The 72,089-nt window shown below is 34.6% G+C and overlaps 5 protein-coding genes and 1 pseudogene across 8 annotated transcripts in view; 3 read left to right on the forward strand and 3 right to left on the reverse strand.

Annotated features, from left to right (window-relative positions):
• Nucleotides 1-957, forward strand: part of LOC108987119 (uncharacterized protein YuxK) — a 4,050-nt gene extending 3,093 nt beyond the window's left edge. The window contains exon 3 of the mRNA XM_018959980.2: nucleotides 358-957. Coding sequence (XP_018815525.1) covers nucleotides 358-581 — 224 coding nt within the window. The 3' untranslated portion in view covers nucleotides 582-957. The remainder of the gene's footprint in view (nucleotides 1-357) is intronic.
• An 8,030-nt stretch (nucleotides 958-8,987) lies between these two features.
• Nucleotides 8,988-16,863, reverse strand: LOC108987123 (DNA polymerase lambda). Of its 2 annotated transcripts, none has more exons than XM_018959987.2 (14): nucleotides 16,604-16,863; nucleotides 16,357-16,494; nucleotides 15,140-15,487; nucleotides 14,861-14,954; nucleotides 14,646-14,776; nucleotides 14,032-14,094; nucleotides 12,863-13,042; nucleotides 12,715-12,768; nucleotides 12,245-12,333; nucleotides 11,440-11,530; nucleotides 10,477-10,557; nucleotides 10,016-10,083; nucleotides 9,354-9,438; nucleotides 8,988-9,253 (listed from the first exon to the last, which is right to left on the reverse strand). In XM_018959987.2, exons 1-14 carry the CDS (start codon nucleotides 16,775-16,777, stop codon nucleotides 9,155-9,157), a joined length of 1,695 nt encoding a protein of 564 aa, XP_018815532.1. In that variant the 5' UTR covers nucleotides 16,778-16,863; the 3' UTR covers nucleotides 8,988-9,154. The 2 variants fall into 2 exon arrangements, with proteins under 2 accessions (XP_018815532.1, XP_018815533.1); XM_018959988.1 differs by having other exon boundaries at nucleotides 16,591-16,696.
• A 1,409-nt stretch (nucleotides 16,864-18,272) lies between these two features.
• LOC108987106 lies at nucleotides 18,273-21,506 on the forward strand. The gene is made up of 2 exons (XM_018959964.2): nucleotides 18,273-18,559; nucleotides 21,203-21,506. The coding sequence occupies exons 1-2, from the start codon at nucleotides 18,360-18,362 to the stop codon at nucleotides 21,492-21,494; spliced, it is 492 nt and encodes a 163-aa protein (XP_018815509.1). The 5' UTR covers nucleotides 18,273-18,359; the 3' UTR covers nucleotides 21,495-21,506.
• A 4,334-nt stretch (nucleotides 21,507-25,840) lies between these two features.
• Nucleotides 25,841-37,134, forward strand: LOC108987115 (DEAD-box ATP-dependent RNA helicase 22). 3 transcript variants are annotated; one of them, XM_018959974.2, is made up of 8 exons: nucleotides 25,841-26,306; nucleotides 29,862-30,149; nucleotides 30,248-30,361; nucleotides 30,458-30,954; nucleotides 35,140-35,440; nucleotides 36,029-36,181; nucleotides 36,614-36,665; nucleotides 36,879-37,134. In XM_018959974.2, the coding sequence occupies exons 1-8, from the start codon at nucleotides 25,986-25,988 to the stop codon at nucleotides 36,914-36,916; spliced, it is 1,764 nt and encodes a 587-aa protein (XP_018815519.1). In that variant the 5' UTR covers nucleotides 25,841-25,985; the 3' UTR covers nucleotides 36,917-37,134. The 3 variants fall into 3 exon arrangements, with proteins under 3 accessions (XP_018815519.1, XP_018815520.1, XP_018815521.1); XM_018959975.2 differs by having other exon boundaries at nucleotides 25,842-26,306; nucleotides 36,882-37,134; XM_018959976.2 differs by having other exon boundaries at nucleotides 26,009-26,306; nucleotides 29,878-30,149.
• A 1,914-nt stretch (nucleotides 37,135-39,048) lies between these two features.
• Nucleotides 39,049-43,477, reverse strand: LOC108987107 (annotated as a pseudogene).
• Nucleotides 43,478-55,716: 12,239 nt separating this feature from the next.
• On the reverse strand, nucleotides 55,717-58,867 carry LOC108987098 (IAA-amino acid hydrolase ILR1-like 1). Its single transcript, XM_018959957.2, has 5 exons — nucleotides 58,372-58,867; nucleotides 57,667-57,792; nucleotides 57,236-57,550; nucleotides 56,925-57,053; nucleotides 55,717-56,147 (listed from the first exon to the last, which is right to left on the reverse strand). The coding sequence occupies exons 1-5, from the start codon at nucleotides 58,795-58,797 to the stop codon at nucleotides 55,776-55,778; spliced, it is 1,368 nt and encodes a 455-aa protein (XP_018815502.1). The 5' UTR covers nucleotides 58,798-58,867; the 3' UTR covers nucleotides 55,717-55,775.
• Between the last annotated feature and the right edge of the window lie 13,222 nt (nucleotides 58,868-72,089).

Here is a 72,089-nt window from a genome sequence, read left to right on the forward strand (position 1 = left end):
TGAATGTTCAGTTGAAACGGTTATATTCCTGGGGATTCATCGCTGTTAGATTCCTCAAAATTTTCTTCTTATCATTCTAACTGATCCCATATTTTTACATTGTATCAGGAATGCTGTGCTGTATAAGTTCCAAATGAACTTAATCTGTCAGAAAATTTCATGTATCTTAATGACTTGAGATAATTTAGTGGTTTTAGTGCATCATATCACAAACTCAGAACATCACTTTAAACTTACGGATGGAATTAGTCATGTTAGTCTTTGTTTCCTACTTGTCAAAGAAGTTGTTTTATACTCTACCATGTAGTTGTGACAGTGATTATGAAATCTAATTTTTGGAGTAATGTAATTTTGCAGCTGCCTTGAGAGTAATGTCATACTTGCCATTGCCATACTCTGCTTTAAGCACGCTAATGGTAGTACCAACTCCACTTAGGGATGCCGTCTACGATTATGTAGCCAAGCGAAGATATGACTGGTTTGGGAAGAGTGAGGACTGTTTAGTTTTGCGAGAGCAAGAGCTGCTTGAACGTTTCATTGATAGGGAAGAAATGATGGATCACAGTCGGTCTGATTTGTAATTAGCTTCTGAAATTGCTATACGTACCCACTTTTTTGCTTGTAGACGATGTCTTGGTTCATATTCTCAAGGAGACGGAGAAATCTTAAGTTGTACATGCGGGGTGTTATGGAGCAGAGCTGTTTGTTTTGAGTTTTATTACTGGGATTATAGATGATTAGATACTGCTCAACGCGATTCAAGTTCAATACTTTTGACGTTCTATCAAATGTTACTGTATTAAATAGGGTTGGCAATATGTGACATGACTTGTGGTCTCTACAAGCACTGCTTGTCTGGTTGGGATTTGACGGAATTTGAAATGTCGGAACATGCAATATAATGTCACATTTTTGTTCATGACAGTTAAAGATGTAATTCACCTATATGCATTTGACAATATGTTGTATTTGCGTCAGATAAGTTTTGTTTTTTTTTTTTAACAATACACAAGTACCAGAACTCTATATTTCAAAACATAATTTAGACTTCATAAATATTCATATATCCAAAACTATACAACAAGTCTGAATCAAAATATGTACTGGAGATTGCACTCCATGAGCGTAGACATCAATTAGAATTACCGGGCTAAATCACTAAGCCGCTCATGCAGCTCGGATATAGTCTCCAAAATAACGTCTAGAAAATAGAGGATAAACTCCATCTTTTCCTTGTGCATCCTTTGTAGTCTATTCAACCTCGTTCAATTGTTTAAGTGTTGATCCTTTATCTTTTGATATATCATCTACTATTCTTGAGGGAATGGTAGTTGAGACTATTATAGTGATATTATAAAATCTCAACAAGTAAGGTACCAACAATATGAATAGGCACACATGATAATAAACGACATGTATGCTTATGACATGGACTTGAATAGGTGAAACATGACTTGAAAATAACATGACTTGATATAAAAATAACATGACTTAATTTGAACGTGGCATGACTTGACACGAATATGAGACCTTGTTAATATGTGTTTGTTTACGTAAATTGTGTATGCTTCACGACTCTCCAAGGGCTATGTGCTCCTATCGATACCACATCTTATCACAAGCATTTACGTCAGTTGTGAGTACGTGTTAAAGGTTTTATATAAACACTCTGGCAATACAAACTAATCCCAACAAGAGTATTTAGTGTGAGATACTTAGGTAGTACAAATTAACCATTACAAGAGTATTCCTTCACACTAGTTCGAATTAATCATTACCATGGATTAAGTGCTTGTAAAAAAAGTTCGGCACCATCGGCTTTGGGTACCTTGACTTCACTTTGAAAATCAGTTATTTAGATTTTATTTGAAGCCTATTGACTATACTTTGTCAATCCAGGTAGAGGTATAAAAAGAAACCGAAAAACTGATTGAACCGGACCAAACCGGTGGGTTTGGTTTGGTTTTTAAGCGATCCGGTGTGGTACTAGTTCTTAAGAACCAAAACCAGTGCGATACCTGTTTTCATATTTTGAAAACCAGTTTAAACCGAACTGGACCGGTTTATATATTTATAATTTTTTAAATTATATATAATTTTTTTATATTATATTATATATATTATATACTAAATTGCTAATTAATATAATATGAAATTCTAATTTTATTATTTAAGTCTATTAATCTTATAACATAAAATTAATATAACAAGTAATATAATATAAAATTAATCATGATATAACATATAAATTTTAATTTTATAATATAAAATTAATATAATATAAAATCTTAATCTTAAACATAAACATTAATATTTAGTTATTACTATAAACTTACTTTTGATATATATTTATATATATCAATAATAAATAAATTTTTGGCATAATAAATTATACTATATGTATTCTTTTTGTAAATATATTTTTACACATTTGATCATATTATATTCTCATATAAAAAGTCTAGAATTTGTATAGACTATAGTTAAATTTAATATTATACTAATATATGTTAATTATTATAAAATAATATATTTATACTATAATATAAATAAACTAATAATTTAGTATATGTAAACATTATATTATTACTAATATATATAATCCGTAAAATGGAAAAAATTGGATCGGACTGAAACTGGACAAATCGAAAGTTTCGATTTTAATAGTGAATCGGTCCAGTGTCGGTTCTTAAAATTTCAAAACTGGTGTATACCGGTTTAGTTCTAAAATGTATAAAATGGACCAAACCAGACCGGTTACATCCTTAAATCCAGGGGATTCCACATCTAATTTAAACCTCCATCATAAAGAAGAAAGTTTCACTAGAATAATCATTCACCCTAACATTGGAGTCGTGATAAAATATAACAATTCATGCATGACTTAGAAATATTTTTGTGACATACTTGTATGCTTGTGATGTGGCATTCATGGCATGTAACATAAAATCATGTAACTTAATAAGGTGACATAGCATTCATGGAATGTAATAGATAAATATGTAACAGATGATATGGGATACATGTTACAGATGAGATGAGATTTGTGTAACAATAAACATGTAATGTATGGCATGGCATTCTTGTAGCAGATAAGCATATAATAGATGACATGTTAGTTGTGTCACTATGTATGTGTAATAGATGACATGGCATTCGTGTAGCATATAAACATGTAACAGATGACATGACATTCGTGGAATAGATAAACATATAACAGAGGACATGACATTCATGTAATAGATAAACATATAACAGATGATTAATGACGTGACATGGTATATTATAACAGTTACAATAAGCATAAGTAGCATAAGTAGCATGAATATAAATCATAGTAGCCTTACCACTATATATAGTTAAAAATAATGAGAGTAATTTACAATCTAACTTACAAATAAACATATGATTCATGACATTATGATCATGACATGTGATAGATATTCATTCTTGATAGAGTAATGCTAGATACAAACTCCAAATAGACAAGTCTCATACGAGCCTTTTATAAAATAATGGGTCCCACTAATAAATAATAGTTTTTTTTACATTTTTTTAAGGTGGAGTTCACTTTTTTACAACGGCTTGTATGGAGCTTGTACAAATCATTTCTCTTCTTGATATACATAACAACATGACATGGCATAACATAATTCAATTTAATAAACTTAAAGGAAACATGAACATAACTTGCATGGATCTTACTACCATACATACATAAGCATGCTATAGGTAAGTTAGAGGCTACTTTATAGTTATGTCGTGTAACATAAAGCGAAGCGTAAATGAGTGCGAACTGAAGTTAGAATATCTCATTAAATTCTTATTAGTCTAGTAAATAACCTGATTCAGAGAGATAACCCCATAAAACTTACTAACTTATGGCTAAAATTGCAAAATTACCCCTTTACATATAAGAAATTATAATTTTGCCCCTAAAATATAATGATTTTGCATATGAATTCCAAAACTTACCAAAATTTGTATTCATTGTGTAAATTGTATCCTAAATCCAAATGTCAAAGAAAAATTTAAAACAAATCACAACCATGCCAAACATCACTTGGTCGATTCACTCTTAGGCCAAAAACTTCACTTTTGTTGCTACTTGACCTTCCAACATACTAGCATGCTTAACTCAATTTTATCAACTCTCATAAATCATATCTTATGTTTTAAAATCATGCAAAAATATCAAAATACACATTTAATAAAAACTTAAACTTATTATAACAAGGAAAATGCCAAAACATCAAAACTAGGTCAAAATGAACCAACTCTGGATGTTCTTGGTCTAACACTTTCAAATCAACTTCAAGAACTCCAAAAGTCCATAAACACTCTCCTAACATGTACATCATCCAAATCTAAGCGATAGTATGCTTGACTAAATAATCAAAAATCACAAAATACAACCTACACAATCGGTTTGCATAAAAATATAAAACCATGTATAACATGCTTTAGACTTGGAACAAAGTGACTAGATCCTTAATTTTTATACAGTAAACCTTCAAATAACAAAACCATATATCTCATATTCAAGTTCTAACTTGATCGAATTATTAAATCTAGCATGTCGTGGCAAAAATTTCATCCAAACAAATCTTCATATCCGATAGCCTCTAGATTGAGTTTAAACTAGACTCTTGCATGTTTAACAACATTCTAGCAAATATCTAAACCGATATTATCAAAAAATATTCTTGACACAAATAAAATCATTAAGAACCACATATATGAAAATTAAAGCCCTAAGATCAAGTTTCTAAAACCAAAATCAATACCTAAGCCAAAACAGAAACTGTTTTGAGCTATATGGTTTCTATCAGTTTGAAATCATAAAACCCTCTTTCAAAAATTACTAACATGCTTTGAATCCAATTCTATCTTGCATATAAATGTGTTAAAACTTAACCATATCAAGATATACCCATCATTTCACCAAAAAGTTAACAAAACTTTCAAAATTCCACACAAACATCAAAACTGTTAGCACCTAGACCTTCCCATCGTCAAACCAAACTTTCACCCATCAAAACTCCATGAAAAGTTCACCAACACACACCCAAATAAAATAGACTCAATATAGAAAAAAAATATAAGAGGACTAAGCCATAGGAAATACTCACAAAGGGACTAGAATGCAAGAACCGAACTACCCAGAAAAACTACCTCTCAACTCTCTCTTGGTTTGCTCTAGGAAAACAAGTGGAAAGTGGTTTAAATGTGAAATGAAATTGTGAGGGGCATGGGCTGTATAGTAGAGGCTGACTAAGTGGTTAAGTTGGGAAACTTTAATGGGAGAGATTTCTTGTGCAAGTGGAGGAAAAAGTGCTGAAGTGAGGGCTGGAAAATCGGCTACTACCGAATGGGTGGGGCTAGTTTGTAGGCTTTTTTACTTGCCATCGAGCCACTATTTGTGGTTGATTCTGAGGTGGCATGACACCTAAGTATGGTATTGTAAGCGGGAAGAAATTTGTCCAAGAAGCTTGGCCTAAGTTGGGTTTTCCAGTAGACTAAAAATGGCCTAACTGAAATGCACTTAGTTTGGGGTCTAGTAAGGGTTTTGGTCAATGCTTAATTCAAATCGAACTTTTCTTGGTTAAATGAAATTAACAAGATATAAGGGAGTGGTTACGGGTGTATGAGTTTATAACTGAGTGGTTAATTGTGTGAGGAGGTGATTTAACCAAGTGATAAAACACAATCAAAACCAAGTGGTATAAGGTTTGGAAACCAAGTTTAGGGTTTCGGCCATCACACGGGGTTTAGGGTTTCGGTGGGATTCCAATGGTTTCAGGTTTCATTAGGGTTGAAATCCTCTTTTAGTTGACCAAATAGTGTTTGGTTTGGGTGGAATAATGTTTGGTGTAAGAGGCATGATGGCATGGCTTGAATCACACTCAATTTCATCACATTTGTCCTCCACTTGACATGTGTCCTAGAATTTCCAAATGGATGGCTAGGATTGCGCCACATGTCTAACTAAAAAGTAATCCTAATGATTCTAAGTAGATTTAGACATCTTACATGGTAGTTTGATAGTTGTTTGAACCAATTGTCATGTGGCGCTCCAGGGTTACCATTCACCCAAAAAAGTCGAAACTTTGTATTGCACCATAAAATCTTAAATATTATTACGAGTCTAATTGTGCAATTCGTTTAAAAAAATTATATTCCTAAGTGCCTTAATTAAATCAAAAACCAAATTCCGTCTTCATAGCAGACTAGGATCTGATTACTTTACGGACTAAAACCTCATTAATTGCTTGATTCATCATGATGTTCCTAATGTCTAAAGAAATTATTTGCTTTGAATTTCTTTTGGGTCGTTCCAACATGAACATAATAAGAAATTAGTGGATTTGGGTTTGATATAAATAAGATTAGTTCAAAACGGATTGATCTATTAAGACACGTTTAATAAATGGATCAATAATGGGTCAATCCGCAATAATCCATTTAATTTTTATTTCAAAATTATAATTTTATTATTGTTGGATTGTAATATTGATATTTCTCAATATGCGTATGTTTTTATTATTATGATTGTAATTTTGGACTTATGCTCATATTTGTTATTGTTGGATTCGTAATATTGGTTTATTATAGCTTAAAATCTAAAAAAAATATTGATATTTGTTGTCAGTAGGTAGTCTATTTTTTTTAGAGATATTGTGGTACTAATAAATTTAGGTTATAGTTTTTATGTGAAATTGTGTTAATCAAGCCAAATGGATATTGCGAATTAGTTCAACCCATTTACATGAAATAGATTGAAATGAAACATATCATATTGACCAATTTTTAATTAATTATTAAACGGGTAAAAAATGTGACACAACATAACCTTTTATTTAAATGGATCATATTAGGATTTGAAGGTCTAACCCATTTAGTTTAACGAGTCGAATTGGGTTGACCTATATAGTCAAATGCCTATGACTGCACCAAATTGGTTTTGGACCAGTTTCATTTCTTAAAAACCAGTACCGGACGAGCCCACCCCTAGCGAACACAAATTACCATCACTAGTTTTAAACGTCTATTATTTTTTTGTTGCCTTCGACGTTGATTGCAATCACTGTACTTGAATTAATTGGTTGAATCCCAAGTTTTGAATTCCGTTCTGGTTGAAGTACTGGAATGGAATATTTTGGTTCCGATACGTTTCAGTGTACCGTTTTGGGATAAACATTATATAGATAAATTATATATATATATATATATATATATATATATGGGAAATGCTATGCATCTGCCCCACACAGGCACACACTTCACATCACTTTTTTTTTTTTTACACTCAATAGGTTGAGTGTGTGCCGGTGTGGGGCAGATGCATATATTTTTCCTATATATATATATATAGAGAGAGAGAGAGAGAGAGAGAGAGAGAGAGAAGTTTGCACAAAACACACAACAATGAGAAACACAACCAAACACACAACAATGGAAACAAGATTTTCTAGTTTCTGCACAAGAAACACCATTTTTTTATAAGTGATCAAGGACTGATTCTTCTTAGCCGCCTCCTCTTCATCTTTCAAAAACTGAAATACTTTTTAATATATTACCAAGAAAGAAAGCAATCTATATATAACATTTCATGCATCAAGTACTGAAATACTCAAGAATTTTTTCCTCTATGCATCGTTGTTAAATCTGGGGTTGTCTGTATTCACACATGTTCCATTTCCCACCTCAACTTGAGTGGTGTTGACGCCACGCCAGCAAATGTCTCTCAATAATTGGGCATAAACTTGCATCTCTGCATTATCAAATTGAAAACATGTCAAAATAAAATAAAATAAACTGAGGCTTGTTTCTAAATTCTCCTCACTAATACTCTTTTTTTTTTTTTTTAATATCTATTTTGGGACCCCTGTATGAGAATTTTTATTTGAATTTTCTAAATTTTCCTCACTAATCAAAACAGACCATCCACTCCGTATTCCAGTCTCTAATATACTTTTTGAGACCCAAACAATCAAAATAATAACATACTAAGAATCATACTTATGTTGTCAGAGTGGTGATCACATTATTTTAGAACAGTCAAAATTTGCTTGGTCCCCATTGTTGCGTACGAGAAAATCCCTCTCCTTGAAGGAGAGAAGCGATCATGAGAATCGCAGTCAACTTCAACGTTAGCCATGCCTTTCATCTCTCAATCTGAGTATTTGCTCTACTTTTCTGCTGGTTCGAACTTTGTTTTGAGGACCATACTGGAAACAGACGGAGTGTGGCTAGGGATTCCATTTTAAGAACCTGATTTTGCAAGGGAGAGGAAAAAATGGGAGAAGTCACCAGAAATCGGCCAAAATTTAACCCGAGACAGAACAGGTACCTACCCCGTGCCGATTACTATTCCAGCACGGAAAATTCCAGCCAGAACGTGTTATGAACCCACTAGGTAGAACTCACCCTTGAAAACTAGCTTACAAGGGAAGGGTGCTTAGGAGCTTATAAACCATCAACTAATCCCATACTTAGTCAATGTGGGATCGTAACAACCACCACGCTCCGCAACCGACGTCCACGGCAGTCCCGGCGCTCACACGGGCTGGCTGTGCGCTAGGTCTTTTCCTAGCTCCGGGCGAACACTGCCATGCCGGCATCACCCCCCGTGCCGCACGATTGCAACCGTCGTAACATGGCCTTAGATGTGGGGTGGCTCTGATACCATTTGTTATGAACCCACTAGGTAGAACTCACTCTTGAAAACTAGCTTACAAGGGAAGGGTGCCTAGGAGCTTATAAACCATCAACTAATCCCATACTTAGTCAATGTGGGATCGTAACAAAACGGAACGATTTTTGAAACTTTGGTTGAATCACTGGTAGTTTATATCGCAGTTAGCAATGAAGTTTTCTAACTCACCGCTCCAAACTTTGTCTCGTGGAGAATTTGTATAATTTCAAGTTGTAACGTAAACTATCAAAATTATTAATTTGTATTTTAAATTATTCCAGTTTTTCAATTTGCACACCAAACTATCAAATGGCATTACTCTTTACTTCTAATATACAAGTCTTGGTGGATATTATAAATTACAAAGAAAGCGATAGTTTTCCTTGTCTAATAGTGTAAACCAAGTTCGGTAGACCCTCCTATATACAGCATGCTCATGCAAACTCTGTTCACGGCTCACAGATTTCTTTCATGTGGTTCAAGCCAAGGAAATCCCAGGAAATCAAACACCTCTTTCTCTGTCTCAAATTTCAAACTTGCACTAGCTCTTGTGCCCTGCGAGTGCAGATGGGACGATACATGCTTATGCTAAATGAACTGCAGAAAAAAGGAAAATAGGCGTTTATAGAAAACACCTACAAAGCAAAGTCATTACCCGTTTACCGCCTGAACTGTGAGTAGCTGGAAACAGCCCTGTATCATCAAGCCGGAATCCTTTAGATTCTGCCACCAATCTCAACCTGCAACCAAGCATCAAGCAGAATGGTATAAAGTTTTACTCAACCATGGATTGTTTTGAATTTATTCAAAAATATATACATAAATAAATAAATTTCATGAATGAGCCATTTTTCAATCACAAATGTGGTTTAACTGTAAGGAAAAATTTAATAAAGGCATTTAAAAAGAGAAGCAAATGAAGTCTGTAGCACAGGAAAGTGCATCAATTGGTAGGGGGAAAAAGTAAGGTGCGGGGTATGGTTCTGAAGAACTCGGCATCAGTCTGTTAGCAACAAAGCAAAGCAAAGCTTGTCAGTAGTTCTGAATAAAGCCAGTTGCTTGTTTCTGTTTATGATAAACTGTTTTTCCAAGATATTTTAGGTTAGCAATTTTTTTTTGTAGTATATTACCTAACAGCTACATGTATTGAAACCGATAAATCCTATGCAGAGGATGTCAAAAAAAAAAAAAAAAAGGGATAAAATCCTATGCAGAGAGATGTTTTGTGAACTTTTGATTCTACGAAAGGAAACCGTTTCGTGAACCTGAAAATTTAGTTAACTACAGAGACAGTATTTTATTAAAAAAAAAACATACCTCCTATTCAAGACATCATTCCCTGTCCAAGCGATTAGTCCAAATGCATATATGTCTCTTGGGAATACCTACAAGTGCAATATAGACATTCAAGTATCAGGAAATCAGTTGTATACATTTTGCAATTCAACATAACACAACTAAAACCTGTATAGAGCCAAAGTTGGTCTCTTAATCATAAAAACCAAAAGTTAACTTAAAGAATTAACATGGAAAGACATTTATTCCTGTTAACACTAGTAATACAATTGCATGGGGTGTTAAAAGAAATGAGAAATGGATCAGTAGAGGTTTCTTCCCATTGTGTTACTAGAGGCTAAGAAACCCAAAACTCAGAGAATCCTCCCAGAAATAGCCAACGATGCATTGGGATATGGGGGTAAACATATAAGTAAATCACCAGTAGATATACAAGTGTTGATGTCTGTTCTGGTAATTTTTTACAGGATACCATCAAGTACCTTAAAATCTATTCGGTGGCGTAGCTCACGTCCAGGATATGTGCATAGTCCGAAGTATGTGTCAACACCATGATCAGTACCCTGTGCACATTTTGCATAAAGAAGTTAATGGATCATATCACTGCAAGTCTGAAACATACAAAGATACATGCATGACAGATAAGCAGAAGGAAATGGCTTAAAATACACATAAATTTTCTGCAGATATGATTCTTTTCTTTCTTCTTTCATTTTTCGCTTCTAATTTACAGATGATTGAGTTAAGAAAGTTTGAAGATCTTTTACTTTTTCTTCTTTTAAAGTCTTCTTTTCAACCAAAAGAGAAATGATACTTGGACAGTATATAAAATGACAAGTTATTTCGTTATCCCATTTATCATAGACTTTATAACTCAAAATATACTTTTCTGACTGACCTCTTGTTATATAAAAGCCGACAAGTGACTGGAACTACTTAAAATAGAATCAGACAAGTGTTGGAGGATCAATTATTCTAAAAACTTGAATTTAAAAGCACAACTCCAACAATACATATCAAGCTAACACAAATTGGCACCACCTTGCCTTTATATGTGCAGCCAGAATCTGCACATGGAGCCCAGAAACAGAAACAAAAGCAAACAAGTTTCCTAGGACTCAAAACAGATGTTTCATAGGGAAGACAAACTTTGATACCATGTTAAAGAATCAATAATCATAAAAGTTTAAACTTATAGGAACTCAGCCCCTCAAGGTCTATCAAATTAAGACACTAACCGAACATCAAAATGATTCATTTTCCATAACTGCATAATCCAGTTTGCAAAACCAAACTATGGTCAATGTACATAAGGTTTAGAAAGAAAGGCATTCAAAAAGTAGATACTCCTTAAAATTACCTAATTAAAAAAAAACCCTTCTCATACACAACATACCATCCAAGAAATGAAAATCTCGTAAAGAAACAATCAAACAAAAAATTACCTCCTCGCTGTGTGTACTGAAAACCAAATCCTCTCTTAAGAACTTCATATCCTTTAAATGCTTGACATATTTTGATAGAAAACCTCTATGACTGTAAGTTCAGAGCATATTAAACCAGAATTTCATAACTAATACCACACACATTACTGTTACAAAGCAGGAAGACAATGTAAGTATAAAAGAGTGTAAAAATAGTACCGAGGTGACAAAAAACATAAACAATAATGTTAAAGAAAATGCCAGCAAGAAGCTGCTTCAATTAAATAAGAAGCATGTCAATGAACCAGAACAAAGAATTGCAAACACTCCAGCAAATGAAGGTCAATGCAATTTTGCTTTTTGCCAATATTGAATTTATGATCTCTCATCATTAAAAAAAAAGAAAGAAAGCTCTCATTGAACCTTGTATGCTGCAGAAAAACTGTGTTGACATTTGTAGATATCTAGTAATACAATCTATCACTTGGGGAACCAAGATTGGCCAGATGTATGGCGGATGTCAAAAGCAAATAAGGTCCATGAATAAATGTCTTATATTTCTCTCAAATGGACCACAAAATTTCTTCAACAACCTTTTTTATTTATATCAGTACATCTCTTACGATCTTTTTTTTTTTCTAATAAGTTAACTGTATTTCACTCTTTCAGGGAAGAAGAATGTATCAGAAATAGAACAAAAGCTAAATTTAGGAGAGGACACAGTTGGCCCGCAGCAATCTGGTCTCCTCTAAGATCAACACAAATAAATATTAAAAATGAAGCAAATATAAAAGGTGCATGACACACTAAGAGAAGGAGCTTGCACCTCTTCCCATCAGGATGTGTAATTATAATGTCTAAATCCCCACAGGAAGCTTTTCCACGTCTAAATGATCCTCCACATATGATTACCACCTTCAAGACAGACATCAAAATGGTAGAAATGTAGAATTACCCATCCTCCACATATAATAATCACCTCCAAGACAGATATTAATAATGTAGAATAGCTCTTATATGAAAAAGCATTGCGAATGCTAGAAAAGTATAAACATGGCCAAGCCTTGAGGTATGGCCCTCAATGAATTATATCTAGATCCACATGTGATCAAATATCAATCATAAAACAGAATTAAACTATGCATATAACTGGTTCATCCAAAAATATCTGATTAATAAATAAATTTATAATGACACATAAAGGATGATAAATTACATTTATTGCCAAGAAGTTCTTGATTTTAATGACATTCAGCTGGAAAGGATTTGCTCCAAAGAAAAAGTTAGGGTGCTCACCCCAGGCAGAACATCCTCCCCAACTTTCTGAAGAAGAAGCTCCATCTCTTGAACCTGTAGAATTGGAAATATATTAAAAAATATCCAGGGTGAAGGAGATCCAGAACTTACAGATGAGAAATTCCAAGCAGCATCATGAAGACCAGACCTCATGGCGCGGAATCCTCTGCTTGATATCATCAAAATATTTCAACCCAAGTCTTTGTGAATTCGTCAATGATTCCTCATTTTGCAGATCATCTAGTGCACGATATCCTTTTTCATATAATTTAAGTGCAGTGGCTGGACCGATACCCCAAACTTCGCCAAATAAGGTGATTGTCCGTACCTGAAAATAACAAGGCAGCAACGAGAGATCAAAATGAAGTATGAAGAACTATAGTTACATGTAGCTTGCATGTATTTTTTTTTTTTTTTTAATCTCCAGTTCTATATAAGTGGGTAAAAAATCGTTAAAAAATCAAACCCCCTCCAAATTAGAGTTAAGCTGCTGCCTCACTGGTAACTTTCATAAATTAAGGGTACATTTGGGCAATAAGATGAGATGAGAAATTCTCAAAACTTCTCACAATTTCCTTCCCAAACATCACTCAAACATAATACACTTTTCAATTTCAAATCTTCAACTTTTTCATCTAAAACAAAATGCAAAAATCAATACAACTTTTTGAAACTTCAAAAAAAATATTAAAAAATTATGTTCAAACAATTTTTTTTATTTTTATTCAACTTTTTCTCTCTCATTTCTCAAAACCCAATAAAACATCTTAACTCAAACCGTTTCACTACTATTCACAGACCATTTCACTACTATTCACAAAATTTTGAGATACTCCAAATGTCTAAACGAGTCTCAAGCTTGATTTAACATATAAAAAACCAAGATTAGAAAAAGAACAATAAAATTGTGAATGAAAATGAAGAATTTAAACAAGACAGATCAAAATGTACGGTTTCAAAGCAAGAAAAAATAAATATCCACCATCCTTCAAGCTTTATGATTTAAGATTTCACTTAAAACTACATAATACTGAAAGAGAAGCTCCAGAATCTAAAAACACTAGGAAAATTTATTAAGAGTATTAGATTATTCCATCACTGGCATTCGAAGACCATGTTCAAGAAAATAAGTCCAGACTAGAGGAAAATGAAGTATAGAAATTCCAACTACTTACACATAAAGATGGCAACAAGAAGAAGATACTCAACAATTAGAATGAGTGCAAAGCATTAATTTGATGAATAAAGAGTGTAAATATATTATGAGGCCTTAAGCACTACAGGAAATTCAGTTTTTACTGAGGACCTTTGCAACACCTTTTCATCTTTTTCAAAGTGCTCCAGCTTGGATAATTTTCCAGTTGTCACTATCTCCTGGATCTGCAAGTAATTACAAATTGCTTCTGTAAGCTTTAGCTGAAACAAGTTAAAACTTAAAACCTTTACTGTGCGCCAGAAAATGCATACTTATAGAGCACAGCTTTCTCTAAATTCTGACTACAACACCTGTAAGGATCCACCACTAATGTTGCAAATTGTGAGTTTCAACATTGGTCACACCACATTAGACTTTGTAGAGCACACATCGTAACTAAGTTTTACATACAAAACAACAAGTGAACTAAGTAAGCAACAATATCATGATGAGACTCACGACTCAGCAAACATATTTCCCGGTGAGTAATGATCGCATATACAGCATTCAGAGAGGCAAATAATGATGTTAATGAGAAACTACCCTCTCATTCACACTTAAAAGGGGAAAAAGGAAGTAACTAAGAAACCATTCAGCTGTTCACTTTGGAGAATAGACAAGTTTAGTATCTGTATAAACGTCATGTGATGTACCTTTTGAGATGAAAGACTAAAACTTTTAAAAGATGAGCCCAGTAACGAACTGAGAAATCCTACGCATGAGGGTGATCACTTACATGATCTTGCAATGACTTTCCAATTGAGGGTAGGTCTTTGACCTGGTCTGCACTTTCAATTATGAAGGGTAGCTTCTCTATAACTGGGATAGCCTTGTAGTAGCTAAATGACCTCCGGTCATCACCCAACGCTTTCAGTTGCAATAACCACAGGACGTCAGCTCAACAAGAGAGCAAAGAAAAAGACAGCAGAGAATACAGGATTTTATTTTCACCTCTATATATGTCAATAAGCTTTTTAAATATCTCGGTTATGTTCCTGTTTAAATCAGGAGGACTATACGGCAAGGATGTCTGCAATGCACCAACCTGATTACAGATAGTAAAATTATTCAGCAGAAAAACTGAAGCATAGATCTACAAAACAATTGTTGATGATAAGATATTATTTATCATCCCCCACTCCCAAAGTAACCATGCTTGTATGCTTTGTCTGCCAGTATACAACAAAAAGTTTCAGGAATTTATCTGAATTATCTGCTGATGAAGCTTACGTCTTTATTAAGAGCATCAGGGGTGTTTCCACTGGTATTTGATGGGCTCAGAGTCTGAAATGAGTCATAAGAATCTCTAGGAGTACTTGGTGCCTCATATAGACCATTGCTTTTCCCTTCTTCCTTGCTTTCTTCATCCATATTTTTTGAATCTTCAGCGGAAGACCTGATCTTTTTGCTATGTGATGGTTCATTATAGCTAGAAGAGTTTATGTTGGTTTCTTTAGGAACTAGAGACTTGTCTGGTGTGTTGTCTGCTTCTAGATCCAGATTTAGATAGTATGAATCCTCAGAGACCTTTTCTCCTGATCTCAAGCTGTCCTCTAGCCACTGATAAAGGAGAACACTCTGCAACAAATGAAGTCCCATCACAACTTCAAATAGCATTATAAGAAATGAAAAATCTTTAAAAATGCATTCATTGATGAATATGATGAAATTTTCTTGCCAACATGCTGATTTGATGGAGTGAAAGAAGTTTCAAAAGAAAAAAGAATTTATCCAAAACTAGTTGGAGCCTCCCCATAGAATAAATCTTGAAGCTAAATATCTGGCATAGACTTAACCAGGTTTTCTGGTCCTTCAAATCCCCAATCTATGTTTCTAAAAATCAGCCTCTTAAGTATTTTAATGAAAGCACACTAGTAGTTCTAAGTTATAGTATACATATATAAATGAAATAGATATATTTATATATAAATGAAATATAAATAAATAGAATAAAAAATTAAATACAATTAAAAAAATAAAATTCATTCGGGTTAGGGATTCATTGCGATTCTCAAAAAGAATATTTATTTCAGATAAACTGATAAACTAAAAGGGATCTACATCATGAACTATGTAAGGAGTCCAACACAACTATTAAGCACTTGGCACCTGATAAATACCCACTAATTTAGGCCTTTTCCGAGACATTAATATTGGAGGCAAGAGATTATTTTGTACATCTAACTACAAATCACGAAATTGGACTAAAAAATCTGAAATTAGAAAAAACCATTAGAAAGCTTTTCCAATGAAAATAATAGCGCATTGAGTGATAAACACTTATCGTACTGAATAACTTGTAACTCAGCTAACAAAGTTCATAGAAGGTAAAATGTGAAACTTGTAACCAAGACCGTATCAAATTAAACGATGCAACAACTCTAAAACCATGTACCAATTGTACAAAATGAATAACGCTGAATAGAGAGACAAAACCGGTGACTCACTCCCTTAAATCGTGCGAAGCGTTCAGCGTCCACTTGTTTGAGAAGGGCATCCGAGTTCATAGCAAATACATGAGTGACCCTTTTTGATAGGCGCTCTTCTATTGCAGCCCCCATTTGCACTAGTTTCTGCTTCCAAATCTTTCAGTACCCGAAATATAAATTTAGGAAAGGAAAATGCAAAGAAAGAGATTAAGATACGAAATAAATTTTAAGCAGAATGGTTTGTGACAATACAAGACTGTGAAACCTGTAACCGGCGAGCCTGAACTCCGTTTTCAACTAAAAAAACTACCAGTCCTGCGAACATTCCATTTGGGTCGGAAGGGGGTGTTCGATTTTTGGTTGGCTTTGGCGACATCGAGTCTTCTCTGCTTCTTGGTGCCTTCTGTCGTCTTCTACAAGCTGCCAGGCTGCCTTCCATAACCGAAAGAGGTTGGGTTTTGATACGCCGGGGACTCTGCAGTTTGAATAAATCCCATGCTCAGTGTAAGACACGCGTTGACGCCCATTTTATATTTGAGATCTAAAAATTCTAAAAATACACCACAATTACACGATTAATTATAAATTTATAAGATAAATTATGTTTTATCTTCTAACTAATGTTTTATACGTGGCACATATGTGGCCTGTCAATGACCCGTGTTGAAACATCATTGGTGCTAATATAGTGTTTCTAAATTATTTTTCCTGTTATCAAAATTCTTACATATAGATCAATTTAATTTTTCTTAGGGCTGGGTGGGGCGGCCCCGCCACCACCCCGTTGTCCACTGTCCCGACCCCACCTGGGCGGCATGGGCAATCCCACTCGCCTATGCTGGGAGGGGGGCATGGGGTCGCTGGGCCCAACCCCAACCCCAACCCCAACCCCAACCATCGAGCTAGGCTCAAGCCCGATCCAAAACGCGCGCATGTATATATATATATATTTATTTATATATATATAAATCATCCAAAATTTAAATCTCCTAAAAGGACGTTATTTTAGTAAAGATTTTTTTTTTCTATATATAAAAAAATGAATGTTAAAACGGCGTCGTTTTGGAGGATTTAAGTTTAGGGTTCTCCCTCTTGGTTTTCTCTTCCCCTCTCTCTCTCTTTCCTTCCTTCCTATTTGCCTCTCTACTTCTTTGTGCCTTGTGCTGCTATCCTCTCTCTCTCACACAGTTGTCACGGCGGCACAACTTACGTCTACATCTTCTCTCTCCGCTACTCTTTCTCTCCTCTTTTGGCAACACAACGAGAATCTGACGACGTTTAGGTTTTTTTTTTCTTCTTCCAATCTTCTGATGTCTGATAGATGAATTGTGTTTTGGTTTTTTCTTTTTGCTAGTTTTGGTATTCGATGTGTATTATTGTGAATTTGAGATGGTTTTGTAACTTTGTTCATTGTTGAGATGGTTTCCACCATTTGTTTGAACAAGGACGGGGGCCTCTCTCCCCCATGATGCGGAGGTGCAAACCCAACCCACACTGTAAAAAGTTCAATTACAAAACTTAGCTAGAAAACAATTTGGTTTTAAGCAAATAGGGAAACAAAATACCTTTTTATGCTTAACCCTAAATCAAAGGTACTGAATATTATCATTCTCTTCGATAGATCTCTTGCTCGGCTTCAAATATTAAATTCTAGTTGAATATCTAGTGATTCGTGATTATCAAAGCTGGGTCTTTCTATATACTAAATTGTGGTTTGACTACTATCCTACTCAAATGACGTGGCATGCATACTAACACACGCAACATCATAAAACTTTTTTAGAAAAAGTCCAAACATCTACAGTTCCTAATTTGTAGTGATATAAAACAAACAAGCATCATTTCCCTCCCCATTTGGAACTGCCCAATCAGCTGCCATCCTCCACCTCGTGTATGTTATCGTTTAAAAATTCCTTTCCATCGAAGACCACCAATTGAAACTATTTCTTCGACGTATATCATCGTCTAGTGCTCCAAAAAGAAGACAACCTTCTGGCTAAAACAAAGAACGAAACGTCCCCATGCTATCATCGCCCTCCACCACTCTCATATGTTTGGTGTTTGCTCTCCGACACAAACCAACGCCTGGCTTTGACCTTTTGAACAAAACAGGTAGGGCTAAAACATTTATTTTGCTCCAAAATAGTTGTCCATTGCTCCTGTTGCCACCTTTCACTGCATGCCAGAGACATTTCATAGTTACCGGCATCGAGCTACACTGGTAGGTACCATTTATTCCAACTTTTTTTTTTTGGTTAATCACCTATATGATTTTTACTTTGTTCATGCCCTAGAAATTTCGTTTGAGTGGCCTAGATACCCAGTGGTTTATTTGTTCATAGCATTCATGGATTGATCTTGTTTGTTTATTTACATGTATTGTAGGATGATCTAAGTTGGCTAGCCAAAATACTACCATGTTTAATAACACTTTTTTTTTTTTTTTTTTGTATGGCCAAAATACTCACAAGTTTTATAGCACTTCTTTTTTCATTTGTTGCCAAAATACTCTCAGTTTCTAACATTTGAATATGAATGTGGGGATACTTTTAAAAGTTACACAAATAACGTTTGACAACTCTTTAGCTCTCCAAGTTAACCCAGTAGGTGAGTTATTAGGTTTATTCAGTCTTCTTTTGTAAATCTTTTGAATCAATAGTTTTTGAGTATTTTTTTTTTTTATTTCACTAATGTTGATGAGGTTCAAATTGTATGTGATTTGGAGTTTCATGATAAAGAGTAAGATGCACATGTAAAGTATAAAATTATAGAGGACAAAAATCTTGAGGAGCCAGAGATAGGCATGATTTTTAAGTCTAGTGATGACCTTTTTTTTTATACCATAGGTAGTATGCCAAGTAAAAAAAAGATTTGGTGTTGTTCAAAAAGGTTATAAGAAGGAAGCAGACGGGACTGTCAAATATGTCGCATTTGCTTGCATTCGTTAAGACTAGAAAAGAACCACTTCAAGAAACATTATCAAGCCAATGCCAACAACGAAAACATGTTGAAAGGCAAAGATCAACGCACACTTAAGCATTGATGGGAAGTGGTTTTTTACCACTGTAATGCTTGAGCATAATCACGATTTGAGCTTGGGGAAAGTAAGGTTTTTCAAATGCAACAAGCAAATGGATCCGGTCATGAAAAAAGGCTTGAATTGAATGATAAAGATGGAATCGCAATGAGAAAGAACTTTAATTTAGAGAGGTACGATAGGAGTTTAGAGGGAAGCTATACTGTCATGAGTGTGAGGTGATCAACTAGACGTACACGCAGTTTGTTTAAGTTTAGGGAGATTCTGTCTAGACATTCAATATATAATAGCTGTATTGACTATGCGAAAAGTGACTTTATTGCCCCCTAAATACTTGATAGATAGAGGAAAGATATCAAGCACATATATACTCTTATTAAGAGTATTTACGATGGCTTGAGTGGCAACCCTGCTAGACAGATGTGAGAATTCGTGCAAGAAATTTTTTTGAACCAACATCGATGATATCTACAAAGGTGGAGCATTATGTGGACGTGATGAAACACATTGGCATGTTAAAGGAGAAATATAGTGCATTGAGCGATGATTTGGTGGGGCAAAGTGGTAAAAGTGACAAGACCTCTCTCGTGGCTCAGGACAAAGAGAAGCCTCCATCAAAGCAAAAGACTTATACAGTAGAGAAAACGATTAAGGAATTATAAACAAAGAGTAAATATGAAAGTGACAAGAATGATAGGCAAAAGTGGAAAATAGTTAAACATGCTAAGTAAATTTTTAGATATTAAATATTAATTTATGGTTGAATCTATTTATTTCTGACCCATATTAAATTTTTAGGTCGTACATGGATCCATTTGTTTAACGTACAACTCCATATAACATAAAACATCATCTTTTAACTTAAATACCAACTTTTAGGTCATATGATCATTTGGTCTCATGGTCCAAAATTTAGTTAACAACTACAAGATCAATCACAAATAAAATATTAAACATTTCATATCATCTTTACAACTTTTTATTGCTATTATACATTATAATAGGAACTGCTATAATAAATTCAATTCCTAACGATATTTCCACAATAGTTTAACCGTAACAACGAACCATAAGCAAATTAATCTCTTTGATCATGTCATTACTCTTTGATCGTGCCATCAGTCTCTTATTAGATTGCTCTAAAACTAGTCATTGTACTATCTCTTCAGCATTGATCTCCTGATCAGTACACATAAAACTTCTTGGGTGGTCATGTGTAATTCTTAGAAGTAAATTAAAATAGATCTTATTAGAAGCATCAAATTGAGAAATTGGTACATATAGAACTAGTAGAGAAAAGAATTAGACAAGATATAGTAGTAGCTAGAGATCAAATTAAATGAATATCTTAACCATACAAACAAAGATCATAATCATATTTATTTGAATTGTTCTACTTTTGGCATATGGTTTGCAAAGAATTTAAAAAGCAAATAATTATAGTTTAGATTGCATTAATTGAGAGGGCAAACTACATATTGGATCTATTCGTTGGAATTTAGTTCGAGCCTATCATACTAAAGAAGTAAAGTGCCGAGCTAATGTGTGAATAAAGGAGTCTAATGCTTGGGCAATATTACAAATTCGGAGAACCAAAATTTAGTTTTTTAACTATTGTGTCAATAAAGTCTGATGCTTAATATAATGCTTGGATTTATCCTCTACTATTTAGTATGTTGAGCTCGTGAGTGTGTTCTTCTAATAATAGATTTTTTTGCTAAATTCTAGAAAAAGATGACTTTGAGGTTAAAAAAAAAAAAAACACTATTAATTGGTCCTCTTCATGGATATGAAGCATGAATAAACTATATTTCTTTCTTTTTCTAGCCTAGTTGAAGGACGATTGGTAGCAAAAGCAGCAAAATCACAAATGAGTAATGAGGTCAAAGTAAATATAAGCTCTAGACATGCACCTTGGTTGAAGCAAACTAACAATGAAGGGTCTTCATGCTGGATTGGATCTATGACGATGACGCACGTTGTAAAGGGTCATCGGATGTCAAAGACAAAGAAGGAGAGTGGCCGGACGTTTTCCCTTGGCTTCGGTATATCTATTGTCATCGGTGAAGAGGACACCTTAGATGGAGCACAACTTCGATGGAACGGAGGCCTGGGTTAGGGGTGTTTGGAGGGGAAGAAAGGGGCATGGGGTGGCTTAAGGGCAACAAAATGAAATATGAAAGGGGTTGTACTGTGAGCCAATTAGTTACTGTACACAACAAGAAAGTTTAAATTCTTTTGTTGACATGGCACGTGTTACTATGCGTACACATCAGCGGAGTGGGATGGCCGTCAGACTGTGATATGGTATATATAATTTTTCATCAAAGATTATAACTTTGACATTTTAGAAAATAATTAACTTACAATTCCGTTACAACTTTTTTACAACAACATATTAAATGAAGGGCAATTTCATAAAATTGAAACTCATTTTTAATAAAGTATTTTGTTTACATTCTTTTTAATATGGTTGGAATTAAAACTTAGTTAAAGTTCATATATCTAGCTTACCTTTTATATAATTTCTACAATGAAATATATATGTGCTTAGGCAGTGAAAATTTATGGGAAGAACAATTATATGTTTCACATAATAGAAATGTTAAAAACTACACACGTATTATGTTTTTATCTCATTCCCCCATCTTACCATGTTGATTTGGTAATGTTCATTAGTTGTTGAATTTCTCTTTTGGAAGTGACAAAAATTGATCCAAGGATTATGGGTAGTACCATATCAGCATAATGAAATGAAAATGAAAAAAAAAATAATGTAATATATAGCATTTTTCTTGAGTTATTCTTTCTAAATAAGACTGATCCAAGAGTTTATTGGTAGTATTAAATCACTATATTGGAATTAGGGAATAATACATAGGTCGGAATCGAGAAATACAATATAGGGGCAAATGAGTGTGCATTTGCATATATATAGAACGTAACTATGTTGATGTTGAACTTAAACTTCCTTAAGAGAAGTGATAAAAATTATATTTTCCACAATTAAAAAAATGCACTCTTCTGTAGTTACAAAAGAAGATTCAGCTTCACACATAGTAAAGATTAATTCTCATCATTTTCTTATGATAAAAGTTTTAGTGCATTATTTACTCATCATTTATATGCATATGAGGTTGTATTAGAGTATTGGCATTGGCCTAGCCAAATGTCAATGAAATCTAAATTTTTACCTTTTTTTAGTTAAAACTCTTGCATTGGACTAGTCAAAGGTATATTTGTGGAGTTTTGAGATATAATAATTTAGGACTTCTAGTCATATTTGAAGAGTCACTGTAGAAGGATCAAATCAATATTTTATAATTTTTCCATCCAACTACCTCTCTCGTTCCCTCGCTCTTCTCTCTATCTATCTCTCTATGCTTCCATCTAGCTTTTTCCTTCCAAATACGTTTCACCTTAACTCAAGTATTGTTTCCTCCAAGCTTTATTGTAATTTGGTGTTCGCAAAATTGGCATTGCGTACAATGTGGATTAAATATTAAATTTTAATATTAATGCAAAATAGTAAATATTAAATACAAGCATATTTTCTAAATATTAATACCAGTGTATTTACAAAATATTAATTTTTTAAAATATTATTAAAATATATAATATTATATTATTATTTTAATTTTAGGATGGCTACTCCAATGTAGATTAACCTCTCTAAAAATTTTGCCTATAGTCAAAACCTCAAATTTTAGTCAAAATTTAGACTTGGCAATGACTATGCCATTGTCAATACTCTTAGGGGTGTCTTAATACAAATTGAGACCTAAGACAAAATTTAAAATGATGTTTTTTATTTATAATAAAATGAGATACACATCATTATATTAAATATTTTTAAAAAATATTTTTTAAAATTTTCAATCAAATGAGGTTTTATTAAAAAAAACTTATTTATTTATTTTTTGTACATTATCAATAAGATTCTCTCTCTAGTAAAAAGCCTCCAGATCTGATTTTTGCCGGAGGCCCTCCTCTTTCTCCCCTCTCATTCATTCCTTTCTCCATCTACCCACTTTTTCTATTAAGGTAGTTCTCTCTTTTTAGTTTATTTTGTTTCCTTCAAGGTTGAAAAAACAGATCTACAGTTTTCTGGTATTTCTCGAGAGACATGCGCAACATAAGAAGAATCTCAGACTGCAAATCTTTCAGAGGATAGTGGCAATTTTTCAAAAATACCACGCGTGATCCTCACACACCGCTTACAACTGCACGTGGTCCTCACGTGCCACCCTTTTCTGGCAACTTTTCTCACCATATACGCTGGATCATTAGAATTGCCATCATCAGATCTGAAAGATCTGACTTTGTGGCTGAAAAGAGACAACATATTTCAAAGTCTACTGGAGTTGGTCCAAATTGTAATTTTTTTTTTTTTGCATCTATTTTATTACTTTCCTTATTGTTTAGTAAAAAAAAAAAGTTCGTCTCTTAGACGTTTTATCTGTAGAGGTTTAGTCTTTTTTCTCTATGAAAGGTGTGGCTGAGTCTCTGTTTAGGTAGAATGTTGTCTTTTGAAAGTTTTTTTGTAGAGAGTATGAACAGTTTTAAAGACTAGACCAATCACAAAAGAAAGTGTATTGGTAGAACTCTAAATGTACTAAATGATTTATGAGGTAATGGTTGATATGAAGATATCCCTACATATATCCAGTCATGAATATAAGTTTATCTGATTAATGAATGATAACAGTTTCCTTTAGATATATTTTTTTCAATTTTATATCTAATATAATTATTTAAAATGATGCATCACTGTAAATGTTCTACCTCAACTTAGCAAAACTTCAGAAAAATTATTTAGAAGTATGAACTATTCATCGTATTAAATATAAAATTTAGTTTCATGGGTCTTGCTCACATGAGAAAATATTTAAAATGAGGCTTTATTTAAATTTTTATTTAATTCAATGATTTTATGTTTTTTTCTAAAAAGACAGAATAACATTACTTAAGTGGCTTTACCTTGAGCCGGCCCTGATTTTAGTTAATAGAGATGACAAATTATTTTTTTTTTTTTTTGTAAAAAAAAAAACATTATTGAAGATTTATTTGGAAAACAAAAAGAAAAATTACACTTTCTCATTAAATTCTCTCTCATTTTGTAAATGATGTCAGACTTATCAAAAATATTATTCCATCCCTATTTAAGATACAAGTTGTAATGTATACTGTATTTAATCTCCCACCATTAATATTAATAAATAGTATCTTAAACTAGAAATTTGGGTGTAATTTTTGATAATTTGAAAACATTAATCTCAAATGAAAGGTAAAATTATGCTCATAATTTATTGTGGTTTTCCAGACTTGATTTTAACTTTTGTTTATTTCAATTAATCTAAAATGAAAGGTAAAATTAAAATACTTTTCTTTATTTTAATTTTTGTTATCCTCAATCATTTCAGTTATATTATCAATTTCCATGTGGGCGTTATTGAAATATGACATTATCCTGCGGGGGATTGGATATAAAAATGAGAAATAAAATTTATAGTTTTTAGAATATATAATCTTTTTATATATTTTTAAAAATATGAATAAATTTAATATTTATAAATAAATTCTATTTTTATTTAAAGAAAAATGAGCGAAATTTAAATCCATATTTATGTAATGAAAGTTGAAACTTAAATCCATATTTGGCGTTTAGAAATGAAAGTTGTAAAATGGATTTGCGCACCCAACGAAACATCTTAAGACAACTTACCATAGGTCAAACCGGAAAATCAGAAAATCGGATTGAACTGGATTGAACCTGATCGATTTTATCAGTTTTGAACCGGTCCGGTTTGGAACCGGTTTTTAAAATGTAAAAACCGACCAGTTCTGGTTCCGGAATTTTTTGGACCAAACCGAACCGGACCGGTTGAGTAAAAAAAATAAAAAATAATATTTTTATATATAAATTTTATACAAAATATTTTTTATATATTAAATATTAATATATATAAATTTTATATATAATGTATAATTATAAATTTTTATGTGAAATTTTATATATAACATATATATTCATGTATGAAATAATTTTTTATTATAATTTATAAATTATTACATAAAATGTTAATATTAAATTACTAAAAGTTTATAACTAATACTAATATATAACTTATAACTATACCAATAGTCTAATATTAATACTATTATATAATCTAATATATTAATAAAAGTATAAAACAGTTTTTTTTTAATCAATTTTTTTTTTATAAACAAATTTTTAATGACAAATTGTGAAATTTACATTTTAAAAAAATTGAAAAATCGGACTGGACCGAACCGGAAACCGATAAAACTAGAAGTACCGGTTTAGGAGGATAACCGGTGCGTAATCGATTTTAAAAAATACAAAATCGATACATACCGGTTCGATCTTAAATTTTATCCAAAACTGGATCGAACCGGACTGGTTACACCCGACCAATAACGTTCATCTTCACGCTTGTTGGTAAGCCTTAAACCCTAAACCCCCGACTCGTAGTTTCCTCTGCTTTCGTCTCTAAAACCCCAAGCAACATTCAACAATTGGAACCCACCAGAAAGTAGTCGTTTTCCACCTCCAATCCCACCCCCACCGCACCATTGAAGAAAACCAATGCTTCTATATCGCTCAGCTTCATTTTTTCATTTCTACGAGCTGTCATCTCCGCCCAAATTCCTTTCCCAATTCAAACGCTCTTTCTCATTTCGCTCTAATGTTTCATGCCCTTCTTCTTCTCCTTTGCATTTTTCGCTGAAAGAACTACGCTGTGGACGAGCAAGGGCTTTTGCAACTGCAGCCGCCGTCCTTTCACAAAGAAAGGGCAGTGATACATTTTTCGCGGACGAGGACGTTTCATGGACATCCCTTGGCATTTCCGAAAAGCTTTCTCGGGCTCTCTATGCTGCCGGCATCGACAGGCCGTCTCTGGTCCAGGTATATCCCCCTTGCCATTATCCGCTCGTTCTTTCAATCTATCGTAGAATATTAACGCTCCCCATCGATTCTCTCACCACCAGATTTGAAGTAAAGAATAATACATCAAACTTGGGGTTTTTTTCTGTCTTACGGGGAACAAAGATCCTTTCCGATTTCTCTCTGTAATTCTTTTTTTTTTTTCCAAATCAGTAAATAAGAATTTTATTGATAATAGGCGAAGTCAAGTACACAAGACATATACAAGTGTTGGGATTAACTGGTTATCAAAAGCTAAGTTAAAGTAAAATAACTTAAGCAAGCAAAAGAAAAAATCAACAATCACACACACAAAACATCAAGATTTAAGTGGTTCGGTTCAATGTGAGCCTACGTCCACTGACGGGGTCAGTTTCAATGAATTCACTATCGACAAAAGTAGAGTACAATAAATCAACGAAGTGTCAAGCGGTGCTCGAGCAAACATTAGGGTTGACTCCCGCTCGAGCTGTTTGTTGAGCGAGTGTCAAGCGAACTCTCGGGTTGGCATCCTACTCGAGCTGACTGTCGAGTGAACTCACGGGTTCTGTCCAACTCGAGCTGACTGTCGAGCAACTGATGAGCGAATTCATTGTTTGAAGCTTCGCTGTAGCAGCAGAGACACCGCTCGAGCGAACAGCCTGCAAAGGCGCTTTTTCAACCGGAATCAAGCCACCTCTCCACAAATCTCCACCTTGGCTTGAATTCTGTCAAGCCTAAACAAAATCCATTAACCAAAGAGCCGACCCCTTCCACCAAATCCCCTAAGGGAATCACAGACCCCGAACACCAATTAAGTCCAAATAAAGTTTGAACTTGTATATTAGAACTGACTTTGTCATCATATTTGCTGGATTCTCAGTAGTAGCAATCTTCTGAATTTCTAACACACCCTTTGTAACAATCTCTCGAAGAAAATTATACCTGACATCAATGTGCTTTGTTTTCTCATGAGACATTTAATTTTTGGTCAAATATATTGCACTTTGACTGTCACAAAACACTGAAATTCCATCTTGCTGTAATCCCAAATCACTGATCAGACGTTTCAACCAAATGACTTCCTTAATAGCCTCTACTGCTACCATATGTTCTGCTTCTGTAGTTGATAAGGCAACAGTAGATTGACCAGTTTGTTGGGATTAACTGGTTATCAAAGGCTAGGTTAAAGTGAAATAGCGGAAGCAAGCAAAAGAAAAAATCAACGATCACACACACAGAACACCGAGATTTAAGTGGTTCGGCTCAATGTGAGCTTATGTCCACTGGCGAGGTCAGTCTCAATGAATTCACTATCAACAAAGATGGAGTACAAGAGATCAATCACAAAATTTCTCAATCCCAAAGCCCCAATACACCCAATGAACTTAAAGATTCTCACAAGAGGACAACTCTCTCTCTCTCTCTCTCTCTCTACCGTAAGTGTACGGCTGCTTCAAATGCCAAAAGTGTAAAATACAAAGAGAAGTATGTATTATATTGAAACGGCGCAAAGCCTTGAACTACGAACATTCGCTTGAGCGAAATGTTGAGCAGTGCTCGAGCGAACATTAGGGTTGACTCTCGCTCGAGCTGTCTGTCAGGCGAGTATCGAGCGAATTCTCGGGTTGGCATCCCGCTCAAACTGACTATCGAGCGGGTGTCCAGCGAACTCATGGGTTGTGTCCAGCGAACTCAAGGGTTGTGTCCAACTCAAGCTGACTATCGAGCAACTGATGAGCGAACTCATTGTCTAAAGCTTCGCTCTAGTGGCAAAGACACCGTTCAAGCGAACAACCTATAGAGGCGCTTTTTCAATAGGAGTCAAGCCACCTCTTAACAACAAGAGCCACACCTAGGCATGACCGTCTAAAGATACAAGAAAACCATGTACCTTCGTGCCATTAAAGTCTATTACAATCAACCAATGGAATAAAATGTGTAGAAATTTTTTTTTAAGCTCATCCATCTTCCGTTCATGATCTTCAAAACCCTGACCGTTTCTTTCCATCCATATGCACCACCATAGACAGGTCGGTATCATATTCCACATAACTGCAATTTGAGAATTACCTCGGATTGCTTGCCAACTGGCCAAAAATTCAACAACCCTTCTTGGCATTACCCAAATGAGTCCCACTCTCGCAAAGATATCGTTCCATAAACTCATGGCTACATAAGAAAAGGTTGGGGAAGCCTTTGTCGTACTAGATTTGAGGTGAGAGACGGCTTCAGAATTAGATATTGGCATAATTTGTAGCATGGAGACAAAGGTCTCAAGGAAGCTTCTTCGAAAGTGCATAGTGCTACTTGTGCTAAGAATGCTATGTGGCAGATCATTTGGAGATATCTAAGGCTTCGTTTGAATAGTGAGATGAGATGAGATGGTTTTAGATAAAAGTTTAATAAAATATTATTAAAATATTATTTTTTAATATTATTATTGTTTTGGGATTTGAAAAAGTTAAAATTGTTTATTATATTTACTTATAAAAAAAAATTGTTTATTATATTTTGTGTGGAAATTTGAGAAAGTTGTAATGATGAGATGAGATAAGATGAAACCGTTACTGTGTCCAAACAAGGCCTAAGTGTTTTCCCTTAGTGGGATTTAACCTTTACCAGAGCAGCTCACGATTGGTAAATAGTTGTCTTTAGTGCATTATTATAATATGTTATATTCTGCCATTTTGAGGAGATGAGGGGAAGACAAGCTTCTTTGGGCCTCTTCAAAGAAAGGTTTGTTCACTATTCGTTCTTTCTATAGGATCTTTATTCCTCACGATAACAACCCATTTCCTTTGAAAAGCATTTGGCATACTAAGGTCCCTTTGAGAGTTGCTTTTTTTTTTTTTTTTTTTTTGTTAGGACTGTCTTTCTTGGAACGATTCTCACAATGGATAATGTAAAGAAAAGAAATATCATTGGAACCAATTACTGTTTTATGTGTAGAAGGAGTAGAGAGTCTGTTGATCATCTTTTACTCCTTGGTGGGATCGAGATGCTTTGCGGAACGAATTCTTCAATTGGGTGGGTTTGACTTGGGTAATGCCCAAAAGAATTGTAGACATTTTTGGTGTTTGGATAGGGTTAAGTAGTAATTATCAGATTGCAATAGAAAATAGTCCGCTTGCCTCATATGGTGTATTCAGAGGGAAACAATGATGGTAATTTTGAGGACTGAGAGTGAACGTTAGAGGATCTTGAAACTTTCTTTTCAATGCCCTCTACCTTTGGACAGATGTTATAGACTTTTTTTTATAAGTATAATGCTATAGACTTTTCATTTTTTTGATTAAAGAGGATAAGCACTCTCAATTGAGTAATGGGAGGGTTTACTGCAGTGACTCAGGTGGTTGGTGGCCTCTTTTGAGAGTAGCGGCTTCTGAGTTGTATTTTTTTTCGTACTTATTAAAAAAAAATGCCAGACTTTTGAGTTACTCTTGTTGTGCTTTTTTATAAAATTTATTACTTAAAATCTCATGTGTATGAACCGTATTGTGCATGCACCGTTATGAGTTTATTGACGGTCATTGAGATATCTCGACCTGAAATTAGGCTGCTTGCGTACCAGCTATACTTTCGGAAAAGGATGTGGTTCTGGCTGCAGAGACTGGTAGTGGTAAAACATATGGATATTTGACTCCTCTAATGGATAGGCTGCGCACTGCCCGTGATGATTTTGCAAATACAGTTCCTGATCAAGATTTGGCTCAATCCCAAAGACTCTGTCTTGTTCTTTGCCCCAATGTGTTGCTTTGTGAGCAAGTGGTTCGAATGGCTAATTGTCTTTGTGGTGATGATGGTGAACCACTCCTCAAAGTTTCAGCTGTCTGTGGTCGACAGGTACTGTAATTGCAATTTGTTTGTAAAACTCGTGTAATAAATGGTCTTTTCAAGATATTATAAGCTTCTTGGTTCTCACAAAGAAATTTTGACTGCAGGGATGGCCAGTTAATGCGCCTGACATTATTGTGTCCACCCCAGCTGCTCTTCTGAATAATATTGACCCAGACAAACCCCGTCGGCTGGAGTTTCTGCGTTGTGTAAAATTTGTGGTATATGTTTGTTCAAGTAACTATGGATTACTATGTTGCTGACCTTAATAATTGCAAATCTAACTCCAACTGATATCTATTTACTATAACTGGCAGGTGTTTGATGAAGCAGACATGCTTCTCTGTGGGGGCTTCCAGAATAAAGTTCTTCGTCTGATAAACATGCTCCGCTTTGACGAAAAGCTATTGTCTAGGTCAAACAAAACTGTATCTGAGTGGCCAATGGAACTGGAATCTGAATCCTTATCAAACTTCACTTTAGATGATAAGAAAGACCTAAAAACCGAAATCATATCAGAAGGGAAAGATGATTCTGAGGATGTTGATGTTGACAATGCAGTAGAGGATGTTGACGTTGATAACATAGTAGAGGATGCTGATGTTGACAACTTAGTAGAGGATGTTGAAAATGGGTCAATTAAAAGAAAAGACTGGAGGAGAGTGAGGAAATATTATGAGCGCAGTAAACAGTACATTTTTGTTGCAGCCACCCTTCCAGTGAATGGAAAGAAAACTGCTGGGGCAGTGTTGAAACATATGTTTCCAAATGCCAATTGGGTTAGTGGAACGTATCTTCATTGTCACAACCCCAGGTGCCCATCATTTTCTGGTTGCCAGTTATTATCTCTAGTGATATTCTTTCTTCCTTTGGTAGTCATCTACTAGAAGCATTATAGTGTGTTTTTCATTTTAAATAAATAAATGCTAGTACATAGCTAGTGAACTATTGCAAATACATATGTACATGTATACACACATACATTGCACACAGACACACACTCACATATTGATCGATCTGGTTCTCCTTGTCGATAACTAAATGCCATCCAGTGGGCACAAGCATGGATGCCAAAGGCATTGTAGCCTTGTGGCATCCAAACCCCTTCTGTGGTGTCATGTCTAGGGGTTCCTCCATAACCTTCAGTTGCGGACAATACATTTTGGACCATTGTGGGATGGTAATTTACACTTTTATCTCTTGTAACACCCTGAGTCCAAAAGTGTGATTTATTATTATTATTATTATTATTGTTATTGTTATTGTTATTATTTTATTAGATATGTTTTGAGGTAGTAATTTGTTTTGAAGAGGATTTCTCTACTATACGCCTCTTTTATCTTTCTGTTTGGACTGGGAGTTTTCTGAATTGAAATTATCTCTAATTCAAACACTTCAAAACTCTAATATCCTCTCAAGTGTTCCGTTCCTTGTGGGAGTAGTTTTCCGAAGGTTAGTCAAACTTAAACCCCTCCAGGTCACTCACGATAGCTTCCTTCCCCTCATCTATAAAACCCATGAGACCCTTAGCAAAAACCATGAAACTCTCACACACTAGCCACCATAGTAGCTTCGGCAGACAGAGAAAACCACTTCCCAACAGCCACCCTAGCGTTACTCTTCATACCAAATCAACCACCTCGCCGAAAACTACCATAGAACACGCCGACGCCCTCCGTTGGCCACTAGAAGAGTCGGATCACCTCATGATAGGCACAGAACCCGCCGACCAGACACCTCCCTCCGCCTCGCACTCCCTTCCGAGGTCCCAGTCGCATCGCCGGTCGATTCCAGCCACTCGAGAGCCGTCGTCACCACCATAGTAGCTTCGGCAGACAGAGAAAACCACTTCCCAACAGCCACCCTAGCCCTACTCTTCATACCAAATCAACCACCTCGCCGAAAACTACCATAGAACACGCCGACGCCCTCCGTTGGCCACTAGAAGAGTTGGATCACCTCATGACAGGCACAGAACCCGCCAACCAGACACCTCCCTCCGCCTCGCACTCCCTTCCAAGGTCCCAGTCGCGTCGCCGGTCGATTCCAGCCACTCGAGAGCCGTCGTCACCTCAACCTTCTTCCCTCGGTGAGTTTCATGTTATCGCACGACACCTTCCCTCTCACAACTCCTCTCAGACTTATGTTTACTGCTTTTGATGTTAAGTGGGCCTTGGGCTCTGAGGCCCACTAGGCCTGGTAATTTATTCTTGTAAGGGCTGAACTATCATATGGGCTTTGTCCTGTACTAGACCCAATCCTTATTCCTCTCAGCACCTTGTGTTAGTAGGCCATATTCCCTTATATTACGTAGACAATATTTAGGAGTTAATTAGATTATTATTTTAAGTTATATATATATTTTTACATGATAAAACCCTAAATTTCAGATTTAGTTTTACGCCATTTATCTAGCAGCTTTATATTAAACCCGATTATACTACTAAGCTATCTATTCTTGATTAATTATATATATTACAAGTATTCATTAATTTTGCATGGAAACAATAATATGTTAAATTCCATTATACGTATGTAATTACATAGAGCATTACGACACGTTTCGCTAGGAAATTAATAACGTTTAGAACCTCGTATCGGTAACACGCTACAAGTTGGAAATCAGGAAGCAGCGCTAAAAAGTAAATAGTATGATCATATAAATGTATGCGTATTGTGAATATTATTGTCATATATAAAAATATGATGTGCTTATGATGGTTATCTACGCTACGCTAAGAGACAAGCCAAGGTTAGATTCTTTTCATGATCTTGAGGGAATATGAGATTATGCTTGAATAAATGAATTTGTTTGATTAATTGAATGTTACTACAAATCGTATGAAAGCAATGAGATATTCATGTAGTAATTCAGGTCAAGTATGCCATGTAATAGAATAGCCATATTATGCGAGCCATGTTCGTGTAGTACTTAGATTATGTATGCCATGAAATGTCATAAAATATTCAGATCATATTATGTTATGCCATGTATAAGAAAGTACCATGTTATGTTATGCCATGTATAAGAAAGTGTCATGTTATGCTATGTCATGCTATACCATGTACAAGAATATGACATACTATGCTATGATATGTACAAGAATATGACATATTATGCCATGTTATGCTATGTCATGTACAAGAATATGCCATGTTAGAAATATTCATGAAAACCTAATAAATTTTCATGCATTAAGGAAGTTAAGAAATATTACGGTGCCACAGACTCAAGCGTGGTTAACCATAAATTAAGTGAAACACGGACTCAAGCGTGTTTCACTTCATGTTATGCAAGTTAAGTGAAACACAGACTCAAGTGTGTTTCACATCATGTTATGCAAGTTAAGTGAAACACGGACCCAAGCGTGCTTCACTCTATGTTATGCAAGTTAAGTGAAACACGGACTCAAGCGTGTTTCACATCATGTTATGCAAATTAAGTGAAACACGGACTCAAGCGTGTTTCACTCCATGTTATGCAAGTTAAGTGAAACACGGACCCAAGCGTGTTTCACTCCATGTTATGCAAGTTAAGTGAAACACGGACTCAAGCGTGTTTCACTCCATGTTATGCCAGTTAGGTGAAACACGGACCCAAGCGTGTTTCACTCCATGATAAGACAAGATAAACAAGATATTATGTATTTACGATTACATGTTTGCCACGTTTATGTATGCTTCCGCTTTTGGTTAATGATTAAAACATATGCTATGTGAGTCTATGACGATATACGTATGTAAAATCCTTCAAAAAGTCATGTTACGTGTTTGATTGTAATCTTTGAAGTTGTAGGTATGTTTTGAAGAGTCTCATAGAAATGAAATGTATGTTAGGCAAAAATTATATTTTACGGTATGACGTGCTACTTATTGAGTATTCAACTCATTTTGTTTGTTTGTCTTCTTGTTTTCTTCCATGTCTAATTCTCGTAGATGATGTCTATGATGATGCAGAGCTGGATGGCCAGGAATAGATCTAGTACAAAGACTTAGGAATGAATAAGTGATATTCACACAAGAATTAGATTCCTTTTTATGTCATTCATAGGATTAGTTTATGTTCTTTTATTTTACGTTCAGTTGTTAAAACAATCATGTTCAATCCAGTTTTAACGTTTTGATGAATTTCAATAAATAAGGTATTTCAGGATATGAATCTCTTTACCGGGCACTATGTTATAAATGTTAATAACATCTCTATTCTACGGGAACGGGGTGTTACATCTCTAGCTTGGTAAATTGAAGTCCTTTATACTTATATATAAAAAAGTTGAAGTTTCGTATACATGAGCATTATAGTTTCTTATGTGTAAAATGGGGAAATATTGGATAGTAGAGTTTGGAGAGATGGATGGGATATAAATACATACTTCATCTATCCTGCACTTTGTGGATCAAATTTGTTGTTTCCTCTACTTGAAGACACCCTTAGGCCAACCCATTGGAAATTTGCTTTAATAGTAGCTCACTGCATTGCCAATCCTCAGTGTTCAATCTTTGGTGAGGCCTTGCATTTTTTTTGTTGGGTGGGGGGAGCGATTGGTGGATATAGGTGTTTTGCCTCTTTCACATGCTTATCTTGTACATTTGGGTTTGGGACATGACATTTAGAACCTGAGAATAATTTTCAGGTGAAAAAACCTGTGACTCCGCACACACATAATTTCAGTTTCTACCCAGCTGGTATGTCCTTATTATCTATTAAGATTTATATAGGTAGCTAGCTGTCTTCAATTTGCTTTGTTGGTACTGATGCTGCACAGAAACATTTAGCCTGAGAGATAAAAATTACTGGCCATTCCCTCTTGTTGATGTTAAGATATGATTATGTGCTTTGTGATATAAACTCATAATATATACACAAATGCTTAAACATGTATGCTATATAAAATAGCATCCTTTATTAATATGCTTTCTGCAATTTAACCGCAAATCAACCCTCTGATGTTATGATGCATGTGAGCGAGTGGTTGATCATTGATTCACTTCCATTTAGATTGAAGCAGAGGTGGATTCAAGTTACACTTGAGACTCAGGTGGATGAACTCATAAAGGCCGTCAAATCTAAAGATGGCGAATGCCGAACCATGGTCTTTGCAAACACTGTTGAGGCCGTTGAAGCAGTGGCAAATGTATTGCTGAAAGCTGGGATTGAGTGTTACCGTTACCATAAGGATTTTTCCTTGGAGGAGCGTACTCAGACATTAGCTGATTTCCAAGGAAAAGGTGGCATTCTTGTGTGTACTGATGCTGCTGCACGTGGTGTTGACATACCAAATGTGTCACATGTTATTCAGGTTCTTCCCCTTTTTGCCCAATTTTGCTTCATGGATCTGGTAAATGAAAAGATGGAACCGAATAATTTTAACTGGGGAACTTTACTTACTCCACCAAAGTATTGATTCTTTTGCAATATGACTTTTAACGTTAAAACCCCAATTTAAACCTTTAGTTACAATGTGCACCCTCAGATTAAGATCTAAACATTAAGATGGATTAGGAATAGGTCGTGTTGGATCAGCTTAATAGTTAGATCTTAGCGGAGGGTGCACATTGCTACTGAAGCATAAACTTGGGGTGTCAATGGCAAAAATTGGTAGTTAGAGGTCACATTGCAAAATGGGTATAGCATGGGGTGTTAGTGTAAGTGGTTGGCCATGAGCCATAAGCTGTAAAAGAGGAAAAAAAATGCCACTACCACTTTTTAGTCAAAGCAAACCATGAAAAGCCTTACTGTTAATAGTGAGATGATCATAGGCAGCGGTAAGGGACCCAACTGGTGACCTCATTTACTAGTATAGTCAGCATGCTTGCTTCAAATTTTTTTCCAACTGAATTTATTGATATGTCTGAGACTTAACTCTTGAATAATTTGTATATTCCAGGCAGACTTTGCTACTTCTGCCGTAGATTTCCTGCATAGGGTTGGTCGCACTGCTAGAGCTGGTCAATTTGGACTTGTCACTAGCCTGTACACTGATTCCAACCGGGATCTTGTTGCTGCAGTTCGTCAAGCATGGGAGCTTGGTCAGCCTGTGGTAATTCTTGAAACTTACAAGTTCATGCTGGAAGATTTTCCTTTGTTAATAGACGGTTTTGAACCTATAAAAAAAATGTTAGTAGGTGGTTTTGATGCCACTTAGGCCAGAATTTAGAAAACTGACATTGCTAATGGTAATATTTTATTTTTATCGTGTAAATGGACTATGCCTATCATTCTCATCAGTAAAATCTTGTTTACCAATGAAAAAAAAAAAAAAGATCCAGATTAATGGTGTTTGATGTAATGTCGGATGCTTAGGAATGCAGAACACAGTGCAAGTTACATTTCTGATTGGCTATTGGTTACATATGAATGCAAGTTTTAGCATCCTAATGATGATAAAAAATTCCATAATGGCTCCCGATAATTTTGTTGCCAATTATTGAACCTCTTGAATAGAGTGACCAGTTTTTTTTTTTTTCCGCAGGAGACAGCATTTAGCAGGAAAAGAAGCTTCCGCAACAAACTTAAGAAAAGAGGTAAGTTTCATGGTAAAGTTTTTTTTCGGGTGTTTGAACCTCCACATAACCATGAAAAGCATATGATGCAAACATGTTAAAGGATATGCACACATCAATTTCCTGACTGAAAACAAACTTGCATCTGATAATTGCGTTATACAGAAAAAGTTCTAGTGAGTGAGATGCAGTTTGATTATGATACTAAATTTTGGTTTCATATCTATGATTTAGCAGGTTTGGGCAAAGAGCAGAGACTTGTCAATAGTTGAAGAGAGTATGTTCTGACATAAAGCTACTAGATTGTGAGGAACTTGGTACGGAAAGAAGAATAGCTTGTATTTATTTATTCCACATAATCCTAGCGATCAATGTAAATGATATGGTATTGATCTGTTTGAATTATATTTGATCTTCTTAGTATATACATGCCTGCAAGTGGAGGGGTCTCTAGACAAATTTGAATGCGTCTTTCATTCTTGGTACAAAATTGTTCTCCTTTTACCGTCCGAAGCATGCTATATTTCAAGCAATCCTTGTTTGAATATGTTTCATTGGCTCTTGTTAGAAGCATAAGATGGTTTGTCTTTTCTTGGACTAGTCTCCATGAAGTCATGGACCATGGCACATTCATTCTGTTCATATGGCCAAAAATCTTTTAGAACACTTCAGGTATTCATATATCATCTTTCTTCCCTTCCATTCTTTCTTTTCATTCTTTCTATTCTCATAGCATAGCATGCTCATATCATAAACATAGTGATTGCATGAAACATAACATGCGAATAAAAGTTCAATTCGTATCATACAAGGGGCATAGAAAGGGGATTTTGAAGAAAGTCTAATAACAGCATATTGTAACTTGAAACATTTTGTTGGAATATACAAAACCATGTAGAGGCATTGGAATTAAAATCCCGAGAAGCCAAACAGAGGGTTTCATCTATCGTTAGTTGACAGTTAAGTTAGTTAAGAATGATATGTGCAGATAAGTTAGTTGGCCAGGTGTCAAATATTGTATAGTCATATTAGTCCATCACGTGTATAAATAGTCATCGTACAGCCATTACGATTACAATTGATAATAATAAAAGTTACTTAGATTTCTTCTTTTCAAGTTATCTGTTTTTGGCAATTTTACATGGTATCATTGTGTATAAAGATTCTTCCGCTGCTTTCTTACTTCTATGGCAAACCCCTTTGATGATTCTTCAAGTCCTTACTACCTGCATCCAAGCGATAACCCTCTTCTGGTTTCGGAAATTTTCACCGGTGAAAATTAATTGCGTGGAGTCGATCTATTTCGATTGCTCTCACCGTGAAGAACAAGATTGCTCTCTCTATTTGTACACATGTGATGGACTAATATGACTATACAATATTTGACACTTGGCCAACTAACTTATCTGCACGTATCATTTTTAAATAACTTAACTGTCAACTAACAATAGATGAAACCCTTTGTTTGGCTTCTAGGATTTTAATTCCAATGCCTCTACTTGGTTTTGTATATTCCAACACATTTAAGAGAACATTTCATTTAGAAGTTGAAACCATAAAGGTACCTTGTAGGTTTGGAGAGTGAGATGAGAATTTTTTATTTTAGATGAAAGTTTAAAATATTATTATTATTTTAGGATTTGAAAAAATTGAATTGAAATTTGAAAAATTGAATTGTTTATTATCTTTTGTGTGCGAGTTTGGGAAAGTTGTAACGAGATGAGATGAAGATTTTGTGTCTCATCCCATGCCCCAACATATCAAGATAGCTCAATCAACTATAGTGAGTATCAAAAGAAAAATGTTATTCCATAACCAGAAACGAATCAGCACGACGGCGTTGGCATATGCGCGAAATCACCTCCACCACATGGTCATTATTTCCCACCCTTCGCCGTTGCTGCTAAACTATATTCCAATTTAAACATCTCTGAGTTGCCTACACGTTATAGAAGTCATAATCCCGCAGATTAGTATCAGCAGAAATCAGACAAGAATCTCAACACACGACACCATTTGATCTCAATCGAGGTTTTATTGGAAATGTAAAGGGAAAAAAAAAAAAAATCACACCACACCCCAATAAACTTCATAAAACAATGAATCGTTGTAGAATTATCTGAACCAATTATATCATCAGCAAATTGACAGAAATTTATGCTTGTAAACTACAGTAGAATTTGCTATACCAAACTCGATGAGCCTAAAGAATAATTCATTAAAGAAACATCTCTGACACGACTTACAACTCGATCAGCATCAAAATTTCCAAATTTCCCAAGTGGATTTTAATCGGAACTCGAGAATTTGAACTACAAGCTTGGAGTTCTAACCAATACTTGCCAGAAAAAGAATGACAAAATAATTGTCTTGTTCCAACATTTTACCCGTAGACTTTACTCTTCTACCTAAAAAAAAAAATTCTGACTTCCTTGTCACTCATTTCATACACATGGTCTCTCGCATCCATCAGAGCAGTCTGCGTGATTAGATACTTTACTCGGATACATATGCAGAAGATATGCATAAGTTAAAAAAATAATTATATATATATATAGAGAGAGAGAGAGAGAGCAACAAGGAAAAGCTTTCCCTGTCCAAAATTTGTCATTTGGCTAGATTGAGAGATGTAACTGACACAGCTTCAATAGTCTTTAGTGCTTGAGCAATGGTGAAAGCCCCATCATCCTGTATTCAAGATCAATCTCAAGTGGTGGTGCTATTTGCTTCACATGAAACTCAATAAGACATGAAGTCTATACCCATATTTCGTTGAATCCTAAATCTAGTAAAGTTAAAGCTTCATTGACCACTTTCAGGCTGCGAGCTAGGCAAACTGCACCCTGCAGAGAATGATAGAAGTAATGGCAACAAAACATGAGTAGCCAAAATGGCTCAAATTGCAGTAGGCAGCATTACAGTCTACAGAAACGAACTTCAATTTTTTTATTTATAGGTAAGAAACGAACTTCATCTTTAAGTCCATTTGAGCACAAGTCCAGAAAAGATATGGTAGTATTATGTTTCAATGTATCTGCAACAAACTCCACACCCTTTGCTCCTATCTGCAAGACATTTTATTCATGTAAAAACAGTGTTTAAAGGTTCTTTAAACACAAGTCCAGCCCAATGATTACCTAGCACCAACCGATCTTAAGGGTGTTTACGTTTCCATGAGGCTTAAGAACTTCAGATAAAGCCTTTGCTCCATCTGGTCCAATGGGATTATAACTAAGTTCCAACTGAAATGAGGGAGAGAAAGAATAGTCTCATCACACCCAAAATTACCAATCTTTGGGAAGTTCTTTGATATCCAACATTACTTAATTGACACGTGACAAAAAAAGCAAGGAAGAAAGATAAAAGAAAAGTGAGCAAGAGATGAGATGACTTACAGTTGTAATGACAGAATTATCTTTCAAAACGTTAGCAATCTCACTGACTCCCTTGGCATGGATGTTATTTCCCCCCCTATACGATTAAGCACTTGGAAAAGATTTGTTCAAGACCTCTATATAAACTATTGAAACAAACTTGTGGAGATGGAAAGAAGGATTTGCTCTCTACTTACAAGTCGATGGTTGTTATCGTTCGGTTTTGCTTCAAAGCATCTGCAATTTTTTCAGCTCCCTGATAAATATTCAGAGTTCAAATGTCAGTATTTGGGTCAGCTTATTACATATAGTTAAGTTTGAGTCTTTTAAACTTCGAATAGTTTTATATGCAAGAAACTCAGAGATTGAGTTTTCTTTCTTTTTCCAGAATGAGAATCCATCAAAATTAGGTGCTCTGTTCAATCACAAAGAAGAGGGAGGAAGATATGAAAGGAAACATAATGCATATCGTTCTCTGCTTTTTCATCTTCTTGCTGACCAGAACACACTGGTACAAACCAATATGATACCACATCAACAACACTTTACATGATCTCTTCCTTTTAGATTTCTTTGAGATAGGCAAAGGGAAAAGTACTAGTGATAGTTATAGCATGGTAAAAAGGTACAGCTTAATGGTGGAACCAGTTTGTTGCGTAAACTTAGAAAAAGTCTATCAAAGTGAAGTTACCAAATTATAGCGTACAGCTTCCTAAAACTGTAAAACAGAAATTGTTAACTACTGAGAAATATCAGTACCTCATCACCTATGTCACTCACGTAAAGGTTCAACCATAACAAGCTCTTGCTCTTCTTTATATATTCGGCGACATGAAATGCACTTCTCTCACTAATTGAATTGTTGCTAATGTCTAGAAGAGTAAGCTTCCCTAAAGAGAAAATATGAACATCATGATTAAAAGCATTGCAAAAGAAGTGCAGAAAATGAAGCACAACATATATGAAAAATTACCAGTAGAAATAGCAGGTTCAAACCTTTATTTGAAGATAAACCTGACATCAAAGCACGTGCTCCTTCATCTCCAATAGAATTGCCATGCAAATGAAGTTCCTGAAAATGTATAATAAGCCAAGAATTCAAGAGTCATCTATTTGACCACACTTTTAAAACTGCCTACTGAGACTAATGTCATTAAAGTGCTCGTCGTTCAGTTTTTCCAATGAATAGCTCATCTACACGGGAGGGGAATGAATTAATGTGAGTCCCAAAAGTAAATTCTCAGCTTGAGTAGCATGCCGGTTTATAAAAGCCAAACTAATAGACCCTCACAATATATAGAAGAAGAAGAAGAAGAAGAAGCAGGCCAATTGAAACAAGCATCTAGGAGGGAATGAGCTACACTCTACACCCGACTTATATTAAAAAAAAAGACCTTCTGTTAAGTGACTCAAGCCAAAGGGTCTCAGATTCAAATGCCTTGAACAGGTTGAGTGATCGATTAACCTTTGTGATAATAAGAATAGTGATATCTGCCACATGCCTTCGCCAAACCCCACCAATCAAATTCTTGAATTTGATTGAAGGAAAACCTCATACAGGCAGGGCTTTTAGACCCATCCCTAAGGAAGTAAAGCCCGGATAATGACCCCACCCCTTGACCATTAGGCTACATCCTGATGTGTCCCACGGTCCCACCAACATGGGAATTCTGGAATCATAGCCTTAGCCGACCAAGAAACCACCGGTTTCGCTTGGTGGGCTGCGAATGCCCAGCTTATCAATTTATCGAGTGAATTATTGGGAGTTCATGTAGCCCATGGCTTATTACCTATTAAAAAAAAAGAAAAAGAAAAAATAGTAGCCCATGGCTGGGGAAGAGGGAGTTTGCAGAAAAAATACAGTACAACGAGGCTGACGTTCTTTCTACTTTAAGAGCAGAAAGGATTCACAAGCCTCAACGTAGTTAGTACCAACAGTTTTGTTTCAATTATGCAGTTCTTATGGCAAGTTAGGAAATATTCAGCATTCCCAAGTTTTTTTTAACACTCCTAAGTTATTAAATATTTTTGTTACAATTTAACAATGAATTAATGGATTCTCACGGACTGGATAGGACAAAACATGCACTATATTGAGATACGCATCAGAGAATTTATAATGGCCCAACTCAATTAATCCAGCATTACTCGAACGTTAGTTTGCTGGTTTAATTTTGCATAACTTATTACACGTATTGTATTCTCAGATGAACTATGATGCAAAATCCTTTTGGTTGTCATAAATAATCCTAATTTCCCATCAACACTGTTGATGTCGTGTTTCGCGGGCCTGGACTGTTATTCTAAGGGGTGTGATCACCAAACAGTGTACCTCTTGGAATGATATTCTCTAACATGGTGATGGTTCCCAATAGGGGTGTTGTTAAAGGAAGTGTCAAGAGACACAACCTTTTGATTTAGTCAAAAGGTTGTGTCACTTCTTAAGGATGTGACTTTTGGGTTACCATTGGTTTACCAATGGTTGTGCCTTTTCACAATAGGATGTATCACTCCTTAAGGTTGAGACCTTTGGGCTACCATTGGTTAACCAATGGATGTGTCCTTTACCAACCGGTGCATGATGGCCTATAAATAGGGGTCATTGGTGCACAAACAAATGCACTCAATTCCCTTTGTTCATCACCAACTTGTGGGACAAATACCCTCACGGGAGTGTTACCAAATCGTTATAATTTTCGCTTCCATTTGTTGTTTAATTCTCTACAGTGGTATCAAGAGCCTGGTCATGTCAGAGGGAATTTTATCGCGCATTACAAAGACGATAAATAGGCAAGTGCTTGGTTTGGCAACCACACTTGCATATTTTAATCATCTTCGTTTGCTTGAAAATCCGAGAGAGAAACTTTTTCAGATCACGGTGGGGGGTTTAGAGTATACTGGTAATCTTAAAAATTTAGTAAATTGTTACTATTTTGAAGAAAATTATTGATATTATTTTACACAAAGGAATAGTGATTTAAATAGCCCATTTGTCCACAAAGTCACTGTTTCGGCCGGTCGCCTGAGCCTCTCACCACCGCCGGACGTCATCGACCTCGGGAGCACGTCGGATTCGTCGTCGTCGGCCACCAACTGGTCGGACGGGAGTGAAGACACCAGCTTCACGGACGCTGGAACGCCTCTGCGCGAGGTTGAAGACGACCCAGGATAAAACGGTACCGTTTCGTCCAACGGTCATCCCGTTCAAACCAATCCAAGGCTAAACGACAGTGTCGTTCAGCCAACAGAGGTTAATAACGGCAAAAACGACATTGTCGTTTTGCCCGTTTCTGAGACTTTGGAGCCGAGCCGCCAAGCCGAGCCGATAACCAAGCCGTTGACGGAGCCGTTGACGGAGCCGTTGACCGAGCCGCCTCCAGAAGCCGATCTCCAGTACCCGGCTTGAATCGGCTGAACCGGTTCAGGGCAGAAATTTTCAATCAGGCCGTTCGAGATCATTTCAAGCCTGATTTCGTCCGTTCAAAAGCCGTTGTGCTCCAAATTTCAAGCCAAATTATTATAAACCACCTGTTGATCGAAATTACCGCCAGAAATTCTTTGAAAGAGGTGAAACATCAAGGAAAGGTCGTGGATATCCTCGATCGGGGCGTCATTTTTATTATTCTCCTTATATAAAATATAATAGGAGAATTTCTAGGCTTCCACCTTGGATTAAATCCAAGGGTTATTATTATTACTAATTAAGTTTGTAATAATTTTAATTTTTCACAGTTGAACTATTATATTTAAATAGTACACATTTATTATTTCTACATTCTTCTTGTTGATTAATTTTTTAAGGTTTATTATTCATGGCACCGAAGAAAAGTATTGATCCCTCGGGGATAGAAAAATTGAATGGAAGAAATTTCCAGGCCTGGAAAAGGCATATAGCTTTTCTTCTAACCCATGAAAAGACCTTATATACATTAACAACACCAAAGCCATGGGAAGGAATTGTAGAAGATGATGAAAGTGAAAGTGTAAACAGCATTTCAAATGTAGATAAATGGATAGAACACAATGCATGGGCAAAAGCTTTAATTTTGCATTGCATGAGTGATCACATTATTCCTTTATTTGAAGACTATGAAACTGCTAAAGAAATTATGGATGCAATTGAAGCAAAGTATGGTTTAAGGTCGGATACTTATATACAGTTATTGTTGGATAAGTATAACCGGACTTGTATGAAAGAGAATGATGATATTGGTGATCATGTACTTCAAATGGAGTTGATGGCGAAAGAATTAAATGATGCCGGTCATCCTCTCAGTGATAAAATGCAAGTTACAACCATACTAAATAGTCTTCCTTCATCTTGGGATCACATTATTACTTCTTTAACACACAGTGGAAATGAAGTAACAATGATATCACTTCCAGTACTTTTAGTACTTGAAGGAGAAAGGATGAAAAGAAGGAATAAAGATGGTGAATCATCCAATTTATTAATGGCTCAAGATAAGCGTTCTACACAGAATAAGATGAAGCCAAAACAGTTCAAGAAAAAGAAATGGTTAAAAAGAAAACAAAATAAACCATTTTCTGGAAACTGTTTTAAGTGTGGAAAGAATGGTCATTACAAATCACAATGTCCTAACAAAGGAAAAGCACAAGAAAGCAAGGAAATTGTGATGACAATCTCAGAAGTAATGCTAGTGGAACCAGTGACAGAATCATGGTGGGTTGACTCTAGAGCAACAAGACATATATGCAGGAACAAAGATATGTTTGTCAAACTTGAAAATAAACAAACTGGAGAGCACAAAGTGTATATGGGAAACAATACATATTGCGATGTCTTGGGGCAAGGTACATGTAAATTCAAAGTGAATGGTTCCGTTATTTTACTTAATGATGTTCTATATGTACCTACTGTTCGTAGGAATTTAGTATCAGTGTCTGTACTAGATCAGAAAGGCTACACAGTTGAGTTTAAGTCTGGAACCGTTGTAATAAATAAGGGTAATATGTCAGTGAAAGGCGTCAGAGATCATAATATGTATGTACTGAATGTTGATATTAATAAAGTACCTATTTCTGAGTATTTGAATGTGTCTACTGATTGTACATATTTATGGCACTTAAGATTAGGCCATATAAATAAAAATAAAATGATCAGAATGTATAAAAGTGGATTAATACCACAAATAAACTCAGATAATTTTGATATATGTGAACCATGTATCAAAGGAAAAATGAGTAGTAAATCTTTTTCAAAAAGTTGGAAATCTACGGATTTACTAGAAATTATACATTCTGATGTGTGTGGACCTTTTAAAACAAAAACTCATAGAGGAATGGAGTACTTTATTACTTTCACTGATGATTATTCAAGATATGGACATATCTACTTACTCAAGCATAAATCTGATGCAATTGAGAAATTTAAAGAATTTAAATTAGAAGTAGAAACCCAGTTGGGTAGACCCATTAAAAGTTTGAATAGTGATAGAGGAGGAGAATTTGAAGCTTTAGACAATTTCTGCAAATTGAATGGTATAAGACATATTTATACTATGCCATATAAAGCTCAACAAAATGGCATTGCAGAAAGGAGAAATAGAACTCTATTGGATATGGTGCGATCGATGATGGCATATGCTGATCTACCAATACATTTTTGGGGTGAAGCATTATCAACTGCTGCATATATATTAAATAGAGTTGAAACTAAAGCGAAACCTCTTACACCTTACGAATTATGGACGGGACATAAACCAGACTTAAGTAAGCTCAAAGTGTGGGGTTGAAAGGCACAAGTGCTTATCCCAAGGCCACTAAGGGATAAATTAAAAAGTAAAACCTGGGAATGCAGGTTTATTGGGTATGTAGAAAACGGAAGTGGCTATAGATTTTATCATTCTGAAAAAGGATTGATAGAAAGTAGGGATGCCGTTTTCTTGGAAAACATGAACTTTGTTACTCCTGTTAATCAAATAGATTTATTAAATGATCTAGAGAATCAATGGATCTCCACAGAATCTGACAATGAAAATAATGATATTATTCAAATCCAGAATAATAAAAGAAAGTCAGATGAGAATCAATCTTCAGGTATTGATGTTGGAGATAGTGTGAGTAAAAGATCCAGAAGACCATCAATATTATTTCAAGATCATTATGCACTAAATACCAGTTTGAAAAATTTAGATAATGATCCTGAAAATTTTTCTGAGGCAATCAATAGTATTGGCTGTAAATAGGTACTCAGAAGAAAATTTAAAGTTGATGGTAGTTTGGAAAGGTACAAAGCAATGTTAGTGGCCAAGGGATATAATCAACAACCAGGTGTAGACTTTGTGGATACATATTCGCCTGTGGCGAGATTCACATCCGTAAGGATCATCGTGTCCATTGTTGCCAGAATGAATTTGGAATTACATCAGTTAGATGTAAAAACAGCTTTTCTCAATGGTGAATTAAAAGAGGATATCTTTATAATTCAACCAGAAGGATTCCAAATTAAAGGACATGAAGAGAAAGTCTACAGGTTGAGAAAGTCACTTTATGGACTTAAGCAATCTTCAAGACAGTGGTACTTGAAATTTCACCAAGCCATTTTGGAAATGGGATATGAAATGAGTCCACTAGATCATTGTGTATACATATGAAAAAATGATAATAAATTAACATTATTATCATTATATGTTGATGATATATTACTGGCAAGTAATTGTCTAGATATGATGCATAAAATAAAAGAATTCTTGAAATCTAAATTTGAAATGAAAGACATGGGTGAAGCTGCCTATGTTCTTGGTATAAGAATTTCTAGAGATAGAAATTCAAATCTATTGTATTTAGATCAAGAGAAATATCTAGAAAAAGTACTTAAAATATTTGGTATGGAAAATTGTAAATTTTTAAGTACGCCTGTTTGCAAAGCTCATACTTTAAATAAAAGTATGTGCCCAAAAGATGAGGATGAAATAAGTGAAATGCTTAAAGTTCCCTATGCTTAAGCTGTGGGAAGCCTCATGTATGCAATGACAAGTACCAGACCAGATATTTGTCATGCAGTAGAATTGGTAAGCAGATTTCAATCCAATCCAGGTAAAGAACATTGGCAAGCAGTGAAACGTATACTAAGATATTCACAAGGTACTAAAAATTTGAAATTGTGCTTTGGAAATAATGATTTAGAATTAATCGGCTATAGTGATGCTGATTTTGGAAGTGATGTAGATGATAGAAAATCTATAACTGGATATATATTTCTATTTGGTGGAACAACAGTTTCTTGGTTAAGTAAGAAACAGGGTTGTGTTGCTAAGTCTACTATGGAAGCAGAATATATTGCTTGTAGTACTGCAGTGAGTAATGCGGTGTGGATAAAACGCTTTGTTGAAAGCTTAAATTTGGGTACATCCACAGAACCAATCAACGTGTTTTGTGATAATCAGTCTGCCATTTCTTTGATAAAAAGTGGAACACAGAGTTCCAAGGGAAAACACATTGATGTGCATTATCACTATATTTTAGATATAGTTTAGATATAGTGGAAAGAGGTGAGGTCAAGGTTAATTTCGTTTCCTCGACCGAGATGGTAGCAGATCCAATGACCAAAGGTTTATCTCTGGAGAAATTCAGAGAACATGTGACTAGAATGGGATTGAGAGAAACCTAGGTGAACCAATCTCATGGTCAGCATGTATAACTCAGCAAATTCTGGGGACGCCTAGAAAATTGGAGTTATGGAGATACCCAAATGAAAATTTTGGTCATTTGTAAAGTCACTGATAAGGTGATCAAGAAAAACCTCAGGAATGGCTTTAGGGTGAGTACTTGATAAAATTTCAGTGCAGATTGATTAATCAAGTAAAAGGTTGATCATGGTAAAGTCGCTGATAAGGTGATTAAGGAAAGACTCAGGTGAGTAAGTATTTAACGAAAATTCAGTACCATTCACTAAAGTTTTAGTGAAATGTGATTTGATTACCCAAGTAAATAGTTAATCATTTGCAAAGTTGTTGATAAGGTGATTAGGGAAAAACCTCAGGAATAGCGTCTAGAGGAAGTACTTAACAAAAATTCAGCGCAGGTCGATACATGTGTTATGTATTCGGCTGAAGTCGTCAATTGTGACAGAGGTATAGATTGTTGATCCAGTCACGGAGAATTGATGCCATTCACTAAAATTTTTTTAGTGAAATGTAGTCACCCCTAATATGTGATCAGTGAGAGCACATATGGTAAAGGGTGCGGTCAGATAAGGTAATGACAAAAACGTGTGCACGTAGAGGCTTGTCATGCTCTGACGCCGATCTGCAAGAGTTGCAGATGAGAGTTGAGTAGTGGAAAGCTCATATTGGTATCAAGGTAAAATACTCAACTGGATCATCACTGTTTTGTGTGATCAAGTGGGAGATGTTATTCTAAAGGGTGTGATCACCAAACGGTGTACCCCTTGGAATGATATTCTCTAACATGGTGATGGTTCCCATGAGGGGTGATGTTAAAGGAAGTGTCAAGAGACACAACCTTTTGATTTAGTCAAAAGGTTGTGTCACTTCTTAAGGATGTGACTTTTGGGTTACCATTGGTTTACCAATGGTTGTGCCTTTTCACAATAGGATGTGTCACTCCTTAAGGTTGTGACCTTTGGGCTACTATTGGTTAACCAATAGATGTGTCATTTACCAACCGGTGCATGATGGCCTATAAATAGGGGTCATTGGTGCACAAACAAATGCACTCAATTCCCTTTGTTCATCACCAACTTGTGGGACAAATACCCTCACGGGAGTGTTACCATATCGTTATAATTTTCGCTTCCATTTGTTGTTTAATTCTCTACAGTGGTATCAAGAGCCTGGTCATGTCAGAGGGAATTTTATCGCGCATTACAAAGACGATAAATAGGCAAGTGCTTGGTTTGGCAACCACACTTGCATATTTTAATCATCTTCGTTTGCTTGAAAATTCGAGAGAGAAACTTTTTCAGATCACGGTGGGGGGTTTAGAGTATACTGGTAATCTTAAAAATTTAGTAAATTGTTACTATTTTGAAGAAAATTATTGGTATTATTTTACACAAAGGAATAGTGATTTAAATAGCCCATTTGTCCACAAAGTCACTGTTTCGGCCGGTCGCCTGAGCCTCTCACCACCGCCGGACGTCGTCAACCTCGGGACAATTCCATGGACAATTCCTGAGCCTCTCACTGTTTCCGCTTCTATTTGTTGTTTAATTCTCTACATGGACAATTCCACTCGGTCAAGGCTCGAACGATCACCTGCACGGTCAACAAAGCGGGACCTCGAGGTCCGTTGATACTCCAAGACTTAAGTCAGTATGGTTCTAAGGTTGAGGATGAAATATATTGATGATGATTGTGTTAGATTACTTACCTATGCGCTGCTGGTGGTATTTATTTATACTTGTCGACCTGGTCTCCACGGTAGTAGAGCGTTGCATAGCAAGAGATCATATATTCATGTTGTCCACTCGCTGAGCTATCCTTTTGTCTTCAGTTCACCGAGCTATAAAGTGCTTAGTGTTAATGACTGTTGTTCAAGCTTTGGGCTGCATTGAATGCAACGTATATTCTAACTTGGGCCCTTTCCATCTCATTAATGCTGGGTATGAACGCCACAAGTTTTTTCGTCTGGCATTGAATGATATACTCCTTCCCTCTTAAGCCTTGCCTGTATTTCCTGATGTAAGTAAGATCTGACCCAGGTCTTATATCCGAGCCCAGACCCAAGTGCTACCGTTTGACTTGGGCTATTTTATGCACTCGGGCCTTAATCTGGACCTTGTGTCTAGCCCAGACCCCAGGGTTTGGGTATTATCTTGGGCCCTACCTTTAGCCCAATTCCAAGGGATTTTCCCCCTTCACAAGCACAATACTGGTTAATTTTCTCCAATGTGGAATAGAAAGAAAAGAAATGGAATAAGGGCCTTGTTGTCAAAGACAAATTCAGTTCTTGTGGTGGAGATTTATTTCCACGGATGAAGGCGCTTTGCTGGCTTTGGAATAAGGAGTTTCTCCACCAGTTTCCATAAAACTATCAACTGAAGATACAAATTATTACACCCAAAGGCAATACTAGATACAATCGTGGAGTACGCAAATGCCGTGCAATTATTTTGTAACAGGTTATCAATTATTCTTTGCTAAAGAACGCTAGCTCATACGAGCAAATAAATTTAATTCCTCTTTGCTCTAACTACTTACTATTTGCTACAAGAAAAACGAGCATTTGTAACAGATTATTTGCGACGATAAAGACTATTTATGACGAAAACAGTCTCATTTAGGCAGGAAATAGTCATTTTCGCAGAAAATAATTACCTACAATTTATTATCAAGTTACTTACCTCGCAATGTTAATCCAATATTTTCATCATGAAAACAATCATGTGAACTATAAGGTGATAGAAAATGTAAGGGATGCGAGAGGAATGAGGTAGTCGACTATTGGCTTGGTGAACATGGGACACGCACGGTGCTGGACTAAGTATCTTGAATTAAGCTGTTGCACTTTTGGAGGTTTATGGGTTTTTCCCAAATAACACACGGAATGAAGATATTTATAAAGAGATTTGGAAAGGGTGACAATGAGTTTGAGTTGGACTCGGTCGCAATCATTCAAGAAGAGAATTTGAATTTAAAAATATTATCGAGTAGTTCATTCAATGTATGATTGCTAGTGACTGAGACTGCGTAGAAGACTTCAATCAGCGATATTTTAAATTGAAATAAATTTCTAATGACCAATTTTTAAATTCTAAAAGGAGTCTAACTTGTTCAATAAATAATAAATGAGATTTAATCTAATTATTGAGCCTAATTAAAACTTCTAATCAACCTCAATAATTTATTACTAATAGGCTTATCTAACATGGCCCATTAAATATAATTTAGGCCCAATAAAAATTATCAATATTACGACATTAGAATTATTGGATGAGATCGTTTCAAAATCACCATAACTCCATTTATCTAGGCGTCCCCAGAATTTCCTAAGTTTTGTATGTTGACCATGAGGTTGCTTCACTTAGGTATCTCTCAACCCCATTCTAGTCACATGTTCTTTGAATTTCTCAAGAGACAATCCATTGGTCATCAAATCTACTACCATCTTGGTCAAGGAAATAAAATTAACATTGACCTCACAATTTTCCACTAGGAAAATCCTTAGGACCAGTTGGGCTGCTATTAACCAAATAACAGCCTGTCAATCATATAGTAATACGTAAGCCTTCCACCACAATTATCCTGAAGTAGCACTACACCAGAAAAGGGAATCCAAGCTGCTGCTAAGTGCCATTAAATCATTTCACAAATCATTTAAGCATTTAGATGTGATATCACTCTCTCTTTGCACAACTTCCATTTGTTCCTTGAGCTAGTTTTTTTCATTTTGAAAGTTAGAGACCTTAGCCTCTAATTCACTCCGACCCCGTCCAAGTACTCCAATGACCAATCTCTTCTTCTCTAGACAACAACTTAGACTCAAGTTTTGCAATCTCAAAAACTTTTTTCAGTCAATTTCTTACCTTGTTCAATGACTCTAAATTACAATTTCATATCCAAACTCTCCAGTTCTTGAGTTGGAAGAACGTTATTATATTCAGTCTCCATGAGGTCTTTCTTCTTTAACTTATCTTCAAGACAGTGTGTTTGTGTTATGTATTTATGTTCGATTGCTTCAGACTTGAATTTGGTAAAAGATTTATTTAAAAGCTCATGGGTTGGAAGATCAAAAGAAGCGTCTCCCACCGTGGAATTCTTTGTTGCTTTGTTAAGCTTGAATAAAAGCTCCAAGTTTTCATTTGTCAGCTCATTGCATTCCCTTTCCAGCTCCTGCATTTTTTTCCTTCAAAAGTTCCATTTGTCCAATTAGATTCACATCAACTTCATTCAATGATCCCATTTCTGGGAAATATCTTCTGTTGAGAGACTCGCATAACTTTGCTAAACTGAAGATTTCTTCATCCTTAGCATATGACTTATCTTTGTATTCTGTCTCGATTGCTAGGTGAGTTTGCTTATTCGAACTCCCTTCATTAGTTTTCTCCTCTGAGACCCTTTCCAGTAGTTGTACCATAATTTGCAAATTCTTCTATGATTCCCAAGTGTTGTAGCTGGAGCATTAAATTTTTTATTTCCTCTATATTTACTTCGACGTCGACGCTGATGCCACCACAGAGCTCATTTTTGTTCTTCAGGAGCTAGAAGAGACCATAGAAAACCAAAAAATTGAGATAGAAAATCTTTCAGCACCATAATCTTTCGGTGTCAACATCGGCGTCGGACTGAGATGCTTGCGTCGGCGTCGGACTGAGGGCGATGCAAAGGGATGCAGCGAGGAAAGATAGGGGTGGGCGATGCAAATGAGAAGGCAAAAGGGCTAGCATACATACGACCGTGATTCTCTATGGTGGAGTATATTTCTCTTACAGTGTATTTTCTAACATGAAGTTAGTTGAATGGAGGGTTGCTTTTGTGGAATTTTCAACCCGACCGCTGGGAAGCGTTTCTCTTTCAACTATATCCAAAATGTAATAATAATACATATCAATGTATTTTCTTTTGAAACTTTGAATTCCACTTTTTATCAATGAGATGACCGACTAATTATCACAAAACACACTGATTGGTTCTATGGATGTACTCAAATTTAAGATTTCAATAAAATGTTTCATCCTTACCACATTACTCACTACAGTACTATAAGCAATATATTTTGCTTCTATAATAGACTTAGCAACACATCCCCGCTTCTTACTTAACTAAGAAGATATTGTTCCACCAAATAGAAATATATATCCACTTATAGATTTTCTATCATTTACATCACTTCCAAAATTAGCATCACTATAGCCAATTATTCTATATCACTGATCCCAAAGTACAATTTCATATTTTTAGTACATTGTAAATACCTTAATATATGTTTCACTGCTTGTTAATGTTTCTTACCTGGATTGGATTGATATATGTTTACCAATCCCATTGCATGACAAATGTCTAATTGTCTCATACTTGTCATTGCATTCGTGAGGCTTCCCACAGCTTGAGCGTAGGGAACTAAGCATTTCGCTTATTTCCTCCTTATCTTTTAGGCACATATTTTTATTTAAAGCAGGACCTTTGCAAACATGTGTACTTAAGGATTTACAATTTTCTATACCAAATCTTTTAAGTACTTTTTCTAAATATTTTTCTTGAAATAAATATAACATCTTTGAATTTCTATCTCTCGAAATTCTTATACCAAGAACATAAGCAGCTTCACCCATGTGATACCCTATATGATATAGATAAAAGTAGGTGGTGTATGGAATCCCACATTATTTGGGAATGAGAACTTTTTGCTCTTTATAAAGTTTCAATAGGGCTCCAATTGTATCATTGACTAGTTCTTTTGGAGTATAGGCCATGTGGTTTGGGTCTTCTATTAAGGCATTACAACCCATGTCTTTTATTTCAAATTTAGATTTAAAGAATTCTTTTATTTTATTCATTATAGCTAGACAATTATTTGTCATTAATATATCATAAACATATAATGATAATAATGTTACTTTATTATTATTTTTCCATATGTATACATAGTGATCTATTAGACTCATTTTATATCTCATTTTTAAAATGGCTTGGTGAAACTTCAAGTACCACTATCTTGAAGATTGAATAAGTTCATACAGTGATTTCTTCAACCTGTAGACTTTTTCAACCTATAGAGCTTTAGTTTACAGCACATAGAAAAAAAAAAAGGTACATGTCAGCACAAGTGTAGAATAAGAGAAGGAAGCTGAGTAGAAATACTCTTTAGTATAACATAAATTCTGTAGCAAGGTCAATTAATTTTAGTCCAATATTGTGATTATATCATGTAGAAGGATCGGATACTTTAGTCCAACCTGAAAACTGTAGCAGGGCATTTTGGTCAATCAACTACAACAAAACCTATGTCTTTAAGGTCTATAATGCTTTTATCATAGTTATATAAATGGCCGGATAGAGTAAAATATAGGACATTTTGATCGTTTCTGCATATTTATGACAAGTGAGATAATTAGAAAATGAAAAATGATACTTGCAGTTGTGAGCGTGCAAACGCCGTGCAGTTATTTCTGCATATTTATGATGACAGGTGAGATAATTAGAAAATATATGATTCCATAGATCATTAACTAGTTAAATAAAATATATATATTATAATTTACAATATGATACATCAGTTAGCTAGCTAGTATATATGATTAGAATTACTAATTAATTCAGGACCTCTCTTTTATTCTTTTCTTGATCCTCTCACAATTTCCATCCAAAAACAAAAAGCCGGCCTCGCATAGGTTACAGCACACATAGGTATGCCCAAATTCTGGGGCGCACCTCGCATTAAAATAGGCCATATCTCATTGATTACAACGTACGTCCAATGAGTTACAAAATTAGGAGCTGTCCGCTTGTACATTTCTTGTTCATATCAAATTACTAAGTAGCGGCCACCTGGCCTAGGCATGCATGCAACTCGATCGATAAAATGTATATATATATATAAGCCATGCAAGGCTATTGGAATATTGATCAGGCAAGAGGCAACACTTTCCCAAGCTAACATACATCAAATTTAGCTAATACAAATATTAATGGCTTCTCCTACAGCAGTCGCATATTTCTCTGCTGCTTGTTTTGTTGTTTTGGTTATGGTCGTTGCCGCACAAGACGGCATGTACGATGATCACGATATGACCCCCGGCATGGTCATGGCTCCTGGTCCATCCCAAAATGCTGCAACAAACATCGTCGGATATTCGTCTATGTTGCCAGGACTCCTTATTCCTTTTGTCGTTACATTTCTTGCCGTCATAAGGGAGAGGCAGATCTGATCATGATCAGCTTATATGCAGCTGGTCCATTGTGCTTTGGATGTTGTTGTTTGAGTAATTGCTACTTGGAATTTCACTTATATATAAATATATATATATATATATATTTATATCATGATCTTCTAAGTTCTGTCTTTCTTCTTTTATGAATTACTTTGATGGGATCGACGAATTGTAAAGCATATATACATGCTTTTTTGTTAATGTTGATGATGTCTAATAATTGTTGATCATCTACTCTTTAATAAGAGAAAATTAATTAAATCTATTTATAATATATAAACTTGTACGTTTAGTAACACGTCAAAAATCATTGACGTGAAAGTTTGTCATATCAGTTAACAAAAAAATTATTCTTATTTTGATTTTTTTTTTAAAAGCTGCAATGAGTCCCAACACAATATATAAGTGGTGTGTCTCCGTAACAACGTGCAAATAGTTAAATTCTCCTGATCTCCTCATCAACACATGAACTTTCACTTTGGTTTCTTGTAATACCCAACAGCTAGCTAGCTAGCAGCCATAACTAATTAACAAACCATATATAAATAATCGCAATTCACTTATAACCTAGTAGCTAGCTAGGGCTTGAGAAGACGTTCACAAGCTCACAACATCCTTAATTCCTCCATATGATGGGCCGGCAGAACTTCAAGCAAAGGATATTATATAGTAGTTTATAGATTAGCCAGAATTTATCTGCTGATAAGATGCAGACGTGCATGTAATTGGCCGGATGTATCGCCTTCATGACTATATATATATATATATATATATATATATATATATATATATATATATATATATATATCGGCCCTAAGCAGAAAATGAAACACATCTTCCAGGCCGGTAGAGTTTAGAAGGAAAGCAATATAGTACTACCTTAGATCGATCTAGGAATAATTAATGTGTTAAATGATCTGAAAGGTATGAATGGGCAAAAGCTGCATGAATTGCTGCTCCGATGGGAAGCACGTCCTCGTCGATGAAGTAGTAAGGACTATGGGGAGGATGTACTGCTCCAATCTTTTCATTTCTTATCCCTAAAAATAGGAAGGATCCAGGTACCTTTTCCAAGTAGAAAGCGAAGTCTTCACTCCCCATAAAGCTAGGAGCTAATATTGTGTTTTCTTCTCCTACAATCTCACTTGCAACACTGCCTACTTTCTCATATATTTTCTGGTCGTTTATAGTGGGCGGAAGTGTTGGATGTTCCTTTCCCAAGAACTCAATCTCGGCAGAGCAACGATGTACAGCCGCCTGGCCTTTTATAACCTGCATTCACAAAGAAATTAATACAACAAATGTTACATATTATATATTCTCACTTTTATCTTATTGTAATGATGCAACATTATTATTCATTGACATTTGAATTTTTCATTTTATAAAACATGAGAAGTTGATCTGATCATGGTTGATGGATACTGTCACGTTAGCGCAACGTGATAAAAGGTGCATAATCTAGAGATAAAACTATAATTAATGTGTAACATTACTCATCATTATCTATAAGCTGATCTATATGTAATCTTTCCGAAACCCCCAAAAATAATTAGTCCCAAAAGCCTAATTAAACTTAATGGACTGGAAAATTCAATTATATTTGATTAATTGACATTATAAATTATTTTCTTTCAGTTGAACCTCCAGAAAATGTGATTAATAAACCATCTAATAACCATTTATCCCAAAAGTTTAAGTCAATAGAAAAATATAGATTTTATTATTTATTTTATATTTTAACACTCTCCCTCATGTGTGATCAGACTCTCTCTCAATGAGTGATCCAACATGTGAAATATTTATTTAAATGGGGTAGAATGTAAAGTCAGAATTTGAACTTAAGACCTCTACTCTGATACAATATGAAATCACCATTTATTCTAAAAGTTTAAACTAATAGAAAGATATAAATTTTATTATTTATTTTATATCTTAACACATTATAAATAGGAAGAAACAAGAAATTATATTCTTGTGTCAATATATTCGCGCGCGCATGGCTGGCCTAGCTAGCTCACAGATGATCGGATGGATCAAATTAATTACCTCTTCAATTCTGTCCCTGAGAGCGAAGAAGCTTTTCTTGCTGAAAGCCCGAAAAGTCCCAGATATTGTAGCCGAGTCTGGGATGACGTTGAAAGCTGTCCCGCCTTGGATCATAGCAACAGAAACCACCTACACGACGTACATGCATTTTTAAGATCCCCTTGTGCTTAAGTAGTACTGACTCTATATATATATATATATATATATATATATATATTACAAGCAGTAGTACTGGTCCAGATGCTGCATTAGCTAGCTTTTTTGATAATCTGGACTGGAAGTACGTAGGTATCAATTGTTAATAGTAGTACCTGAGAATCAAAAGGGTCTATCTCCCTGGAAACAATACTTTGGAGGCTAACTACTGATGTTGCAGCAGCCAAAATGGGATCGATGGTGTGCTGTGGACCTGCTGCGTGGCCACCTTTCCCGGTGATCTTGGCTTTAAAGCTGCCACACCCAGCTAGAAACTCTCCAGGTCTTGATGCAGCAACACCAATGGGATACCGTGGCACTATGTGCAACCCAAAAATGGCTTCCACGTTTTCTAGCACCCCTTCTTCGATCATGTCTTTTGCACCTTCCCCTCGCTCCTCAGCAGGTTGAAATATAACAATGACAGTACCCTAAAGTGTGTTTTAAAGGCCAGGGATTTTAATTAGTTTTAAATAATGATTCAAATAAATAATTATTTAATTATGCATATTGGAAATAATATATATATTGATCCACTACTACTGGCCTGTAACTGGTCTCGAAGTTCTTGGAGTATCTTTGTAGCACCAAGGAGCATGGCAACATGTGCATCATGACCACAAGCATGCATTTTGCCCTCTACTTTGCTCTTGTGTTCCCATTCCACCGATTCCTACAAATAATTAAGCCGTATCTATAATAGTGGATAATAGATCGGCTTCGCACTTTCTTGAAATCAAAATAATTATATTATATATATATATATATATATATAAATCCTATAAAAATAAGTTTATAAGCTGACGTATCTTAAAGTGAAACGTTACAACAGAAGTTACTTTACAATATCCAACATACGTACCATATTAAATCACCTCAATTGGTAAGATTTACTTTTAACGATTTATACTTAGACAAAACATCTCAAACAAGTAATTCTGAAACTGTTGATCATGGTTAATTCTACCCCATACATTTTCACGAGGACGTGTATTCCTGACGGCCATGACAATTTAGCACACGAGTAACACATGAACTGAGTATATATATATATATATATATATATATATATATATATATATATATAACAGCCAATCTTTTTATATAAAAATAACAAATTAAAAACCATGACCACGTACAGCATGATGTTCTTTCTTAACAATCCCGACCTTTTTTCCATTTGGAAAGAACAATAAAACATCATATATAGAAAACAAGACAATATTACTTCAGTAGTACTATTGTAACTGACCTGAATTGGCAAAGCATCCATATCTGCTCTAAGTGCAACAACCGGTGGGGAACCAGACCCAATTCTGGCTACCACCCCGGTCCTAGCCACCGGCCACCGGTACTCAACGCCGAGCCGATCCAGCTCCCGCCTAATGAGCGCACTCGTTTTGAATTCTTCATATGCAAGTTCTGGGTGCTCGTGAATTTCTCTCCTCACCCTTTTCATCCATTCCACTGTGTCGGGATCTTTGGACAACTCAATTACCTGCTCCCTCAATGAAGAATTCTGATGCGCTGGCTGAACATTCAAGAAACTCTCATGGCTTGGATGAGTTTGGAATTTCGAAGAAAAACTCAGGGATATGGGTATGGAGATGATCAGGAATATGAATCGCAAAACGTCCATGCGGCTAATTAGTTGTGGTCCCTGTAGATCCAGATGCATGACGATAAAAACAGAAGGTTGATGTAGCTATATTTATATGGGATCATCAAGGTCCTTGGAGTTGTTCGAATTTGAGGACTGGGGACAAGCTTGGGCCGGGACTTTGGACTAATGAATAGTAGGAAGGTAGTTTGTGAATAGTATTGAGATAGTTTGTGAATAGTATTGAGATAATTTGATATTAGAATAGACAGTTCAGATGAGATGAGATAATATGAGATGTTTTGTTAAAAGTTGAATAAAATATTATTAGAATATAATTTTTATTTTGGGATTTGAAAATGTTGAATTGTTTATTATATTTTAGTATGAGAATTTAGAAAAGTTGTAATGATGAAATGATTTTGTGTATTTAAACCCACTTTAATGTTTTATGGGGTTTTGAGAAATAAAAGAGAAAAAATTGAATAAAAATATTATAAAGTTAAAATATTATTACAATATAGTTTTTTAATGTTATTTTTGTTTGGAGATTTGAAAAAGTTGAATTATTTTTATTTTTTGTTTGAAAGTTTAGGAAAGTTGTAATGATTAGTTTGAAAAAATTATAATGATTAGTTTCAGCTTATTTGTATTTGAATTATGTTTGAGAAGAAGATGAGATAAAACTTTTGGAATGAATTTTTTTTCCAAACAAGCCTTAATGAAATGAACAATAGGGGACAGGCCGTACGTAAACCTGCTAATTCTCATTTATTACTGTCAAATAGTAGTAAAATTATTTGAATTAAGATATTTTATTGAGTTTTGAAAAATGACAGAGAATAAATTAAATAAAAATATTATAAAGTTAAAAAAGAGTTAGAATATAACTTTTTAATATTATTTTATGTTTTAAAATTTTAAAAAGTTATATTATTTTTTGTGTTTTGTTTAGAAGGTTAAGAATGTTGTAATAATTAGATAATAATTAGACAGAAAAAGTTGAACATTTGAAATTAAAAGTGTTTTGTTCTTGAATGATGTTTGTGAAGGAAATATCTGAAAATACCTTAGAATACTTGTATTCTCAAACGAGAAATGTTTTCACTACAAAGAAATTCCATAAAACAATGGTAAAATTAGATTGTAAGCTAACTTGACTTGATATGGTAAGTATACTTACAATCTATTTTACATATAAATAGTTTGTAAAATTATGTTTATTGTAAAGTATGTCTAACATATTATATAAAATCATATCAATTTATATGTTTATTTTTATGGGATATTTTTATGGTTATAGTGATTCTCTTCCCAATCAAAACCTAATCAGAGAGATCATCAAAGTGTCGAGTGCATGTGTCCCATGAGGAAATAATAATTACTACCCCTAGTGGGACGTTTCGTATATATGGACCTATGGTAGGTATATATTAGGAAGATTCCGGGATTATATATTTATCTTCTTCTTTTTTTTCACCTTTTGATCACTTTTAAAACTGAGTTTTTAATTTGATGGATTTGAGATCCCATGAACCTCTCCATGCATCAAATAAGTGAATAAAAATATTGATAGGATATTTTTAATATTTTAATATTCAATGGGCAGGGGCATTTGAGAAATAGTGTTCTTTTCTTAATTTATTTTATTTCCTTCTAAGCTGAAAAGACAGATTTATAATTTTCTAGCATCTCTTGTGAGGCACGAGCAACACAAGATACTTCCTAGGCCGATCGTTGGGAAGATAATGACGGATCACCTGATCAGATCGTTCAGATCTAATTTTTATGGCTGATTTTTAAATCTACTAAAATAGATATAAACTGTAATTCGTCATTTTTATATCTATCTTTCTGCTTTCATTATTGTTTCCTTTTGTTTAGTTAAAAAATAAAATAAAAAATAGATCATCTCTTGGACATTTTGTCTATAGTACTGGTTAATTCATCTTCTCCTATAGAGGGTGGAGTATGAGTCTCTATTTTAGATAGAGTGGTATCTCTTAGACGGTTTGTTTGTAGAAAATTACAGCAGTAGTTAAGACCATATCAATCGCAAAGAAATTTATGTACTAGTGGAGCTCCAAATGTAATAATTGACTTGTGATCTGAAAATTTTCCTGTATATATCTGGTCATGAATATAATTTTTCTCTGATGAATTAATGAAGTCAATTGCCCATACAAAAAATTATATTCAATGATTACTTTTAATTTGATTTGATAAATTTTATATTAATTTTTAGAAAATATATCATGGTCATCTGATCTTTTTCAACTAGACCCTCGACCACAATATTATTTTTTTTTATTATTGAAAAGAAGACAATCTTTGTTGATCAGATATTCAGACATCAGATTGATAGTTAGGTAAACGAAAGTGAAACAACAATGAGCAGGCCACTGATTCGACCATGGAAGTGACCACATGCTTTCTTGGTTTTGGCTTATTCATCAACAAGTTTATTCTATTTAAAGAAGTGAGTAAAACGTGACATTTATGTTTTTAAAAAAATAAATTTTTGATAATAAATTTTATTTTTTTAAAAAAAATATATATATAACAGTATCTAATATTACTTCTCTAAAATAGAGCCAAACCAAAAAAACAAGTCACCATACCTAAAACCAAGACCCTACAAACGTCTTAACGGGTTTATTGAGCCCAAAACTAATAATGTTCATTTGAGTTGGGAAAAATTCTGAAACTTTGATAACTGGGTTAGGAGGCGGCACGACCCGATAATCGCCTATATTTTAAAATAAGTACGGGTAAATGAGACGGGTAACGAGATATCTGCTATCAGTACTAGGCTGCATTACATGCCAACGAGTAATACTACATATAATCATGGAGTGTTTAAATATCGTACGCTCGCTTTAAAAAAGAATATGATTTATTATTAAAAAAAATTTATTTTTCATGTGGGTCTAGTATTTATTTATTTTTTTAAAAATGATTACACGATATTTGCGTACTCATGACTGTAATTATTATTTCTCTATTCTTTTTCAATCATGAATCCAAACACGTACAATGTTTTATTTTTTTGTTCTAAATTTTCGAAAACAGTTTTTAGTTTCAATTTATCAAACCTGGCCTGTTTTCCCGGAGAAAACAACGTAAAACTGTTATTTAATTTCATTCTTTAAACAAATAATAATTTATTTTCACACTAGCCGAATTATTTTGATGATAGAAAGTGAAAATGTAAGAAAAATAATAGAAAAAATATCAATTTAATTTCATCCTAAGTTTGTGCTAAATTTCACTTCGCGGGGTGATTGAAACTGTCATGATTAATAATATCACGCGATAGGCACGTGAAATGCGTGAAGAATCACAAGAGCATTCTCGAATTACAAGAGAAAGCAAAAACAGTGGTTCCCACATACAGATAATATTTGTTTCCAAATAATTCACGTGAGTGGTCCACTCCTCCTTCATTAATTTGCATGTGAAATCTGTACGTCACTCCCAACCAATTACTTTCTAAGTCCATACTCCATTATACCCTTTATGCCCGTCACATCGTTAGTTCTCGTGATCATCTCTATCCCCAAAATGGATTATTATTTTTTTTAAATATGATTATATAAAAATAAATTTATAAATTAACATGATTTGATATAATACGTCAGATTATAAAATTATTTTTATTATAATATAAATCTAATAGATCTTATAAAATTATATCAATTTATAAATTTATTTTTATGTAATCTTTTTATGTATATAACATTTCTCTTTTTTTTTTCCTGTCTTTTATTTTCTTTTGGAAGTTGTTTAAGAGCCAAATATTCTGGAAAAAAAAACAAAAATTATTGCACTTATAACCATGCTGAATTCAGCATTCCCATTAGTTTTTGGATTGTATGGATCGATATGCCATTTATAACATTTAATTTTAGCTGTAGGCTATAATATTTTAAAATAATACCAAACTCTTATCAATAGATTATTTGCAGACTCAACAGCTGCTGAGTTAATTGGTGCTGATAATCTAAAATGGAAGTCTGATTAAATAGAAGAAGTATTTACTTCAGAAGAAGCACAACTGATCTACAGTATTCCTATCAGGTTGAGGAATGACAATGACAAAATGATATGGATTAGAAATGAAATGGTGTTTTCTATGTGAAAAGTGCTTATTTTTTGGATTGCCTCTTGACAAAATAGCCTATTGGTGAAGTTTCGAGTGGAAAGGCTACTGAGGTGTTATAGAGGAATATATGGCAGTTACAGGTTCTAGGAAAGATTAAACAATTTTTATGGAAGGCACTTAATAACATTCTACCTACAAAATAGATGTTAAGGAAAAAACAAGTTGTGGAAGATGGATTGTGTCCTGTCTGTCAGGAAATGAGGAAAATGTTATACATGTTCTTTGGAATTGTCCTGCTTCTATGGATGTCTGGGGAGAGAGAGATAGCCCTCTCAACAAATGGAGCTCTAATTATAAGGATTTTAGATTGTTATGGATGGACATGGTTGGTTACCAGGTTGGATGTTGTGCAGATAGATCAAGTGACTGCTATTCTTCACAAGATTTGGGCTAGAAGGAATTGTTTTGTCTTTAATAACATATTTGATAGTCCACTTGCTTTAGTTAAATCAACATTGAATGACTTAGAAGTTTATCATGAATCTCATCTGAGATTAACTTATGATGCAGACATACTACCTCAACAGATTACTGAAGTGGGATGGATTCCACCAGCAGATCCCTTCTATAAGTTAAACTTTGATGCTGCATTTGATTCTGCAAAGAGGTTGATGGGTATTGGCATAGTGGTAAGGAACAGTAGGGGTGAGGTGCTGGCTGTGGTTTCTGCTCCAAAAAGTCATATTTGCTCTGCATTTTCTAGAGAATGTAATGCATTTCTAAGAAACATCAAGTTGTGCCAATAGTTATGTTTACACCAGGTGGTATTCGAGGGTGATGCTAAGACAGTAGTGGAGAGTGTTAATGGTTATAACAACAACCATTCTTGGCAAGGGCTATTGATTGATGATATACAATTCTTAATAGAGGGACATGCAGATTGGAAACTGATTTTTACTAAGAGAATTGGCAATAAGGTTGCTCATATTGCAGCAAAGTTAGGCATGAATTTAGATAGTAAATTTGTGTGGATAGAAGAGGGTCCCGCAAAAGTTTTGTCAACTATTTTGCTTGAGATTCGTACTGTTTGATTTGAATCAATGGAATTATATTTCTTTTAAAAAAAAAACAAATTGGTTTAGTAATAGGAATTACTTCCACAAGGTTTGGTGAATTTCTTTCTTAACAGTATCGAGTTTTTAGGACAAAGTTTGGCTAATTCGAATATAAATAAGGAGTTTTGAATTCAAGACATCCAAATTATATGGCTCGCCCCACGACCAAGCCATGCCTTGGGATTGATTCAATTTGTACTTGTAAGTTAGTAGTAGTACCGTTATTTTAAGTACCAAATTCTAAATACTCTATTCAGCAGTCCTATACTACACATTTATTAAAGAAAAAAATTAACATATAAAAGAATAAAAGCAAATGTGAAATAGGGTTGATAAGTAGAATTTTTCTTAAATCTATCATGGAGTTGGAGAGTATGCTACACGACTTAGCTGCGTGCGATCAGGCAGCACTTGAGAAGTACTTGTGTAACCCCACGTGGTTGGCTCATTTAGGCCTCTCCTAATTAGTGTTCAAAAGGATAGAGACGTTGTCCTAAGCATGCCCAAATATAGAATTATCTTAATCTCTTCCTCTCCTTTCAACTCTTTCCCACCCTACCCTTTTTGGCCATAGAAAGGAAAAAAAAAAAAGAATTTGTTTATATTTAAAAAGAAAAAGGAATTCTCTAATAATAAAAATAAGAAAAATTATATTCTCAAGCTGCGTAAGGTGTACAGAACACACTGTAAAGTCTTTATATTGTATAATTTGATTTGAAAGATAAATTTTAAAATTTGAATCTTACAAATCAAATTTTACTATTTAAGTATATTGAATTGTGTGTTCTACACACCGATTTGAGAATAGAATAATTTTAATAACAATATTTTATAACACTTTTATATTTTTTTCTTAAGGTTTTATGTATTTTTAGATATTTTGATTTTTTATTGTATCATTGATTAAAAAAATTTCAATCACAACATTCACTCCCAAGAGAAAAAAAGTTTGAACTTCTGATTAGATCGAGTCAACTAGGGTTGTACATCGTTGGGTTCAGCATCAATTTTGGTGCCAAGCCGAGACCCCACCGACATTTGCCATGAGAGCTCAGAACTGGCTGAAACCAATCGATAGGGGAGAGAAAACCGATTATATCGGTCTCAACGTGTGTCGGTGTTGTCTTCAGTGTACCGCCGGCGTCTTCTATGAAGGATGAGAGGAGCAACATCACGAGAAGAAGACTTGAGGAAGAAGACGAATCCCTAAAACCTGAAGAAAACCTAAGGAAGAAGATGACGGGAAGAATAAGGGGGGCTGCTTAATCAACCTACTTTGAAACAGCCAAACAACGCCATTTTTTATATTTCTTTTAACAAATATCATAAGAAAAATGATACTATTTCACTCATTTAAGTGAAACAACGCTGTTTTATTTAACATTTATTTAATATATATATATAAGGTCAGCCGATTCAACAGTTTTTAAAGGGTTCAAACTGACACCAAACCGACCGACATCGGTTTCTAGCATTGTGTACCGCCCACCGACCGGTTCCCTATCAGTTTCGGCCAGGTCCGTGCTCCGGCAGCCGATCTAACCGATTTCCAACAGGTTTGGACGGTTCCTGTACAAACCTAAGTCGACTATATATGTACAATGGGCTTAAGCTCTCTATTGGGTTGCCATCAGCCAACCTCTGCCCAAATGCCAGTGTCGTTCATTAATATATAGTACTATATATTAGATCCCTTGCACTCGTCATAATATTTTTTTTTCATCTTCAAATTATCATTTATATTGGATTGGGATTAATTAAATTATCACTTTTGACATATTTACGAAAAATTAGCTCTTCTATTCAAATAAAAAATTTTATTCAATGGAGGAAACTTTCACGTAGCCTTAATTACTTGCTTCTTTCCCTCTGGAAATCCAAACCAATAGCAAGTTAGTTAAAACACAATAAAGAAATTAAATGAAAAACAATATATCATTCATGTTACTGTCTCCAATAAATAATATGATATATCTAAACAAAAATTAGATTTTCAATTTATTTATTGATACACTAACTTATACACATATGAAAGTTAAGAATATAATATAAATAATTAAATCTATATATTTCTATTAGATTAAATTTTTGGGATAAGTGATTATTTCACATATATATATATATATATATATATATATATATATATATCAAAGCAATATTGAGTTCGAATCATGAATCTACAATCTACACATTAGCTTAAGTTTTTTAGACAAATGATGATTTCACCAAGCCTATCATATCAATTAAAAAAATATTAATTTTTTAATATTTTTATAATTATAATGAGCCTCATAATAAATGATCAACTTGCAAATAACAAAATTTTATAAGATTAATTTTCATCTTTTATAGCACTTTCCTAAAGGAGCCAAACCCCTCGACCAATGGTATCGTACGTCTTTTTGAGGGCCGGACAAAAGGGATATATAGGATTAGTAATCGTTGGGAATGTACTTGATGATAACTCTTAAAGTAAACTGCCAGGTTTCTTCTATACCATAAACTCCAAGTTGTGGTAAAGAACTCAACAAAATCTAGACTTACTACATTCTGCAGCAAATTAAAAATAAAAGAACCAACATGATCTGCACAAGAATGAAACTCAATAAAGATGTTTGGATATCTCATTAACCATACCTTTTGAACTTGCTCACAGGTAAAGATAACATGAGCATGCACTACTTTCTACCTACTTATGACATAAAGGACAACACTCATCTATCCCCAAGTGTCTTCTATTAAGCAATTGTGTGGTAAGTCCATATTGACTTCCAAACTCGTTTCCATACAGTAGTAGAACTCTCACTCTCAACATTACCTGGTTTGCTCTTTGAAGCTCTTCTGTAAGCATATTTTATTAAAAACAAACTATTTTTCTGATCCTCCCAAATTAATTTATTATCCAAATAAGTAAAACTCAAGGGAATCTACAAAATAGCTTGCTATGTCTCAATCGAGAATTTTCTCGACTTCCTTATTCCACTAAGTTACTTCCATATCAATAAGTTCACTCACTTTTGCATCATAATACAAATCACCCCCCGCATTAATAGGTAAGACAACTTGAAGCCAACGATCCTTCCAACTTTTAATCTTATGACCAATCCCAACTTTCCATTTACAGCCTTGTTGTAGGATCCACTTTGCTTGACTAATCCCTCTCCAAGTATATGAAGGATGACTACCCAATAAAGAATCAAGAAATGAAGAATGAGGGAATTACTTTGTTTTTAAAATCTTATAAAATAATGATTCATAATTATAAGGAATCTCTAGCCTTGTTTAGCCTCCAAACAACATCCATCTCCCCAAACTTAGATTTACTCATGGAGTCCAAACTCATCCAATGAATTCGTTTTTCATTTAATTTCTGCCCCCACCAAAATTATGACATTAACTTCTCTAAATCATTACAAAGATAAGATGGAAGTTTAATACAACTCGAAGTATACTGGAATAGATTGTGTTAGCTTTAATTAAAATCTCTTTCCCAACCTGTGATAGAATTTTCTCCTTCCAACCTTGCAATTTCCTCCACACTCAATCCTTAATAGTATTGAAAAGACGTCTCTTTGATTGACCAACAAAAGAAGGCAAATCCAGATACTTAGCGCATTTGCAACAACCATCTCCACATTCCATGCTCCTAAAATACTATCCTAAACCTCACCTGGAGTATTTTGACTAAAAGAAAATTTTGTCCCTATTAACTTGTCCAAATGCCTCCTCATATTGCATCAACCAAGAAGAGATTATCTAGAAGTGGACAATCCCTACAAATTTGAATCCATATCAAACAACCATCATTTCCTACCTTCTTTAGCAAAGATTCTAAACCCTCATCACACAACAAAAAAAGATAACGGGATAAAGGGATAAAGGATTCCCTTTTCGTAAGCCCAAAGAAGGAGTAAGAGGCCCTTGAAGAACACCATTCACTAAAACTGAGTAAGTGACAGTGGAAATACACATCCTTATCAAAGATATCCACTTATCAGTAAAGCCCATTTGCCTCATAACATTTTCAAGAAAACAACATTAAACTTTATCATATGTTTTACTCATATCAAGTTTAATTGACATAAAACCTTTCTTTTCTTAAGTTTTATGGTGTAAGAAATTAATCAGCTCAAAAGAAACACAAACATTGTCAATAATTTGCCTTCCTAGAACAAAATCACTTTGATTTTCAGAAAAAATGAATGGTAAGATTTTCTTCAATCTATTAGCCAGCACTTTAGTTACTAACTTATAAATCACGTTGTACAAACTAATAGGCCTATAATCACGTTCCAACCTTTTTAGGATGCTTCACTTTAGGAACTAGAACAATGAACGTATGGCTTAATTCAGCAGGTAAATGTCTTGAATTTAGAATGGTTAAAACAACCACTGTAACTCCATCACTCACTAGATGCCGATATTGTTGAATGAAAAAAAGGAGGCATACCATCCATTCCTGAGGATTTATGAGGTTGCATCTGAGTTAAGGCATACCATACTTCTTTAGGATGAAAATCTGCATCTAAGGATAAGTTCATGACTTCCATTACTCTTGGTTGTATAATAGATTACAAATTTGCCCCTTGGCCAGGATTGATAGAACAAAAAACCTCATTGTAATGCCTCAAGATCTCAGCACACATCTCTCATTCCTCACACCAACGACCATCAACACTAAGAATACTAGTAATCCTATTTCACCTACACATTTACGAAACCTTTGAATGAAAATACTTAGTATTCCAATCCCCATCACTCAACCATTGAACCTTAGATCTCTGTTTCCATAAAATCTCCCCTCCTTCTAGTAGCACATTTATCTCCTCCTTAAGTACCCTTATCCTGTATAGTGTCTAGCTCAAGAGATAAGAATAGAAATTCATACATGTCTCGGAGCCTTCCTTGCTTTCAACGAATTTGAACTTGAAGATTCCCAAAACTATTCTTGTTCTACACCCTGGGATTCCTACTACAATCATAAATGGATAAAAGTACAGAAGATACAATATCACACTCTTATTAAAATTCGAACTCTTCTTAATAACATCCTCACAATTAGGAGATCTAGCCCACATAGCTTCAAATAGAAAAGGTTTAAGACCAATATTAACATGTGATTTCCATCCATATAAAGCCAAACAAATTAGTAAATTATTGGAATGGAAAAATGGAAGGTGTTTCACAACAGCTAGAAGAAAACATTCCATCCATTCTACAGTAGCCGGAAATGGATCTAAATGCTCATATATCATATCCCCGACCACCATCTCTTTGATTACACCAAGTATAGGGAAATCCAAAAAAACCCAAATTTTTTAAATAACAATGACTGATAAAATCACATAATCTAACTAATAGGTCGAGCACGCCCTTCTAACTTCTCTCATTTTGAACAAGTATTTCATTGAAATCACCAAAATACAAACATGCACAGTTAAGACAGTGTAAATTATTTAACATATTCCATAAATGTTCTCTTCAAGATGCTTCTGGGTGTCCATACACACCAATTATTTTTCATTTTAAATTAAGGACAATATCAACAATCCAAGCATCAATATGAAAATTTGAGAAGCTATGCGGTGAAAGAAATTAGGAAAGTGTTTTGGTTTAACTTACCAAAACCGCAGGATTGTATATGACTTACATAAATAATTTAGTTACAAAGTATGAGTTGTACTTGAATTTAAATTACAAAGGATAACATCTTAAATATATACATGTATTTGAATTTAAACCGAACTATCCTATAGACTCAGTCTTCAGTTGTGAGGATTTTCAGATGTAGTTGAAGTGGAGATTTCACTAACAACCACTGCAAGCTGAGTGGTGCTGTAACAGCATGAAACTTGGAACGAAGAAGGATAAACCAAGAGGTTGTAAGACCTTTAGTAAAAATGCCAGCTTGCTGATCATTGGTGGAGATATATTTGATGACAATATATTTATTAAGAACCTTTTTCACGTATAAAATGATAATCAATTTCAATGTGTTTCGTAAGTGCATGACAAACTGGATTAGAAGCTAATGAAAGAGCATTTATATTAGGGCTGAGTTCGGTCCGGTCCGGTTCGGTCTTGGGCCATTTTGTGGACCGGACAGGACCTATTTGGTCCAAGAATTGTCCACCCTAGACCGGACCGAGTCACATATAGGACCGGTCCGGTCTAGTCGGTCTAGACATGCCTAAAATGGACCATTCAGCCCATCTAAATCTGATTTTTTTTTTGCCCAATTTCAATTTTTTTCGGCCCACTTCAAATTTTGTACATATTTTTTAGCTAAAACTACTACTAAAAAAAGCTTGATCTTGAAAAATACAATGAAAAAAAAAAAACTATTCTATATAAAAAACTAAAAAAATCCAAAAAAAAAAAAAAAAAATCCAAAAGTTATTACAAATTACAAATTACAAATTATAATCTAAAACTTAACAACTTAAGTACTTAACATATAATGGGTAATTTACAAAGCCATAAAGGATAATATCTTCCTGATAGTACAATAGCTTTCCTCAAGACACTTGTTTGCAACTTCAAGTTCAGCACATGTATTCCGCTCACTAGGGTGCAAGGCTGAAAGAGATGCTTTAAGATTATATGGAAGCAGCATGTTACAAATTTTCAATCTTAATCAGCCAATATATGGAAGCTGCATGTCACTTCATTATAATAAATTTTAATTTTATAAAATTACCCTTCATTTAATATGAAATTATAAAATAATTATAAAGCAGTCGTAAGTATTTTTTTAAATACTTACGATAGTTATGACTTTATAAATTATAGAACAAGGAAATAAAACCTGCACATGTGATTACAACTAAGGACAATAGAAGTCTGACAATCAACTCAACAATTGTCTAAAGGTTCGTTACAATATGTCATATCCACATACTGAATACAAATTTACACGCAACAAAAATGAGATCCATGTGGAATGAGCAAAGTTTTCTGAATCAATCATGTCCAGAAATAAGTCATTTATATGGCAAAAAATTGAAATTTTTTTATTCCATCATTATGAATAGGGCTATTAAAGATTAAGGACCGACTACTACAACTAATATTATCAAATCAATTGAAGGAACTGATCAAATGAAGAACTTGAAACTCTATCATCTTTTTTGTTTCCACTTATTAATTTAAAGTAGTTAAAATCTGATAAAATACCACATGAAGATCAGGAAATAATTTAAGAGCCTAGCTTACCTCACATCTTTAGTCTTTAATCAACATTGGGTGTAGAAGTAGGGCCAATAGACATTGAATTTGACGCCTCCACAGAATCAGCAAAGTTCAAATCCCCAACAAGTTCTATCCATAAAAATTTTAAACAAAACAAGTGAAATAAAGTTACATAACAATAATAACATAGAAGATAAAACAAAATAAACCACAAAAGATATCAAAGGTAATTTTATTACGTACCCACATCCAGCTGCTTCTCAAATTCCTTCACTTCATCCATTAAAGTCCTAAGGCTTATTGGACTAGAAGAAGAACGAAGTCAGTTTTGTGCACATATGAGACCCTCAACACTCATTGGATTTAAACTACTTCGAAAATGGTCAAGTACACGACCCGTAGTGCTAAATGTAGATTCAGAGGCCACAGTAGATACCGGTATTGCAAGTACATCACGTGCAATTTTTGAAAGTACGCGATATCTAGTTGAATTCACCTTCCACCAAATTAGAAGGTTAAAACTATCATCTTCATCCTCACATTTTTCAGCTAGATATCTATCAACCTCTGACTTACTTTCCAAACTGTTTTCAGACTACAATTGTTGCTTAAATTCGGCCATCAAATTTGCCTTTCTACTCGCCGCCTTGTCAACTGAAGGAGCTACATCTTCATTTTGGAAACTTGTGCGCTGAGGAGAATGCCCTTCTTCATTTTCCTTGTATGCCTCATACATGCGGATAAATGCATTTTTCACCTTCCAACTGAAATCAATTTTTTTTGTATGATCATGTGCATACATTTTTCCCAACCCAAAGTCAAGATATCGCATCTTGTAACGAGGATCAAGAAGAACACCAACATATAGCAACATATTCTGATTTTCCAAGTTCTCCCAATACTTGTCAAACTTTATCTTCATATTTGTGGCCATTGATCCCATCACGGGGTTTCGTTCT

Source organism: Juglans regia, chromosome 16 (assembly GCF_001411555.2).
Source record: "Juglans regia cultivar Chandler chromosome 16, Walnut 2.0, whole genome shotgun sequence".
Taxonomy (NCBI): Eukaryota; Viridiplantae; Streptophyta; class Magnoliopsida; order Fagales; family Juglandaceae; genus Juglans; species Juglans regia.

Bases quoted from the DNA above. Each gene is read 5' to 3' on its own strand.
- LOC108987123 (XM_018959987.2), bottom strand. From the start codon at position 16,777: ATGGAAGGCAGCCTGGCAGCTTGTAGAAGACGACAGAAGGCACCAAGA. The intron at 16,495-16,603 runs GTTTCACAGTCT...GGGTACTGAAAG, and splicing joins TTCAGGCTCGCCGGTTACAG to ATTTGGAAGCAGAAACTAGT. The intron at 12,769-12,862 runs GTCTGGTCTTCA...CCAATTCTACAG, and splicing joins AGAGGATTCCGCGCCATGAG to GTTCAAGAGATGGAGCTTCT.
- LOC108987106 (XM_018959964.2), top strand. From the start codon at position 18,360: ATGCTATCATCGCCCTCCACCACTCTCATATGTTTGGTGTTTGCTCTC. The intron at 18,560-21,202 runs GTAGGTACCATT...TTCTTTTTCTAG, and splicing joins ACCGGCATCGAGCTACACTG to CCTAGTTGAAGGACGATTGG.
- LOC108987115 (XM_018959974.2), top strand. From the start codon at position 25,986: ATGCTTCTATATCGCTCAGCTTCATTTTTTCATTTCTACGAGCTGTCA. The intron at 30,955-35,139 runs GTGCCCATCATT...ACTTCCATTTAG, and splicing joins CTTCATTGTCACAACCCCAG to ATTGAAGCAGAGGTGGATTC. The intron at 35,441-36,028 runs GTTCTTCCCCTT...TGTATATTCCAG, and splicing joins ATGTGTCACATGTTATTCAG to GCAGACTTTGCTACTTCTGC.
- LOC108987098 (XM_018959957.2), bottom strand. From the start codon at position 58,797: ATGCATCTGGATCTACAGGGACCACAACTAATTAGCCGCATGGACGTT. The intron at 57,793-58,371 runs GTCAGTTACAAT...AATTATTTGTAG, and splicing joins TGGATGCTTTGCCAATTCAG to GAATCGGTGGAATGGGAACA. The intron at 57,054-57,235 runs GTACTACTATTA...TACGTCGTGTAG, and splicing joins TAGACCCTTTTGATTCTCAG to GTGGTTTCTGTTGCTATGAT.